Here is a 72089-nt window from a genome sequence, read left to right on the forward strand (position 1 = left end):
GGGGGAATGTAGCTGTCAATCAGTAGGGTAAGGGGAACGTAGGGGAGGTAGAGAAGGAGGGTGGTCCTATCCAATGCACTTGGTACCTGTGAGGATAAGGATGAAGGCTGCAGGGTGGATGGCCAGAACCCTAACCATGGCACCGTGGAGATGGAAGCAGTCAAAGGAAGGGGTGGTCGGCTAGCAGAATAGAAAGGTTGTAATCATATGGCATTTGATAATTAGGAGGATAGATAGCTTTCTCTCCAGTCACGACCGAGAGTATAAGACGATGTGTTTCCTTCTTGGTACAAGGGTAAAGGGTACCTCGGAGCAACTGGTGAGGAACTTGGAAAGGGAGAGTACAGATCCAGTTGTCATGGTCCAACGACATAGAGCAGAAAAGGGAAAAGGTCCTGCTAAGGAAGTAGCAGAAGTTAGGAACTACATTTACAAACGGGACCTCGTGGGTGATAATCGCAGGATTCATACCCAAACCACGTGCTAATTGGCATAGGGATGGACAGATTAGGAAGGGGAATGCGTGGCTGAAAGAGCGGTGTAGGAAGTTGGGCTCCATTTCATGGGACACTGGCCCCAGTACTCGGGCAGGAAGGAGTTATATAGCTGGGATGGGCTCCACCTGAACTGGGATGGGACCAAGGCCTTAGTGGCAAGGATAAATAGGGCTATGGATAAGACTTAACCTAGTAAATGGAAGGAGAGATCTGGTAGAAATAACAGCAGCTTGAAGATAAAAGAAATAGGAGATGAGAGTAAAGGTCGTACCAAGGTAAGAAATAAGGGCAAGATAAATGGTCAGGGAACAGATACATCAGTAGAAAATGACTATTAAAAATGAAGTGAGTGGAACGATTAAAAACAACTAATTAAATTGCCTGTACAGCAATGTGTACAATATCCGAAACAAAATGGGATAACTGGAGGAAATAATTCATGGTGAGGAGCCATATGTAGTAGGGATAAGTGAAACATGGCTACATAAAGAACAGGACTGGCAGTTAAATATTTCAGGTTATAACGTATTTAAAAAGGATAGGGATGGAAGGAGGGGCTGGGGTCGCTGTACTAATTAAAGATAACATAATGGCAGTAGAAAACAAGGGACATAACTAACGTTAAGATAGTGACCGAATCCATACGGATTGAGATAAAGAAGAAAAGGGATCAATCATGCTAATAGGGGCATTCTGCAGGCAAACTAATATTGGAAGTGAAATGGAGGACAAAATATGTCAGAAAATCTATGAAATGAGTAAAAGATATAGAATAATAATCATGGGCATTTTCAACGACCCCCAAATAAACTGACAAGAAGAGGTAGGGAAAGGGGAAAAGGAAATGGATTTTGTTATTGTGTACAGGATTCCTTTCTTACTCAGTAGGTAAGAAGCCCAACCAGAGGGGAATCAATGCTGGATCTAGTAATGGGAAATCAACCAAAGCAGATAAGAAAAGTAAGCAAAGGGGAACATCTAAGCAATAGGGATGACAAACAAAAAGATATGATCACAATGGGAAATGTTTAAAAACGTGATCAATAGAGTTCAGGAGATATATATTCCATTAAAAATAAGAAGAAACTAGCCAATAATGAAACACCATGTATGAATAATAATATAAGGGCACAATTGACACTCAAGAAAAACGCATACACTAAGTTCATAAACAATAAAGGAGAGGATGACAAAGTGGAATAAGAGGTCAGAAAAGAAGTTAAAAATAATTGGGAATGCAAAGAGAAACGTCGAAATTAAATTATCAAGGACTATAAAAAGAAATAGTAAAGCATTCTACAGACACATAAATGACAAACGGAAAAGCAGGATTAGGATAGGGCCACTAAGGGATAAGCAAGATAAACTCACAAGTAATGACAGCGAAATGTAAGAAATATTGAACAATTACTTTGCCTCAGTGTTTACCATGGAGACAATAGAAGAGATCAAAAAAGGTATCAATACGATTAAGATACAAAGGGAGGAGATTAATGATAAACTAATCAAACTTAGAGAGGATAAAACCCCTGATCTGAATGGATTGCATCTACACATATTAAAAGATGCAAGAGAATAGATAGCAGAGGTGTTATTATATATATAAAAAATAATTAGAGATGGTAATAGTGCCAGAAGACTGGCGAACAGCTAAAGTTATTCCTGTATTTGAAAAGGATGATAGAACAAATCTAGGGAACTATGGACCAGTTAGCTGAACGTCTGTGGTAGGAATGATAATGGCATTTTACACAAAGATGCAATAGAAAAACATCTAGAAACAGAAAATACAATGAAGAAGAGTCAGCACGGATTCTGAAACAAACGGTCATGCTGGACCAACCTCATTGAGTTCTTTGAAGAAGTAACAGAAACGGTAGTTAAGGTTAATGTAGTAGATGTCATATATTTGGATTTTCAAAAGGCCTTCAATAAGGTATCACATAGTAGACTCGTGATTAAGGTCAATGTATATGGAGTTAGAGCACAAGTAGCAGTAATGGATAGCAAGCTGGCTACAAAATAGATGACACCTCTCTGTCTGAACACGGTGATTGCCTTGGCAACGGGCAGTTGCAGGGGCAGTCTGTAAACACCATGTATTGTTCAATATGTATAAATGCGTAGGCTTCAAGGAGCTCTTGAAACATTTGCCTGAGGAAGGAGAAAATCTCCGAAAGCTTGTGAATTTAAAATAAAATTGCTGGACTATAACTTGGTGTTGTAAAATTGTTTACAATTTACAAAATAGAAAACGGAGGATTAAAAGTATTTGCTCAGACTGGCGGAAGATGGGAAGTGGTGTTCCACAGGGATTGGTTGGGACCACTGTTGTTCACCATTTTCATATGATTTGGACTCAGGAACCATAAGTACAATTTCAATATTTGCAGAAGAGTTAACATATAGTTAACATGAAGGAAGACTCCGACAAAATACAAGAAGACGTTAATAAACTTGCATAATGGACGTGTAGATGTCAAATGAATTCCAATATAGATAATTGGTAGGAGGAATATGGAGGCCACATACCGCTTGGAAAGTAAAAGTTTAAATGGGGTAGAGAAGCAACGGGTTCTATGGGTACAGATTCACAAATCATTAAAAGTAGCAACGCAGGTTAACAAGGCTGTAAAATGCAAACAAAGCACAGGGATTCGTTTTTAGAGGAATAGAATTGAACAGCAAAGAAGTTATGATGAACTTATATAGAGCTTTGGTTAGATCATACCTAGAATATTGTACACTATTCTGGTTTCCATATACAAAAAGGATATAGTGGCATTGGCGAAGATGAAAAAAAGATTTACAAGGATGATAACGGAACTGAGAACTTAGAACTATAACAGATGTTGGTTAGAATGTGGAACTTGCTACTACATGGAGTAGCTGAGGCGAATCGCATAGATGCATTTAAGTGACGCTGGATAAGTAGATGACGGATAAAGGAATAGAAGGATATGCTAAGTTTAGATGAAGTAGAGTGGGAGGAGGCTCGTGTGGGGCATAAACATTGGCATAGGCCAGTTGGGCCGAATGGCTTGTTTCTGTGCTGTAAATTCTATGTAAAAATACTTCCATCGATCTTACATCAACAGTCAGTAATGGTAATGTCACTATCACAGGAATCAGTCCCGAAATAATATCACTCTGCCTACAAGGCTTCCTGGCATAAGATCTGAATCTTCACATCTTACATCAATCCATATTCTTATCTGATTTCCAGATTTTCATTGTTTACCTGATATAGATTTCGGGATCCTATTATTTTCTATATCTTTTAAGCCCTTTTTGAACCTGAGTAAGTGAAAATCCTCCATACATGCTACATGTGATTGCCTTCGTGATCAGTTGCTACTTATAGTCTTTGCTTCGTGAAAGGATCGAAAATAACTAAGAGATATGTATTGCCTTTGGAGTCTGAGGCAGCTCACCTGTGTGGTCAATTTGAAATCGTTCCCAAAGTCCCTTAGGGGCTTGACTGCGAAGTAAGACACTCTTCTTGGGAGGGAGGGATATTATGTGCACAGGGGAGACAATTATCAAGCTGGTTCTTGATATCGTATTTTCAATGTGACCAGCTAGCCACAGTTTGAAGCGCTCAAGGGTGGATTGTAAACTTAAATGACCACCTGAAGGAATATCATGTACTGTCCGAATGTGGCGCAGGACTGTATAAGCTACAAAAATCAGAGGGCCATCAGGATCAGGGTGAGCAAAATTAATGTCATTGTCCTGATTAAGGGAGGATAGAACTGTTCGTACAATGATGGTCTGATCCTCCTGTAACTGTTCTTTCCACTCGAACAGATGAGAGTCAGCGGATTGAAGTGATGGAACATCAAAAGTGTCAGACTGACTTCTTGTTGTGACAACAGCTACTGGAGCCGCTGCTTGGGGATTCCCGTGGGTCCCTGAAATAGCTGCACGTTTAAGGGCTTCATCAGCCCGATGGTTCAGAATTTTTTGTTGTCCATTAATTTACACGTCCTTTCACTTTAAGAATATGGAGAGTAACAGTCTTTGTTTTCCTATAAATGCACAGAAAGCCTGAAAATGTTGCATTTTAGTGGGAACCAGCTGCACTGGCCCAGTCGTTTGCCTGCCGAAAGGGCAGATACTCAGTCAGCGCAAGACAGAAGAAATTAAGAACCAGAACAAATCATTGCAGGACTACGTTCAATCTCCAAAGATTTTGGGGTGACAATCTTCAAATGAAATTAATGTCACATACCCTAGCAACCATATTCATACTCCATGATACTCAAAATAACAGCTGCAGGTATTTATCCAATTCCCTCTTGAAAGTTACTATTGAATCTGCTTCCACCACCCTTTCAGGCAGTGCATTCCAGATCATAACAACTCGCTGCCTAAAAAAATGTTTCGTCTTGTCGCCTCTGGCTCTTTTGCCGATCACCTGAAATCTGTGTCCTTTGGTCACTGACACTTCTGCCACTGGAAACAGTTTCTCCTTATTTACACTGCCGAAGCCGTTCATGATTTTCAAAAACTCTATCAAATCCCCCCTTAACCTTCTCTGTTCTAATGAGAACAACCCCAGATTCTCCAGTCTCTCCACATAACTGAAGTCCCTCATCCCTGGCACCATTCTTGTCAACCCGCTTCAAGGCCTTGACATCCGTCCAAAAACGTGGTGCCTTGAATTTAACACAATACCCCAGCTGAGGCCTAACCAGTATTTTATAAAAGTTTAGCATAACTTCCTTGCTTTTGTACTCTATGTCTCTATTAATAAAGCCCAAAATTCCACATGCTTCTTTAACAGCTTTCTCAACTTGTCCTGCCACCTTCAAAGATTTATGTATGTGCATCTCTGTTACTGCACCCCCTATAAAATTGTGCCATTTAGTTTATATTACCTCTCTGCAATCTTCCAAACAAAATTCATCACTTCACACTTTTCTGCGTGAAATTGCATCTGCCATCTGTCTGCCCATTTCACCAGTGTGTCTATGCCCTCCTGAAGTCTGTTGCTATCCGACACATTATTTACTACATTTCCGATTTTATGTCATCTGCAAACTTTGAAATTATATCCCGTATATACAAGTCCAGGTTATTAATATATATCAAAAAGAGCAGTGGTCCTAAAACTGACCCCTGGGGAACACCACTGTATATTTCTCTCCGAAAAACAATTATTCACCACTACTATCCCTGTCTGCTTTCTGTCCCCTAGCCACTGTCCCTTTAATGGGCTTCGATTTTGCTAATAAGTCTATTATGTGTACTTTATGAAATGCCTTTTGAAAATCCATATACAAAACATCAATTGCACCGACCTCATGAACCCTCTCTGTTATTTCATCAAAGAACTCAATCAAGTTAGTCAAACATGATTTCCCTTTAACAAATCTGTGCTGACTTTCATTTATTAACCCATACTTTTCCAAGTGTCAATTTATTTTGTCCCGGAATGTTGTTTCTAACTGACTGGCCTGTAATTGCCGGGTTTATCCCTCTCCCCTTTTCTGAACAGGGGTGTAACATTTGCAATCCTCCAGTCCTCCAGCATCATCCCAATATCTAAGGAGGATTGGAAGATTGTGGCCAGAGCCTCTGTAATTTCCACCCTTATTTCCCTCAGTAACCTAGGATGTGTCTCATCCAGACCGGGTGACCTTTCTACTTTGAGTACAGCCAATATTTTAACCTTTTAAGTACCTCCTCTTTATCTATTTTTATCCTATCCAATACCGCTACTACCTCCTCCTTTACTGCTACAATGGCAGCATCCTCTTCTCTAGTGAAGACGGATGCGAAGTATTCATTTAGAGCCTCAGCCATGCTTTCTGCCCCGACCAGAAGATCTTTTTTTTATCCCTAATCGGTCCCACGGTTCCGTTAACTACCCTTTTATTATTTGTATGTATATAAAAGACTTTTGAGTTCCCTTTTATGTAAGCCGTGAATCTATTCTCATACTCACTCTTTTCCCCTCTTATTCCATTTTTTAGATCACACTTTAGAAAGAATGTGAAGGCCTTAGAGAGGGTGCAGTGCAGATTTAGTAGAATGATTCCAGAGATGAGGGACTTTAGTTACGTGGATAGACTGGAGAAGCTGGGGTTGTTTTCCTTAGAGCAGAGAAGGTTGAGAAGATTTGATAGAAGTGTTCAAAATCATGAAACTGATCATCAAGATGCTGAAGCACAGAGCGAACGGAGTGGATTGCAAAATTTGGTGCGATGGTGAATTAGTTGTAGAGAGGCAGTGAACAGAGAGGAAGAACTCTGAGACACCAGGAATAAACGGGTAGGCTAATCAAGGTAAGTAAACATTAAGTAAATTAATAATAAGAGTATCTAAAGGGTGCCGAGAAAAAAAAGGTTTTTAAATATAATGAACGGGCAGCTGCGACCCATTGCCTGAAATTCCCGTCCATGTGGGAACTTCAGGACGCTTCATGTATCCCGGAGGGCCACATTTGCAGGAAATGCCTCCAGTTGCTCGAGCTCACTCTGAGGGATTCTGAGCTTGAGGGGCAGCTGGGGACACTGGACAGCATAAGGGAGGTTGAAGGTTTCCTGGATCGTACTTTCCAGGAGGTGGTCACCCCGCAGCCAGAGAGTTCAGGATAGCAAGTGGGTGGCCATCCGAAAGAGTAGGAAGAGGCATCTTCTGAGCGTGTGTTACTCTCAAACCAGTATTCAGCATTGAATACCAGTGAGGGTGACGACACCATGAAAGAGCGCAGTCCTGAGCAAGGCACCATGGGGCAAAGGACTGCACAGTGGGGCAAAGTGAAATGTAGAATGGCAGTACTCATAAGTGATTCGATATTCAGGGGGACAGGCAGGCGTTTCTGTGACTGTCGACGTGTGTCCCGCATGGTGTGTAGCCACCCTGGTACCAGGGTAAAGGACATCACGGAGAAGGTGCAGAACATTCTGCAGGGGAAGAGGAACAGTCAGAAGTCGTGGTCCATGTTGGTACCATAGGAAAGGAAAGGGATATGGTCCTGCGGCTAGAGTTTCTGGAGGTAAAGGAGCAAATTAAAAAGCAGGACCTCAAAGGTAGTAATCTCTGGATTACTCCCAGTGCTACGCGCTAGTGAGTACAGAAATAGGAAGATAAGGCAGATTAATGCGTGGCTGGCGGCATGGTGGAGGAGGGAGAGCTTCAGATTCTTGGGGCATTGGGACCAGTTCTGGGGCAGGAGGGATCTGTTCCAGACGTACAGGTAGCATCTCAACAGAACTGGGACTAATGTACTCGCAGGGAGGTTAACTACTGCTGTTGGGGGAGGGCGGAGGGGGAGGGTTAAAACAAATTTATCTGGGGGATGGGCTCCAGGATGTACCATTAGAAAGGAGTAACAAGGTGCACAAAGGATTGGGAGAGACAGATAGCACTAGAGTGAGTAATAATACAGTATTAGATGGGATCAGACTAGGAGAGAATACGAGAAGATCAAAATTAGGTTTAGAGTGCAAGTGTGTAAACGTACGTAGTAAATAACATTGGTGAGCTGGAGGCACGCATAGCCACATGAGAATATGATGTAGAGGCGATAACGGAGACCTGGCTCAAAAAAGGGTAGGATTGGGTTCTAAATATTCCTGGATACAAGGTGTTCAGGAAAGATAGGGAAGGAAGAAAAGGATGGGTGTGGCAATATTGATTAATGAGAATATTGCAGTGCAGGAGAGAGAGGATGTCCTTGAGGGATCAAGGACAGAATTTTTTTTTTTTTTATTCGTTCACGGGATGTGGGCGTCGCTGGCGAGGCCAGCATTTATTGCCCATCCCTAATTGCCCTCGAGAAGGTGGTGGTGAGCCGCCTTCTTGAACCGCTGCAGTCCGTGTGGTGACGGTTCTCCCACAGTGCTGTTAGGAAGGGAGTTCCAGGATTTTGACCCAGCGACGATGAAGGAACGGCGATATATTTCCAAGTCGGGATGGTGTGTGACTTGGAGGGGAACGTGCAGGTGGTGTTGTTCCCATGTGCCTGCTGCTCTTGTCCTTCTAGGTGGTAGAGGTCGCGGGTTTGGGAGGTGCTGTCGAAGAAGCCTTGGCGAGTTGCTGCAGTGCATCCTGTGGATGGTACACACTGCAGCCACAGTGCGCCGGTGGTGAAGGGAGTGAATGTTTAGGGTGATGGATGGGGTGCCAATCAAGCGGGCTGCTTTATCTTGGATGGTGTCGAGCTTCTTGAGTGTTGTTGGAGCTGCACTCATCCAGGCAAGTGGAGAGTATTCCATCACACTCCTGACTTGTGCCTTGTAGATGGTGGAAAGGCTTTGGGGAGTCAGGAGGTGAGTCACTCGCCGCAGAACACCCAGCCTCTGACCTGCTCTCGTAGCCACAGTATTTATATGGCTGGTCCAGTTCAGTTTCTGGTCAATGGTGACCCCCAGGATGTTGATGGTGGGGGATTCGGCGATGGTAATGCCGTTGAATGTCAAGGGGAGATGGTTAGACTTTCTCTTGTTGGAGATGGTCATTGCCTGGCACTTATCTGGCGCGAATGTTACTTGCCACTTATCAGCCCAAGCCTGGATGTTGTCCAGGTCTTGCTGCATGCGGGCTCGGACTGCTTCATTATCTGAGGGGTTGCGAATGGAACTGAACACTGTGCAGTCATCAGCGAACATCCCCATTTCTGACCTTATGATGGAGGGAAGGTCATTGATGAAGCAGCTGAAGATGGTTGGGCCTAGGACACTGAATGTGTTCAGTTAGAGTTAAGAAACAACGGAGGAGCCATTAAACTACTGGGTTTATTCTATAGTCCATCAACTAGTGGAAAGTATATAGAGGTGCAAATTAGAAGGGAAATTACAGAAAGGTGCAAGAGCTATAGAGTAGCGATAATGGGGAACTTCAACTTCAATATAAATTGGGATAGTAATAGTGTCAAGGGCAAAGAGGGGGAGGAATTTCTGAAGTGTGTTCAGCAGAACTTTCCTGATCAGTATTTTTCCAGCTCAACGAGGGAGGAGGCATTGCTGGATCTGGTTCTGGGGTATGACATGTGTCAAGTGGAGCAAGTGTCAGTGGGGGAACATTTAGGGAACAGTGATCATAGTATCATAAGGTTTAGATTAGTTATGGAAAAGGACAAGGAGCAATCTAGAGTAAAAATACTTAATTGGAGAAGGGCCAATTTCAGTAGGATGAGAACAGATCTGGCCCGGGTAAATTGGAATCAATGATTGGCAGGCAAAACTGTAATTGAACAATGGGCGGCCATTAAAGAGGAGATGGTTCGGGTACAGACTAGGTACATTCCCACGAGGAGGAGCGGAAGGGCTCTTTGGATGACATAAGAGATAAAGAGTAAGAAGAAGGATGACAGATGTTAGATTAATAATAGACGTGAGAACCAAGCTGAACATAAAAAGTAAAGAGGAGAATTGAAAAACGAAATAAGAGGGGCAAAGAGAGACCATGAGAATAGACTGGCGGCTAACATAAAAGGGAATCCAAAAATCTTCCATAGGCATATAAGTAGTGAACGGGTAGGAAGAGGAGGGGTGAGGTCGGTTGGGGACCAAAAAGGAGATCTACACATGGAGGCAGAGGGCGTGGCTGAGGTACTAAATGAATACTTTGCATCGTCTTTACCAAGGAAGAATATGCTGCCATAGTCACAGTAAAAGGGGAGGTAGTTGAGAAACTGGATGGCGTGAAATTTGATAAAGAGGACGTACTAGAAAGGCTGGCTGTACTTGAAGTAGATAAGTCACTCGTTCTGGATGGGAATCATTCCCAGTTCACCGAGGGAAGTAAGGGTGAAATTGCGGAGGTGCTGGCCATATCCTCCAATCCTCCTTAGATACGGGGGTGGTGCCAGAGAACTGGAGAATTACGAATGTTACACCATAGTTGAAAAAAGGGTCGGTGGTGAGGAAGCTTTTAGAAACAATAATCCGGGACAAAGTTAATAGTCATTTGGACAAATGTGGATTAATAAAGGAAAGCCAGCACGGATTTGTTAAAGGCTAATCGTGTTTAACTAACTTGATTGAGTTTTTTGATGAGGTAACAGAGAGGGTTGATGAGGGCAATGCGGTTGATGTTGTGTATATGGACTTTCAAAAGGTGTTTGATGAAGTGCTGCATAATAGGCTTGTCATCAAAATTGAAGCTCATGGAATAAAAGTGGCAGTGGCAGCAGGGCGAGAAAATTGGCTAAGAGAGAAAACAGAGAGTAGTGGTGAAAGGTTCTTTTTTGAAATGGAAGAACTTATACAGTGGTGTTCTCCAGGTGTCGGTAATGGACTGTTGCTTTTTTTGGTATATGTTAATGACGTGGATTGGGTGTACATGGCTCAATTTCAAAATTTGCAGATGACACAAAACTTGGATGTGTAGTAAAAAGCGAGGAGGATAGTAATAGACTTCGAGAGGACGTAGACTGGCTGGTGGAATGGGCGGACACATGGCAGATTAAATTTAATGCAGAGAAGTGCGAAGTGATATATTTCAGCAGAAAGAACGAGGAGAGTCATTATCAACTAAATGGTACAATTCTAAAGGGGGTGCAGGAACAGAGAAACCTTGCCTTTTTTTTGCACAATTCTTTGCAGTTGGCAGGACAGGTTGAGAAAGCACTTTAAAAAGCATACGGGATCGTGGGCTTTATAAATAGTTGCATAGATTACAAATGCAAGGAAGTTATGTTGAAACTTTATAAAACACTGGTTTGGCCACAACTGGAGTATTGTGTCCAATTCTGGGCACCGCACTTTAGGGAGGATGTGAAGGCCTTAGAGAGGGTGCCGAAAAGATTTACTAGAATGATTCCGGGATGATGCACTTCAGTTACATGGATAGACTGGAGAAGTTGGGGTTGCTCTCCTTAGAGCAGAGAAGGTTGAGAGGAGATTTGATAGAAGCGTTCAAAATCATGACGGGTTCAGATAAAGTAAATAAAGAGAGACTGTTCCCATTGGTGGAAGGATCGAGAACCAGAAGACACAGATTTAATGTGATTAGCACAAGAACCAAAAGCAACATGAAGAACAACTTTTTTACTCAATGAGTAGTTATGATCTGGAATGCATTGCCTGAAATGGTGATCGATGCAGATTTTTTTTTTATTCGTTCATGGGATGTGGGCGTCGCTGGCAAGGCTGGCATTTATTGCCCATCCCTAATTGCCCTTGAGAAGGTGGTGGTGAGCCGTCTTCTTAAACCGCTGCAGTCCGTGTGGAGAAGGTTCTCCCACAGTGCTGTTAGGAAGGGAGTTCCAGGATTTTGACCCAGCGACGATGAAGGAACCTTCAAGTCGGGATGGTGTGTGACTTGGAGGGGAACGTGCAGGCGGTGTTGTTCCCATGTACCTGCTGCTCTTGTCCTTCTAGGTGGTAGAGGTCGTGGGTTTGGGAGGTGCTGTCGAAGAAGCCTTGGCGAGTTGCTGTAGTGCATCCTGTGGACGGTACACACTGCAACCACTGTGCGCTGGTGATGAAGGGAGTGAATGTTTAGGGTGGTGGATGGGGAGCCAATCAAGCGGGCTGCTTTGTCCTGGATGGTGTCGAGCTTCTTGAGTGTTGTTGGAGCTGCACTCATCCAGGCAAGTGGAGAGTATTCCATCACACTCCTGACTTGTGCCTTGTAGATGGTGGAAAGGCTTTGGGGAGTGAGGATGTGAGTCACTCACCGCAGAATACCCAGCCTCTGACCTGCTCTTGTAGCCACAGTATTTATGTGGCTGGTCCAGTTAAGTTGATGGTGGGGTATTCGGCGATGGTAATGCCGTTGAATGTCAAGGGGAGGTGGTTAGATTCTCTCTTGTTGGAGATGGTCATTACCTGACACTTGTCTGGCGCGGATGTAACTTGCCACTTATCAGCCCAAGCCTGGATGTTGTCTAGGTCTTGTTGCATGCGGGCTCGGACTGCTTCATTATCTGAGGGGTTGCGAATGGAACTGAACACTGTGCAATCATCCCATTTCTGACCTTATGATGGAGGGAAGGTCATTGATGAAGCAGCTGAAGATGGTTGTGTCTAGGACACTGCCTTGAGGAACTCCTGTAGCAATGTCCTGGGGCTGAGATGATTGGCCTCCAACAACCACTACCATCTTCCTTTGTGCTCGGTATGACTGCAGCCACTGGAGAGTTTTCCCCCTGATTCCCATTGATTTCAGTTTTACTTGGGCTCCTTAGTGCCACACTCAGTCAAATGCTGCCTTGATGTCAAAGGCAGTCACTCTCACCTCACCTCTGGAATTCAACTCTTTTGTCCATGTTTGGACCAAGGCTGTAATGAGGTCTGGAGCCGAGTGGCCGACATGGGCTTGATGAGCTGAATGGCCTCCTTCCTGCTGTAACTATTCTATGATTCTATGATTCTATCTCCTCTGCTCAGGCTATATTCAGCCTGGTTCTCTACTGTATTATATATCTTACATTCATCATAAGCCTCCTTTTTCTGTTTCATTTTAATATGTATATCTTTAGTCATCCAGGGAGTTCTAGCTTTGGATGCCCTTCCTTTCCCCTTCGTAGGGATGTGTCTACTCTGTACCTGAACCATCTCTTCCTTGAAGACACGCACACACACGTTTTAAGAGACAGTGCATGAAAAGAAAATAAATTCTGTAACTCGTAATAGTGGAAAAGGAACAGCATCTTCCCCCTGCTCCTTTATTCCATCATAGACTAATTTATCCTTTTGCCCTTCGGCCAATTTTCAGTTTCAGATGTCTTCTACTTAACCCAATTTTATACTTTAAAATCTCATGGACGAAACAACCTTTCTCAAAATTATATTGGCTCTTCAGGAGCCTCTTCACATCCTGGACTGTAAGGTCATTGGGGGCATTAACCAGATTCTTTAACCACTCGACTACTTCGTTAACTCATTTCCCTCACGAAAAACGTCCTAAATCTTTTAAAAAGCACGGCACCTCCTGAGGGCCCAGCGTTCGCATTTGAACCATAGGGCGCTAAATGGGCCGTGTAGCGACCATTGTTTCGGCGCGACACGACCTCTCCGACATCCAAGATGGATGTGCACACATGTTTCCTGCGTAACATGCACCAGACGCCATCTTGGTATAGGAGTTTGCGCAGGTGCAAATAAGAAACGCTGGAATCTTAAAGTAGGGAGATTTAAAGTGATCGACACCACTTTGGGATTTAACGCTCAACTCAATGCACAGTCTTAAACCCGACAATCTGAACGTGTCTTAGAGTGTCTGGAGGACCCCCCACCAGCGCTATTTAAAGGGACCATGCAGGATTTACAGGTTAGTTGCTGGATTATTGCCTCTGGCTGACAAGACATTTGTAACTATTTTTGGAGGTTTCCTAGACTTCAATACTAGGACTTGGGGACATAGCCTAATATTTAGAGCCAGGACTTGCAGGCGTGAAGTTAGGAAATGCTTCTACACGCGTTTGGAGCGTTCTTCTACAGACGGCAGTTGATGCTAGCTCACTTGTGAATGTTAAATGTGAGATTGATAGATTTCTGTGAACCCAGGGTATTAAGGGATATGGGGCTGAGGCAGGTATCTAGAGTTAGGTCACAGGTCCACCATGAACTCACTGAATGGTGGAACGGGCTCGAGGGGCTGCCACTGCCACTTGCTGCCTCTTGGTATGCGCCACCTTCTCCTGCAAGAAAGCGGGTGTGTGCCTGGGTGATGTGCCTGTCATGGTTGAATAGCTGCCAGTGTGTGTGGCCTGTGAGTTGTGGGTGGGCGACTTGAAACAGTGGTAATGTGTAAGGGTGGGTGGAAGTATCTGATTGGCAGAGTTGAATACCGATGGATAGAGTTTATCGCTATGTGGGGGATGGGGGTGTAGTGCATGCTGCAGTTGGTAGGAAACGCCAGTTGACCTCACTTACCTTGCCCACTCATGTCAAAGCATTGAACTTCTTCCTGCACTGCATCCATGTCCATGATTCTGTGCACCTGGCATTGACTTCGTCCCCTGCTGCTTCCCACTGTCTTCTGTCCCCTCCCCCCCCCCCCACTGCAGATAAAGGATGTCCCTCCTTCTGTCCGCCTCTTGCACCTAAGGTCTCTAGTGCATCAACAGAGAACCATGGTGCATGCACTCTCACAGGCCTGGTACCAACTCAGATTGGCAGATTGATGAGGTCTGATGTGCAGATTGGAGGATGTGGGATTCAGTAATGCGCAACCTTTATTCAATGTTTTAATATAACTCATCAGTGTGTAGACATAGGGATGGGATCTGCATCTGTGTTTTACATATGTGATGTCTGATCTCTGTTCAGACTCCATGCAGACAGTAGACTGTTACTTTCAGCAAATAACAGGTGCAAGCTACCTTTAAGAGATTTCGAAGAAACATCCTCCCTTTTAGAGATGGCGCTCCCTCTGGTGGTGGAAAGTGCGAATTGCATTCAGTCCACGTGCAAGGCCTGGAAAGGAACGCCGATTGCAGGTAAGTACTCCCTTGGGACCAAACTTGCTTCTCGCCTGCCCAGGGTCCATCGGGCGCGGGGTGTTGCGCTAACATCGCCTAGAACGGACCCTTAACCAATCACTCCCCCGTAGTTCTTACTGTGGGAAGCGCAGACTGCGGACCCTGCGCTCCCCCACCGGGATTGTATTGTCTCTGAGTAGCAGTTTAGGTGACTATGTGTGGGGGGGCGGGGGCGTTCTCCAGGCACTTTAAGACACGTTCAGATAGTCGGGGTTAAGACTTGGCGTTGAGTTGAGCGTTAAATCCCAAAATGGTGTCTATCACTTTAAATCAGCGTTGCACACTGATTGAAGCCATTTTCTCCCGACTTTACACGATTCCAGCGTTTCTTATCTGTGCCTGCACAAACCCCTATACCAAGATGGCGTCTGGCGCACGTCACGCAGAAAACATGCGTGGGCATCCAAGACGTCATCTTGGATGTTGGAGACGCCCTGTAGCGCTGAAACAATGGGTGCTACACGGCCCAATTTAGTGCCCTACGGGTTCTACTGGCGCACAAGGAGGTGCCGAAGGATAGGTTATGGCTGGAAATGGAGCTGCGGGAAGTTGCATGGTGGAGGGTGACGGTGCAGCGCGTGGAATCATAGAATCATAGAAAGTCACAGCACAGAAGGAGGCCATTCGGCCCATTGTGTCCATGCCGGCCGAAAAAGAGCGATCCAGTTTAATCTGACTTTCCAGCACTTGGTCGGTAGCCCCATAGGTTACCACACTTCAAGTGCACATCCAAGTACTTTTTAAATGAGTTGCGGGTTTCTGGCTCTACCACCCTTTCAGGCAGTGAGTTTCAGACCCCCACCACCCTCTGGGTGAAAAAAAAATCTCCTCAGCTCCCGTCTAATCCTTCTACCAATTATTTTAAATCTATGCCCCTGATCACTGAACCGTCTGCTAAAGGAAATAGGTCATCCCTATCCACTCTATGTAGTCCCGTCATAATTTTATATACCTCAATTAAATCTCCCCTCAGCCTCCTTTGTTCCAAAGAAAAGAAACCCAGCTTATTCAATCTTTTCTCATAGCTGAAATCCTCCAGCTCTGGCAATATCCTCCTAAGTCTCCTCTGTACCCCCTCTAGTGCAATCACATTTTTCCTGTAATGTAGTGACCAGAACTGTACACAGTACTCAAGCTGTGGCCTAACCATTTTTTAATAAAGTTCTAACATAACCTCCCTGCTCTTATGCCTCAGCTAATAAAGGAAAGCATCCCTTATGCCTTTTTAACCACCTTATCCACATGTCCTGCTATCTTCAGGAATCAGTGGACATGCACTCCAAGGTCCCTTTGTTCCTCTACACCTGTCAGTATCCTCCCATATATTGTGTATTCTCTTGCCTTGTTTGCCCTCCCCAAATGCATTACCTCACACTTCTCCAGATTGAACTCTATTTGCAAATTTTCTGCCCACCTGACCGGTCCATAGATAGTGGAATTGGAAAGGGGGAATAGATTTGGGCCTGGGGTTGGAGCAGCAGCAGATATCAGTGGATAAACTAGAGGTGGGGGAACGGAGGATGGGAGGGGCTCATTCTTTAATGTTGCAACTGCAGCGGGATTGCATAATGGTTCCATTTCCTGTAGACTTTGGATTGTATGTTTAAAGCTAGACTTTATCTCATCACACTGTAACTATGCATCATCATAATTCATCTGCAATTCCGCTGCAGCGCATTTTAACCTGAGGTTACAATCAGTAATTGTATGTTTAAATGAGTTGAGGGTTTCTGTCTCTACCACCCCTTCAGGCAGTGCGTTCCAGACCCCCACCACCCTCTGGGTGAAAAACAATCTCCTCAGCACCCGTCTAATCCTTCTACTAATTACTTTAAATCTATGCCCCCCCCCCCCCCCCCCACCGATCACTGACCCCTCTGCTAAGGGAAATAGGTCCTCCCTATCCACTCTATCTAGTCCCGACAATACAATCCCAATTATTCTAACTTGAAATTCGTGTGCATCAGTACTCTCTCTCTCTCTCTTCTATCTCAGCTTTTAAATCTTTCTCTGCCCTCTCTTTCTCATCTGCATTTCCTTCACTTGTTGCTTTTTATTCAATTCCTTCAATATTTTACACTCCTTCCTGAGATACTTATTAGATTGGGATAGAATTATTGCTGCGAAAAACATTCCTTGTAATACCATAACCTTGGTTCTGTACTTCTTCGGGTTTTGCAGAAAATCCTTTTTAAGGATCTGGGCTAATTCACTCAAAGGATTGGTCTTTCCCAGAAGATCACTAACTCTAAAAGATGCTCCACTATTTCACACCAAGTACATATCTATATATTCACCCAGATCCTCCATATTTCCTCAATCTGCTATGTAATGAGTCCATCTAATTTAACGATGGCCAGTCCCCAAATCAAACACTCAAATGCTCAATGATTTCCTTCCTCTGCCACTGGTCCCCAATTAATGTTGGGTTTATATAGGTTATTATATACCTATAGGTAATATATACCTATTGCCCTTATGTGGATGTATTGTAGGATAGCGTCATACATCCTTTACTTCTAATGCAAGTTCGATGAGTAGGAAACACTGTAAAAGTCTGAAGGTGGTACTTTTTAATAAATCAAGTCAATTAGATAATGAAACATAACCCCTTACATGCAGTGTATATGAGATATAGGTACCAATAATACTTACACACCCAAGAGATATAGATAGGGATAAACTGTCCACTGTTAGGAAGATTTGTAACCAGAAGGCACTAAGATAATTGGCAAAAAAAGCCAGAGAGCTAATGAGGAGACATTTATTTTATTCAATGAGTTGTTACGATCTGCAATCCATTGCCTGAAAGGATGACGGAGGCAAATTCAATAGTAACTTTCAAGGAAATTGGATATACACTTTAAAAATGAAAAGTTGGAAAGACTTTGGGGAAAGAGGATGCAAGTGGGACTAATGCATAGGCATTTCAGAGGAGGGACGATGGGCCGAATGTGCAGGACCAACTTATCTTAGTACAGCCTTCCTATTCGGCCTTGCAAGGCTCCACCAAGTGTACTCCCATAGCATCTTTCAATGCTATCCATCTAGGAAAAGGCTTCTCACGCCTTATTATACCTACATAATTCTAGCCGTGTCAAGCTGCCCTTGTTTTCATAGAGATACTGGACCACACCCCCTCCTCAACATTCGCCCTCTTGCTAAAATGTTTTGGGCACTATATAACTCAACATACTTAAATATGCTTGTTTCAAACCATTTACTTACAACACTCCGCTGTCCAGGCCGCACTGTCCACACACACTGTGAACACACCACTGCCCGCACATATACTGTCCACACCCCTTGTACACACCCCTCTTTTCATAGCCACTGTCCACATCTCACTGAGGTGAATGCTCTGGACCCATAGCAATAAAAATGGATACTAAATGGGGGTGCGGTAGGGGAAGACGTCAGGGTGTATCTGCAAGGATGATCTCGGATGGGCCAATGACATTCCTAATCAACAAATATATTACCACCTTATGTATTGTCATTACAATACAGTCAACCGCGATGCATGGGAGCCCAAAATACATAGGTTTAGTGTTGTCCAAAAAAATTGGTTGACTAGATAGAAGTGTGGCTACTACAACAACGTTTAAACCACATCTACAAATTTTATTAGCAACCACCTTAAGTATACCCACTCAATACAAGTAAATGCACTTCACATGTGAATATTTAGTTAAAAAAATATATATCACCATTCAGTGAACAATGAAGTAAAGCACTCACAATGATCAAATAACATTCTGTTTTTCCTCTAATCATTTTACCAAAAAATGCACAAAAAGCATTAAGTACACATGGACACGCCTGCGAATTGGAGTATTGAAATCACATGCCCAACGATGATGTAAATTACTCATTTTTATTTAATAATCAGAAATGCAATTGGCGACATCTGGATTTCCCACTCGCCAGAGGTGGCTGGTGAGTAATGTATTCCACAACACCGGATTAGTTGTCTGATGTCTTCGTTCTCCAGTTAGTTGAAGTTCTTAACTTCCGGATAACATTCTGGTCTTGCTGACGTGTGTTTGCACTCTGCTTCTACTCCCACTATAACGTCATGTTGTATAGCTTTTGTACAGTGAATATATCGTTAAACTAATACAAACAGCATCTAAACTAAAGTATACCCACTCAATACAAATATTCCAACTTAAATATCTTAAATTGCCAAAACGAATATCTTAGAGAGGCGAAACAATCCATCTCTCCTCACCGAGGTGATGGTTTTAAATAAAACAGCACATACAGATTCGGAAATTTTAACGATCCGCTAATTTAATCTCTGCAATGGACCTCATGCCTATATTTAATAGAAGCAAGTTATATGTAACTGTTAATAAAAATGTCTTAAAGAACGAAGAATCCCGACATTCTTTGATCGTGAGACGATGCTTTTGTTTGCTTTATACTATTGTACTCATTATGTCAAGTGCATTTCAAATGTGAACTTGCTTTACGCCTATAAAGGATTTAAATATAAACCAGCAGGTATGCTCCAGCTTATTCGAGAGTTTATAGAACAAGAGTTGGCGATATCCGAGAGGCAATCTCCTTCATTGGTTACTGAACCTGTCAATAGGATCCGGGTGAAGAAATATGATAGATTGTTAAACATTGCATTAATCGGAACTGTTTGATCTTCAGCTGCTCCTGCCTTGTAAGGAATGGGGACGCTTCAAAGTAATTGACCAAATCATGACACAGTGAGTATTAATAACAAGGGACTGACTCAATTAATAGCTCAGTTTACCAGTGCATCATCGAGTGTAATCATACGCCAGGTAGAGCAGGAAGGTGATAGACTCTATCACTTGGCTGTGCAGAATGAGCAGAGCTCAGGACTGGCGGCGGTACGAGTAATCCAATGGTATTCACTGCAGGATTCAGCTCGACTCAGACGTTCCCTGCCGCGTTATTATTTTATTTGTTTTCGCGATGTGCACGATACTGGCAAGGTCCAAGCTAATGGCAGTAAGTTGCATGAAATGCTGTTGCTGATGGCTAGAGGGCATTGAAAATCAAACGCGTAGTGTGAGGCTGGAGTCACTTGCAGCAATATTGGACATTTGGCCGCAATCATCAGCTTTCCTGGTCATTTTACAAGTGACAGCCCACGAATTACCAGATTTATGGGACTTTGTTCCATTAATGCCATGCTGTAATTGGAACTGAAGGCCCGTGTGTGGTTAATCTACTACCATGACCACCTTACTGGCGCATCGTGATAAGGTTCGCCAACGCGATCCCTTTATCGTCACACAGGGTAAATAGGAACTTCGCCGAGATATCAGAAAGCAATCGGCGCCCGGAAGTCACATCATATGGTAGAAACGGACAAATATAAGAAGTGGGGCTTACATTTAAAAAATGAATGTTGAATATTATTTCTGACTCTTAATAAGACAGTGATAGACACGTTCATTCAATCCCAGTGTCAGGTTCAGGGACCAGCAGATTTCAGTCCTTAGGTTAGGAGCCCATCCCCAGGACTTGTACCAATTTTGGTCATTTTGTACACAGTAATATCTTTGCCCTCGAACCTATCAACAACCTGGCAGTTAAAATACTGTGGTAGATGCACCTCGTTGAAAGAGGGGGATCCGTTCCTCTTCCGTATTTCGGAGGAGAGGTAAATTGTCGCCCCTCGGTCGGCGAGATGACGCAGCGTTTCTATTAGCGCGGGGTAGGTAACTGAGCTATAGACAATATCAGAACCCAGGATGAAGAAATAGTCGGTCGGAAAGTCAGTGTGGTTTTCACCCCAGGTCAGGGCACTGACTTTTAAACGGTGTCTGCGGGCAGTGGGGATGTTGATGGAGACATTGTTTTCTATTTGCTCCAAGATGTTCGGTTTATCTGTCATGGTAACATCTCCACCTGACGAGAAAAAAAAAATCCGTGTCTAATGTGGTTTGCCCTTGACAACTGATCCTATTTTGTGATCACAGAGGCAAAAAGGTAACGGCTGCAACGAACAGTCAGCAAGTATTGCCCCACACAGTGCTGGGCAGTAGTGCGCCATGTTGTGTTGCTCATTCTTATCAATCATACAGCAGCAAATGGATCGGGAAGGAATCTGTCTCTTGGCTCATGCCTTTGGGACCCGGACATTCCCGTCAAAGCTTAATGCAGCATTTAGTCTATATGTTTCAGGGAGGTTAGACGAATGTGGAAATATTGTCATATCACTGATCAAAGATTCATATAAACATAAGGTCTAACAATCTTACAGTAGTTCATTACAGTAGTGAATTTGACAATTCCCATCCTCGTGTTCTAATCCCTCCGTGGCCTCGCCTCTCTCTATCTTTGTAACCTTCTCCAGCCCTACAACCCTTCAACAACCATGTTTCCTTCAAATCTGGTCTGTTGTGCACCCCTCACTCCCTTTACCAGAGCATAGGCGACCGTGCCTTCAGCCTTCCAGACCCTAAGCAATGGATAGCCCTCCCGAAACCTCTCTGCCCTTCTCTACTCCGTTAAGACCGTTGTTTAAACCTACCAAGCTTTTAGTCACCCACCTTAATATCTCCTTCGTTAGATCGGTGTCAATTTTTATCTGATTACGCTCCTGTGAAGCCCCTTGGGACGTTTTACCAGTGAAAGGCGCTATATCAATGCAAGTTGTTGTGGTTTACATTCTGGTGCCCAATTATCAGAAGCTGAGCGTTGGATTCACTGAATCTAAGACGCAAAAACCTTGTACTTCCCTGAAGTCTTCATCATATTTTCCACCATTATGGTTGTCTGTCACCAGGTGCCACTAACATGCTCAGTATTTCTGGAGCTTCAATTACCAGCCAGTGACAGGGAATTAATATAAAGTTCACCTTTATTTATTGGCAGGCTCGGGGCTTGGCTCTTTTGTTTGATGTCTAATCGGATCGTGACCTGCCTGTTGCCTGGATTTAGCGTGAATTCGAATACTACAATTTCTAATCTAATTTTGAATCTACCTGCAAGGGCAACAGGGTTGGCAATCCAATTCATTGCCAAACAGCGTCTGTTCCGTGCAAAATGTACGCACAGCAAGGTCCCACGAACAACAATTGGATGGTTAAATGAACAGGTAAACTGTTTTTGGGGTGTTGATTGAGGGATAAATGATTTTTTTAATTCGTTCATGGGATGTGGGCGTCGCTGGCGAGGCCAGCATTTATTGCCCATCCCTAATTGCCCTTGAGAAGGTGGTGGTGAGCCGCCTTCTTGAACCGTTGCAGTCCATGTGGTGAAGGTTCTCCCACAGTTCTGTTAGGTAGGGAGTTCCAGGATTTTGACCCAGCGACAATGAAGGAATGGCGATATATTTCCAAGTCAGGATGGTATGTGACTTGGAGGGGAACATGCAGGTGGAGGTGTTCCAATGTGCCTGCTGCCCTTGTCCTTCTAGGTGGTAGAGGTCGTGGGTTTGGAAGGTGCTGTCGAAGAAGCCTTGGCGAGTTGCTGCAGTGCATCCTGTGGATGGTACACACTGCAGCCACGGTGCGCCGGTGGTGAAGGGAGTGAATGTTTAGGATGGTGGATGGGGTGCCAATCAAGCGGGCTGCTTTGTCCTGGATGGTGTCGAGCTTCTTGAGTGTTGTTGGAGCTGCACTCATCCAGGCAAGTGGACAGTATTCCATCACACTCCTGACTTGTTCCTTGTAGATGGTGGAAAGGCTTTGGGGAGTCAGGATGTGAGTCACTCGCTGCAGAATACCCAGCCTCTGACTGCTCTTGTAGCCACAGTATTTATGTGGCTGGTCCAGTTGAGTTTCTGGTCAATGGTGTCCTCAGGATGTTGATGGTGATGGAGTCAGTGATGGTAATGACATTGAATGCCAAGTGGGGGGCGGGGTGGTAGACGCTCTCTTGTTGGAGATGGTCATTGTCTGGCACTTGCCTGGCACAAAGTTACTTCCCCCTTATCAGCCCAAGCCTGGATGTTGTCCAGGTCTTGCTGCATGCGGGCACGGACTGCTTCTTTAACTGAGGCGTTGTGAATGGAACTGAACACTGTGCAATCATTAGCGAACATCCCCATTTGTCCATAGCCTTTGCTGTATCCGCTTCTTGATGTCGCATGGAGTGAATTGATTTGGCTGAAGACTGACTTCTGTGATGGTGGTGATATTGGGAGGAGGTCGAGATAGTTCATCCACTCGGCCACAACACCAGGAGAACTTCCCTCCTATGTTTGGAATAGTCCTTTGGGATATTTTCCGTCCACCTGATTGGACGTACGAACTTTTACATGGGAGCGGCATCTCCTTTGAAAATTTCTCAGACTTCATTTACATTTTCTTTGAAGATGATTTGACAACTTAAAGTTTGCAGCAAGGAGACTGAATTTCTCCCAATTTCTGTTTCTCAACAGCGAGGGAGCTTAGTCAACGTCATCTGTCACTCTCGGACTGGAAACACTCCTTTTCCCGATATGGACAAACCTTATCATTATTGATTATATTCCTTCCTGATATCAACAAAGTGATGCGGTTCAGTTCACTTCCCTCGCTTTAACTCACCGAGTAAGGCTGCTAAAATCCCCACGACCCCAGTGCCCGATCCCAGCTCAATCACTTTCTTCCCAGTAAAACTGATGTTCTCCTTCTCGAAGTACCGGCACAGAGCAGTCGCCTGAAAAGATGGAACACATGTCCGTTAGGATTAAGTTATTCAGAAAGTGATGCAAAGCATTTGGACCCTGACGACCGCTGTTAAAGGGTGGGATCTGGGCACAAACAATTCCATACAGAGATAAAGGAAAGCTCCTGGGAACTGCTGTCAGTTGCACACTCTCACCCACCTCCCAATGGGTTAAGATCAGCACTGGCGGGTCTTTTCACAGGCGGCGTGTTCTTGCTCTCTCCTGCTGATGCAACGGGTCCCAGATGTAATAAGGGAAAGTAACTTGAAAAATAAGTGATCTAACCTTCTGCACCACCGCCTCGCCCCGCCCGCAATAACTCGCAGTCCCACCAAGTCAATCATTCAACTATCCGGAGCGCAGTTGAAGCTGCACCAATGACTCAATGTGAAGATGCAGCACTCGTTGTGATATCGAGTCTCAAAGAACTGGAAGGCCGCAGGTTCCACTCCCGCTCTGTACAGCTTTAACTACTCTCGTGAATACTGTCCAATGGTCTTGGCCTAAAGTACGCCTGTTTGTGGGGATGGGGCCGGCCTCAGCAAATCTGCTCATGGCCTCTGTGGACGTTCAGTGTCAGGCCTCGCGCGCGTAGAATGGACATTTAGGGCGAGGAAGCAGAGGGTGATTGTGGAACAGCGCAGGTCAGGAACTCCCGGAGGAGAGGGGGAAACTGGAGGGTGGAAATATAAAACACCCCACCGTCACCAGGTTATTTAATGAGCTTCACTGAGCCTCTAACCCTTATTAAAACCAAGGCTTGAGACCAGGTGCGGGTGAAAAGTTTCAAATATTTGTGAGAAATGCACATTCCAGTCGCCACACATCGGACTCTGCACAAGATGAGCCAGATCAGTGATCGATTTTAAAAGTGCATTTTTTCTGAGAAAAGGAGGTCGAGTGCAAAGCCACTGCATCTGAGAACATAGAAAGAGGTTACATTTATTCTGATAAATACACCAGATGCGACAGGCCGGCTTTTCCTCTATCCGACTAATGCAGTGAACTTACAGCCTCCCAGACATTAGCAGAAACGCCCAGGTTGGCGCCCATAGTTCGTGCGATCTTTAAACGGTGTCCGCAGAACTCGAAGTTGCTGTGTATGATGTAGCAGGTCGGAGAGTAATCCTTCACCTTTGGTGCCTCGTCGCAGGAATTTCCCTCATGGATCCTCTGTGACCTACAATGGGATTCGCTCGAGACACCGGATTGAAGCAAGAACTTGCATTTATGTAGCGCCTATCGCCTCCTCGGGACGTCCCAAAGCTCCTCACAGCCAATCCTGCGGAGTTACTGTTGTTATGCAATCAAGCATAGCAGCCAATTTTACGCACCGGCCAGGTGCCACTAACAGTCATGAGGTAAATGATCAGATATTTAACATTGGACAGAACACTGGGAGGATTGGGCGGCTCCTTTACAAATAATGCCACTGGAACCTTTACACCTGAAAAGAGGTCTCCTCGGTTTAATGTCCCAGGACCAACAAAGACAACACCATCAACAACAGAGCACTCCCTCTGGACTACAATGGAGTGTGGATCTAGAATATGTGCTCAGGTTCTGGCTGAACTTAAGGCCACGACCATCAGGTCAGAAGCCAGAATGGTACCACTGAGTCAAGGTTTCAGATTTCGTTGTTAGAAACTATACTTCATTATGCCTCCAGTTACACAATTCAATGTCTGTTTTAAGACTACTCTAAGCTTTGCTAAAGGTTTCCTTAAAATACTAAGTATCTCAATTGATATCTGATCAGAAATCTCGTTCAGTTTAGAATCGTGGCATGATATTTGGACTGGAATGGTACATACGAATATAACAACAATGGATGGGACACAGCAAGACCATTGCCGTCCATTTGACCCTCCCTGTGCATATCCCACCATACCCCTCATACCGCACTATCAACATTTTGTCCAGAGACTTATCCACCTTTCTCTTGAATTTCTGATAATGTCTCCCTTGGAAAATTATTCAATTCATTCACCACCGAATGCCTAAAGTAATGAAATATAAGCTATCTTTTCATACTCCTTCTTCCAAGTTTCTATCACTGCTCTCTTGTGGAATCTGTGACTATAGGAAACATACTGGCGTTCGGTTTGATAGCTAGAATCCTGAATACTCCAATAGGATTCCCCCCTGAGCCTTCCCTTCGATGTACCGCAATGTTAACTGTATGTTGGTGGAAATGTCCACAAGTGCGAATCCTTAGCCCGTTCACTGTGGTTTGGGGCCCATCAAAACCATAAAATTCACACCCACTGCTCCTGGCAGACAATGTTCACGATTATTTTCTGAATAATGAGGAGGTGGCAGTGGATTTCAATTTCGGCCTTTTGCCACATTTACACCCGCTGCCTTATCCCATTCTGGACGATGGAAAATGTACCGCCGAAAAATTCAATTGGAAAGAAAACAGAAGGATTTTGAAAACAAGGGCGAACTGTGAGAGAATAATTGAGCCAACAATGAAAGATAACTCTCGATTTAAAGCCTAAATAATCCCAAACTGGCATGAATGTGAACTTCATCACCGCACTGTTGATGTCTGTTCGCTGCAACTGAAGTAAGGAATATGTTAAGGCCGGGGCTAGCGAGAGAGCTGTTTTCTACAAACTCTGACCATCAACCCTTCGATGCAGGAACCGTTACTCAAAAAGGGATGTGGAGGAACACCTCATGCTTCCTTTATATCAGGAAGGTGAGAGAGGAACATCCCCCCCAACCTTGTTCGCCAATGAAAAATGTGGGCCAATTACTGCAACCACAACAATTTGCCATTTATTCAGCATCCCGGCCGTGAGCAAAGCAAAGAGTTTTACCCGAGGTCCGACCCTTCTTATCAAGAAAATACGCATTAGTGGTAAGGATAACAAAAGGAATGAACTCAAGGCTATCCTTGTTGCGGGTGGGTTTCTGTCCCAGAAGAGCTAGAGAGGAGGAAGAGGAGGAAATGGATGCTCGTGAGTGCCCAGGGCATAGATGCTACGCCAGGAACATAAGAAACTGCTTCATCGTACATTCAGGCAGAAAGACAGTTATCTTCACTTGCCAAGGGAAAAGTGCATTTGCAGCCGCAGGTTTAACAGAACAAGCAGCCACCGTGATCCCACAACACGAAAGTCAGCATGGGTGTAACTCAGGCAGCAAAGCTAAGCACAGCACTTAATTTCAACGTGACTGGTATAATTGTGGCACAAACGAAACTCCCCTGCAACAGTCACAATGCCATACAATGCTGTTTAGAGAAGCACAACTTCAGCCTTGCCCCAAGCAAACAGCAGTGGAGAAAAGCACAATTTGTCCTCTAGTAATTGTCTTTCCGGAGATGCAGCGCATTACACACTGCATCCGTGTTGCCATTCGTGCTCCCACCGTCAAACCAATGCCATACGTGGACAGAGAAGATTTCCTTAGCCGAATATACAATACTGCGGGCAGGAAAAATTGACTTTGGGAAAGGGGATGGTGCATTATGCCTACATACTTTTACGATCAAGCGTGCCTGAGCTACCGTCTGCAGGTTGTAGATTGAATGGTCAAATAATTTCGCTAACCTGTTGAAAACCTATTGTTGACAACTGGGGATAATCCTGTTGCATACAACCCATATAATCAGGAGATGGCAGCAGAAGAACATTGATCGAGTAGATTTTTGGGGATCTTGAAACAACAGCTCAGATGGCCTGACCGCTCTGGAAGTGAGCTTAAGTATGACACAGAAAACGTGTCGTATAATTTATGCTACATAACCTCACAAGTCAAAGAGGCCTGGGGATAAGCACCAGCATCGGCAAGTAGACAGTAAATAAGATGGAAGAATACAGAGGAAGACTGGAGTAGGGGAGGGGAGAGAAAGGGGGACCAGTTGGAAGCTATTTTTGCTTTCATAATGCTCCAAAACATTGCATACATAAATCACAGGACATCGAATACATTGAAACATTATACATAGCAGAACAAAGGTCTTAATTAAAGTTAATGTTGCGATACATTTCTTCCTGTGAGAACAAAACAAAATAAAAACTGTGTCCTAAATTTGATTACGTTATTTCCCCACCTCTTTGCCCGTGCACTGTGCTAACGTCTCCTCACTTTAATACTCCATTGATGAAGCATGAATCTATCCATTACTCACGGGCCTCTTTACTGGGTGAAGGACTGGTAACAGGGTTCTGACAAAGTGCAGGCCCCACACCTCCATTGATGATAACACCCCAGGTTCCAGTAATAGTGTTGGGGACACTCCTGTCTGCAGTCATTGTGGGTTTGATGATTCTAATCCCTATTTCTGTCATTTGGCTATGATGTGGAACAGGCTTAGGCCTGTGGCTGACTTGAAAGCAGGTTTTCCTGCTAAGCACCGGTCATCTCTGTTGGCCATCGCTATCCACTGTTCAGAGCAGACAGTGAACCGTGAGCTCCAGTCAGTACAGAGGTCTGCAGATGTCTGCCCGAAATCTGCTGATAAGCGAGGTGAAGGCTTGAAGCAGATATTGCAAACAACTATTGTACCGGCGGTCACAGCTGTCGTCACAGCGGTATCCAGCGGCTTAAACGGAAGTCACTGCACAAGTAACCATTCCTCCCGGTCCTCCCTCAAGCTCATGGTGCCAATAGCATGTGACGCAGAAGGCTGGCAGAACTGCCACTGAGACTGTCAAGGACTGAATTGAGTACCAGTCACCATGAGTTGCATTGGTACCTGGTTCAAAGCAGCTGCACTGAAGTTTGCAACTCCTTGTAGGGACAATAGAACTACTCGCTTTTTAAATTGGCACACTCGTTACTCCCATTATTGATGCTATTGCTCACTTGGGTTTGGTAACTGACACACCTGTGAGTCTTACATTACCTCGGAACCTGTGTCAGATTCAGGCGGAGTGCACCATTCCGGAGTGTAAGAAATAAATATTCGTTGCAAATGATTAAACGCCCCAGACCCCCTACTAGTGGTTAAGTATCAAGGCGTTCTGAGAGCAGACGCCTCCTACCCAACATTTTTAATTTCAGATTGGAAGTTACGGAATCTGGCTAATTATGATTCAAATTTCACAAATTGTCAATAACGAACGAAGTTGGGCCAAATTATCTGAGGGAGCCACGACCGTATCTCAACTCAACCATTCCCGTTTATTAGGGTACAGAAAACTTATCAATTGGCGAAATATGGACGAGGACAGACAACACTGGTGGCATAATTGACTTGAAATTGAAGACTGTGTTTAATGCAAATATGTTTGAATTAACAGGGAAAGCTGATAACGAAATGTTATATTTCACGAATATCAGAGAATGCAAAGAAATTTTATTTGACTTGAGTCACGTTTCAGAATTTCTGACGATGGTGCCATGGTGGGATCTCGATCGCATTCGTGTTAAAACTGATACTGTGGAGTTAAGTGTAGCTTTCAAATAGATTAAATTCACAGCATAAAGCAGCTAAGAAATCGAGACTTTGACACGGTTGACCACACCATCCTCCTCCAACGCTCTTTCTCCACCATCCAGCAGGGTGGGACAGCCCTCACCTGTTCCATTCCTATCTATTCAGTCATAGCCAGAGAAACACCTACAATGGCTTCTCTTCCCATCCCCGAACCGTTACCTCTGGAGTTCCACCAAGGATCTATCCTTGGCCTCCTCCTATTTCTGATCTACATGTTTCCCCTCTGCGACATCATCCAAAAACACAATGTCAGGTTCCACATATACACTGACGACACCCAGCTCTACCTCACCACCACCTCTCTAGATCCCTCCACTGCCTTTGAATTGTCATGCAGCTTATCTGACATCAGTACTGGATGAGCAGAAATTTCCTCCAATTAAATATTGGGAAGACCGAAGCCATTGTCTTCAGTTCCCTAGCCACCAACTCCATCGAATTTTGCAGATGATACAAAACTTGCCAACGTAACAAATAGTGAGGAGGATAGCAGCGACTTCAGGAGGACATAGACAGACTGGTGAAATGGGCAGACCATGACAGATGCAATTTAAAGTGTATAAGTGTGAAGTGATGTACTTTGGAAGGAACAACATGGAGAGGCAGTATATTGTAAATGGTACTATTTTGAGGGAGATGCAAGAACAGAGGGGCCTGGGGGTGCATATTCACAAATCTTTGAAAGGCAAGTTGATAAGGCAGTTTAAAAAGCGTATGCGATACCTGGCTTTGTAAATAGGGGCATTTAATACAAAACAAGGAAGCCTCTCCATGTTGCTCCTCCCAAAGTGCATCATGTTGCTCCTCCCAAAATGCATCACTTCACACTTATACACATTAAATTGCATCTGTCATTTGTCTGCCCATTTCACCAGTCTATCTATGACATCCTGAAGTCTGCTGCTATCCTCCTCATTATTTATTATGTTGGGGGTAATATATTAGTATGGATAGAGGATTGGTTAACGGACAGAAACAGAGAGCAGGGATAAACGGGTCATTTTAAGTTCGGCCGGCTTTAATTAGTGGGGTGCCGCAAGGATCAGTGCTGGAGCATCAGCTATTTACAATCTATATTAATGACTTAGATGCAGGGCCTGAGTGTAATGCATCCAAGTTTGCTGACAATACAAAGATAGGTGGGAAAGTAAGCTTTGAGGAGGACAAAAAGAGTCTGCAAAGGGATATAGACAGGTTAAGTGAGTGGGCAAGAAGGTGGCAGATGGAGGAAATGTGGGGAAATGTGAGGTTATTCACTTTGGTAGGAAGAATAGAAAAGCAGAATATTTTTAAATGGTGAGAAACTATTAAATGTTGGCACTCAGAGAGATCTGGGTGTCCTCGTACACGAAACACAGAAAGTTAGCAGGCAGGTACAACAAGCAATTAGGAAGGCAAATTGCATGTTGGCCTTTATTGCAAGGGGGGTGGAGTACAAAAGTAAGGAAGTCTTGCTACAATTGTACAGGGCTTTGGTGAGACCATACCCGGAGTACTGTGTACAGTTTTGGTCTCTTTATCTAAGGAAGGTTATACTTGCCTTGGAGGTGAAGCAACAAAGGTTCACTAGATTGATTTCTGGGATGAGAGGGTTGTCCTATGAGGATGGATTAAGTGGAATGGGCCGATACTCTCTGGAGTTTAGAAGAATGAGAGGTGATCTCATTGAAACATATAATATTCTGAGGGGGCTTGACAGGGTCGATGTGGCATTGTTTCTCTTGACTGGAGAGTCTGGAACTAGGGGGCATAGTCTCAGGATCAGGGGTCAGCCATTTAAGACTGAGATGAGGAGGAATTTCTTCACTCAGAGAGTTGTGAATCTTTGGAATTCTCTACTCAGAGGACTGTGGATGTTGAGTTATTTAATATGTTCAACAGTGAGATAGATAGATTTTTGCACTCAAGGGGAATCAAGGGATATGGCGATCGGGCGGGAAAGTGGAGTTGAGGTCAAAGGTCAACCATGATCTTATTGAATGGCGGAGCGGGCTTGAGGGGCCGTGCGGCCTCCTCCTGCTCCTATTTCTTACATTCTTATATTCTTATGTTAAACCTTTACAAATCACTGGTTAGGCCATCGCTGGAGAATTGTGTTCAATTCTGCACACCACACTTTAGGAAGGATGTCAAGGCCTTATAGAGGGTACAGAGGAGATTTACTAGAATGAAACCAGGGATGAGGGACTTCAGTTATGTGAAGAGATTGGAGAAGTTGAGATTGTTCTCCTTAGAGCAGAGAAGGTTAAGGGGAAACCTGATAGAGGTATTCAAAATAAAAAGGGGTTTCAATAGAGCATATAGGGATAAACTATTTCCTCTGGCAAGTGCTGTCGGTAACCAGAAGTCATAGATTTAAAATAATTGGCAAAATAACTAGAAAGGAAATTAGGAGAATTTTTTTTCACAGAGGATTGTTAAGATCTGGAACGCACTACCTGAAAGGGTGGTGGAAGCAGATTCCATAGGAACTTTCAAAAGGGAATTGGACATGTAGTTGAAGAGGACTAATTCGCAGGGTTATGGGAAAAAAGCTGGGCTGTGGGACTAAATTGGACAGCTCTTTCAAAGAGCCGCAATAGGCACAATGGGCCAAATGGCCTCATTCTGTGGTGTAAGATTCTACAATTCTATGATTTTATATCCCTCTCCCTGGCCACTGTCTGAAGCTGAACCAGACTGTTTGCAACCTTGGTGTCCTATTGACCCTGAAGTGAGCTTCCAAGCCCATATACACTCCAACACCAAAACCGTCTACTTCCACCTTCTTAACTTCGCCCATTTCCACCTGTGCCTCAGCTCATCTGCTGCTGAAACCCTCATTCATGCCTTTGTTACTTCTAGACTTGGTTATTCCAATGCTCACCTGGCCGGCCTCCCATCTTCCATGCTCCATAAACTTGAGCTCATCCAAAGCTCTGCTGGCATATCCTAACTCACACCAAGTTCCATTCATCCATCTCCCCTGTGCCCACTGAACTACATTGGTTCTTGGACGCCTCGATTTTAAAATTCTCATTTTTTTCAAATCCCTCCAATGGCGTCGCCCCTTCCTATCTTTGTAACCTCCTCTAGCCCTACAACCCTCTCAGATCTCTGCACTCCTCCAATTCTGGCCTTTTGCGCATTCCTGATTTTAATCGCTCCACCATTGATGGCTGTGCCTTCAGCTGTCCAGGCCCTAAGATCTGCAATTCCTTCCCTAAACCTCTCTGCCTCTCAACCTCTCTCTCCTCCTTTCAGAGACTCCTTAAAACCTAATTCTTTGACCAAGCTTTTGACCTGTCCTAATATCTCCTTATGTGGCTCGGTGTCAAATTGTGTCTGATAACGCTCCTGCGAAGTACCTTGGGACGTTTTACTATGTTAAAGGCGCTATATAAATGCAAGTTCTTGTAGATTCAGATGGAGAGTCTGAACTGGAGTCCATTTCAATATGAGAATTAGTTTAGAGATTCCAGCGAACGGTCCCACCTATTGAGGTGAGGATTTTGCCCTTCATGTCAGCCCATCATAAAGTGTGCGCTGGGGCTGTGTTCTTGACAGAGGGGTATCGTTGGTCTGGTTGGCAGGCCTACTGTTTGATTCTTGAATGAAGTTAGAAGCCCTTCCTTTCCAATTCCGGTTAATAGGCAGAGATTTTTGGAGGCACATGATCCGTGAGTCAGTAAGCCGTGTGCAAAGGAAGCCTGGCCTAGTGAGGCAATACTTGGCCAATCTCAAGCGGTCAAAGGCAGAAGGCTAAACAGGAAAAGCTAAGGATACCCTCTCATAGGGAAAGTGTGGCATTTTCTAAAATTATTTTTCTTGTACTTGAGGAGGATCCTGTAGTTAAGTGGATGAGGTGACTGTGTACGTTAACTTGATGTCTGTAAAGTAAAGCAGCTTAACGATTTGTATTTTGCATCATTTCACCAAAGTGTTTCTCAGTCCACCGACTGAGATATTGAAGAAGCAATATGGGCACGTGTGAAAGACATGATATTCAGTTCAGATTGGAAGGTGGTCCTACACTTTTGGTTTACGCTACTGAATAATCAGATATCATGCAGTATCACACTCCTGAACATAAGACACTCAGCCCACTTTCGAGAATGACCAGCATTGCTGTACCCAAAACTTGCAACAATTGCTGGTCGTGATTGGATGCTGATTTACACTGATTATCAAGAAGATTCAAAACTTTTAAAATTTAAAAGTGAATGAAAGAGAATCAATGAGATATAAAAATGTCAAATCTAAATAAGTTGAACTTGAATTGGAAAGGTTAGTCGCCAAAGACAAAGTGAGGAAGAAAGAGTTTCAGCTGAAAGAGCATGAGATTCAATTAGAGCTTGAGTGATGTATGCAAAAAGAACAAAACAAATGGGAATCAAAGGGGGAATGGTGCAAATTGGAAGCTAACAAGAATAAAGGGTGGTAGAATGAGTCTGGCAAGAAGGAAAGGCTGTACCAGCATGAGGCCAACGACAAGGAGAGACTGCACTAGTGTGAGGCAGCAGACAAGGAGAAATAACATTGCAGTGCACTTGAACGGGCATAGAAATGATTACCGCCAGAGTCTGTTAAATGAGATCACGGAACACAGAGCCCAACATTTAATTCAATCAAATCTGATATCCAATTGGAAGGAGCAAGATGATATTGATAGCTTTATGTGGGCGCTTGAATTGTTAACCAGACACCACAACTGGGAATAAATGAATGGTCGAAAGCCTCGCAGCATCATTAGGTGGAAAGACGCTCAGTGTTTTCTCATGTAAATCCTCCCGGACATATCGAATTTGATATTGTAAAGCGTTCTGTTCTTGGCGCTTAGGACTTAACATCTGAAGCGTACGGGCTGAAATTTCAGAAATTATACAAGAATCCATGCAGATTATAAAGAAACTAGCACCACAATCAAGGATATATGACAAATATGATTGGATAATTAAGGCATGATCTTTGCCAGTCAATAATCAGGGACATATTTCTGGAAATAATTCCTGATGATTTGAGAATTTAGTTCATCATCACGAGCCTCTGCAGTATGAGACACCAATAATGCAGTGTGTATCAATGGGAATGAACTTTGCTTTAAAACACAATATTTAAACGTAACTCATTTTCTAAACCTTTTCTTGGAAAATTCTTCAAAAATCCTGAAGTGTGACTCCCTACCATGCCACCTGTGCAAGTGCGTCCATAGCATCCAGGCAACGTGAAGACCACGAATACAGAGACCACCATTGCAGGCACACCGACAATGAGGCCTCAGCATTTAGATATATCACGTCGTCGCAATCTCAAGCCATTAAACAGCACACCTGGTAGTCACCAAGAGGACCTATCACTTATATTGTAAGGGAATCACTTAGGATGGAACATGAGGAAGACGCTGTAATAAATCGGCATGCGGTATAAAAGGGCTGTGCAATTGAGCATCACAACACAAATCATAAAAAGTACTGCATTTTACACAAGTAAGCAGGAGGTGTATCTTTGCAATGTAGAAGTATTGTTTTGCACGTTGCCAGATCTCACTACAATATACCAAATGAGGCATCGTGGCCAGATACAGTGCTACCTTGCTCTTTACAAGCATAAAACATAACTGAGCAAGCCAAAGTGCAGCCTCACATTTGATCAAAATGGCCATATATCTGCTATGGTTTCTTGATACTCAGTGATGTAATACTACACAGGGCTTATCAGTAAAGGAGCAATCCCCGATGCAGGCTTGGCGAATATGTCTGCCCTCCTTCACACCACCATCTCCAGGTCTGCTCCATGATGTCACGATTCTCAGTCCGGAACCAGAGTTCCTCGGTGAAGACACGCACAGGATAACACAGCACACCCCATTTCCGCCAGGATCATTTGTTCCACTTTGGTACCTCCGCTGAAAAGAAGGCAATATTGTTTTATGCAAAATGAAGGCACCGGGTGAGAGCTACCAGGCAATCGGGTATTGGCTGGTTCTGCTCTCAAATCATCCTTATGATCAAGGAATAGAAATCGTCTTCGTTGGTTTAACCCCCAGATTAGGGACGTTTCCAATGACGACTTGTGTCAATCAAAAACCCTCCGCACTCTCGAAGAATCAGACGCGTCATTAAAGGCATTTCCCTCTTTCACAGCTGCTCAAGAGTCAAAGGGAAGTTAATAGACGGGTTTGTGTGACGGAATTGGGAGTAAGTAACATTGTTGATGCAGCCGTGGGCAGCAAACGGACTAATGTCAGGCATATCACCTGGGGACGAACTGGATGCTGCCCGCCTCAGAAAGAGTAAGGGTAGTGCTGACCTTTCCTTCGCTGACAGCCCACTGTGGATAGTGGGGAGTGGACAGTGCATTGTGGTTAGTGGGGAGTGGACAGTGCACTGTGGTTAGTGGGGAGTGGACAGTGCACTGTGGTTAGTGCGGAGTGGACAGTGCATTGTGGATAGTGGGGAGTGGACAGTGCACTGTGGTTAGTGGGGAGTGGACAGTGCACTGTGGTTAGTGGGGAGTGGACAGTGCACTGTGGTTAGTGGGGAGTGGACAGTGCACTGTGGTTAATGGGGAGTGGACAGTGCATTGTGGTTAGTGGGGAGTGGACACTGCACTGTGGTTAGTGGGGAGTGGACAGTGGAGTGAGGATAATGAGGTTTGAGCAGTGTCATGTGGACAGTTGGTTGTGTACAGTGTGGTGTGGACATTGGGATGTTGATAGTGGGGTGTGAACAGTGCGGTGTTTTACATCAAGTTACACCGAAACTACATCACAGAAAGCGTCCATTCGGCCCAACTGGTCTATGCCGGCGTTTATGCCCCACACGAGCCTCCTCCCTCCCTATTTCATCTAACCCTATCATTATTCCCTTCTATCCCTTTCTCCCTCATGTGCTCATGTAGCTTCCTCTTAAATGGACAGTTGGGTGTGGGCAGTGGGGTATAAGCAGTACTGTGTGGACAGTGGGGAGTGGGGAGTGGGGTGTGTAGAATGGGGTGTGTACAGTAAGGTGTGTCCACTGGGTGTGGACAGTGGAGGGTAGACAGTGAGGTTTGGACAGTGGGGGTGGACAAAGAGGTGTGGACATTGCAGTGAGGGCTGTGCGGTGTGCAGAGTCGTATGTGGAATGTAAGGTGTGGTCAGTGGGGTGTGCACAGTGCAGTGTGGATAGTGTGGCGTGGACAGTGGACTGTGGACAGTGGGCTGTGGACACTGGGGTATGGACAGTGGGGCGTGGACAGTGAGTGTGGACTGGGTGTTGTGGATGTGGGACCGGACAGTGGGTGTGGGCAGTGGGTGTGGGCAGTGGGTGTGGACAGTGGGGTGTGGACAGTGGGTTGTGGACGTGGGGTGCGGACAGTGGGTCTGGGCAGAGGGTGTGGACAGTGGGGTAAGGACATTGGGGTGTGGACAATGGGGTGTGGACAGTGGGTGTGGGCAGTGGGGTGTAGACGTGGGGTGTGGACCGTGGGTGTGGGCAGTGGGGTGTGGACAATGGGTGTGGGCAGTGAGTTGTGGACGTGGGGTGTGGACGGTGGGTGTGGGCAGTGAGTGTGGACAGTGGGGTGTGGACAATGGGGGTGGACAGTGGGTTGTGGACGTGGGGTTTGGACAGTGTGTGTGTAGAGTGGGGTGTGGACAGTCGGTGTGGACAGTGGGTTGTGGACGTGGGGTGTGGACAGTGGATGTGGACAGTGGGGAGTGGACGTGGGGTATGGACAGTGGGTGTGGACAGTGGGTTGTGGACGTGGGGTATGGACAGTGGGTGTGGACAGTGGGTTGTGGACGTGGGGTGTGGACAGTGGGTGTGGACAGTGGGTTGTGGACGTGGGGTGTGGACAGTGGGTGTGGACAGTGGGTTGTGGACGTGGGGTGTGGACAGTGGGTGTGGACAGTGGGGAGTGGACAGTGGGTGTGGACAGTAGGTGTGGGCAGTGGGGTGTGGACAGTGAGGTGTGGACAGTGAGTGTGGACAGTGGGTTGTGGACGTGGGGTGTGTACAGTGGGTGTGGGTAGTGGGGTATGGACAGTGCAGTGGGGCAGTGGGGCGTGAGCAGGTTCATGTGGACAGTGGGGTGTGGACATTGGGAAGTTGATAGTGGAGTGTGGACAGTGTGGTGTGTTCCATGGAGTTACATCGTAACTAAAACATAGGAAGAGACCATTTGGCCCAACTGGGCTATAATGGTTTTTATGCGCCACACAAGCCTGCCCCCCCGCCCCCCCCACTATTTCATCTCACCCGATCAGTAAACCCTTCTATTCCTGTCTCCCTCATGTACTCATCTAGCTTCCACTTAAGTGGACAGTTAGGTGTAAGCAATATGGTGTGGATGGTGGGGTGGGGACAGTGGGGTATGGAAAGTGGGGTATGGACAGTGGGGTATGGAGAGTGGGGTATGCACAGTGGAGTATGGACAGTGGATTATGGGCAGTGGGATATGGAGGGTGGGGTATGAACAGTGGGGTATGGCCAGTGGGGTGTGGACAGTAGATGTTGGGCATTGGGTTGTGAACAGTGGGGTGTGGACAGTGCTTTGGGACAGTGGGGTATGGTCAGTGGGGTGTGAGCAGTGTGGCGAGGACAGTGGTTTGTGGACAGTGGGATGTTGACGTGCAGTGTGAGCAGTGGGGTGTGGACAGTGGGGTGTGGACAGTGGGTGGGGACAGTGGGCTGTGGGCAGTGGGGAGTTGACAGTGGGGTGTGGACAGTGAAGTGTGGACAATGTTTTGTGGACAGTGGGGTGCGGACAGTGGGGTGTGGACAGTGGGGTGTGGACAGTGGGGTGTGGATAGCATGGTGTTGGCAGTGGGGTGTGGACAGTGGGTTGTGGACACTGGGGTATGGGCAGTGGGGTGTGGACAGTGGGATGTGAGCAATAGGGTGTGAACAGCGGGTTGTATGCAGTTGGGTGTGGATGGTGGGATGTGGACAGTGCTGTGCGGACAATGGGGTGTGAGTAACAGGGCGTGGACCATGTGAAGTGGTCACTGTGGTGCAAAACTTGAGCTGTGGACATTGTGGTGTGGAGAGTGGGGCTGGACAGTGGGGTGTGAGCAGGGTGGTGTGGACAGTGGGTTGTTGATAGTGGTGTGTGGAGAGTGGTGTGTAGACAGTGGGGTGGTCAGTGGGGGATGGACAGTGGGTTGTGAGCAGTGTAATATGCACAGTGTGGTGTGGTCAGTGGGATGTTGAAAATGGGGTGCGAACAGTGCGAAGTGGAGATTGTAGTATGGGCAGTGGGGTGTGGATAGTGTGGTATGGAGATTGTAGTGTGGGCAGTGGGGTGTGGACAGTGCAGTGTGGACATTGTAGTGTGGGCAGTGGGGTGTGGACATTGATGTCTGGAAAGTTGGGTGTGGGCAGTGGGGTGTGGATAGTGGAGTGTACACCTTGGCTGTTGACAGTGGGGTTGTAGACAGTGGGGTTGTGGACAGTGGGGTGTGAAAATTGGGAAGTGGACAGTGGGGTGTGGACAATGGGATGTGGATGGTGGGGTGTGAGCAATTTGGTGTGGGCAGTATGGTGTGGGCAGTGGGGTATGGACAGAGTGTGGTGTGAGCAATAGGGTGTGAACAGTAAGGTGTAGACAGTGCGGTGTGTACAGTGGCGTCAGGGCAGTTGGGTGTGGACAGTGGTGTTTGGCAGTGTGGAGTGGACAGTGGTGTGTTGACTGTGCAGTGTGGACAGTGGGATGTGGGCATTGAGTGTGGGCAATGGGTGCGGACAGTGGGGAGTGTGGAGTATGGCCTCTGGTGTATCGCTGCAGCCTGGTTAGCCGCAGTCTTCTCAAAACACCTCTCCCTTAATGTATTCAGTTGACAATGATGCTGATGGTACACTGACGAGATGAGTAATTCCCGATGCCGATCTTTCACCTCCGGTGGAGCACGATTTTATTTATGCTAAATCTGTTGTTGCTCCTGCTCGTCCACCCTCCATGACCAGTCGGCTAGAAAAAATCAAAAGAGAAGGTAAAATGTTCGGGGATTGAAATCAGTCCGGGAACATTAAAGAGAGAGAAAACTCGGTGAGGTGGACAGAAATGAATGACTAAAAGAGAGGGCAAGAAACCAGAAAGGAAGACACCTTATAATTAATAAAAGCATTGGCAGAACAAGGTAAGACCGTCTACCTTGTCAACTTAGTTCATAATATGATAGTATCATAGTTGGTCCAGCACAGGAGGCCATTCGGTCCATCATGTCTGTGCCGGCTCTTTGAAAGAGCTATTCAAATAGTCCCATTACCCTGTTATTTCCCCATAGCCCTGCAAATCTTCCCTTTCAAGTATTTAACCAATTCCCTTTTGAAAGTTACTATTGAATCTGCTTCCACCACCCTTTTAGGCAGTGCATTCCAGATCATTACAACTTGCTGCATAAAAAGATGATTCCTCTGGCATTTTTGCCGATCACCTGAAATCTGTGCCGTCTGATTACCAATCCACCTGCAAATTGAAACAGTTTCTCCTTATTTACTCTACAAAACCGTTCATGATTTTGAACACCTCTATCAAACCTCCCTTTAAACTTCTCTGTTCTAAGGAGAAAAATCCCGGCTTCTCCAGTCTCTCCACATAACTGAAATCCCTCATCACTGGTACCGTTCTTGTAAATCTCTTCTGCACCCTCTCTAAGGCCTTGCCATCTTTCCTCAAGTGTAGTGTCCAGAATTGAACACAATACTCCAGCTGAGACATAACCAGTGTTTTATAAAGGTTTAGCATAACTTCCTTGCTTTTGAACTCTATGCCTCTATTAATAATGCTCAGGTTCCCATATGGTTTTTTAACAGCCTCCTCAACTTGTCCTGCCACCTTCAAAGATTTGTCTATGTGTGCCCCCAGTTCTCTCTGTTCCTGCACTCCCTATAAAATTGTATCGTTTAGTTTATATTGCTTCTCTTCATTCTTCCCACCAAAAGGTATTACTTCACACTTCTCTGCGTTAAATTTCATCTGCCATGTGTCTGCCCATTTCACCAGTCTGTCTATATCCTCCTGATGTCTGTCACTATCCTACTCATTGTTTACTACATTTCCGAGTTTTGTATCATTTTTAAACTTTGAAGTTATACCCTCTATACCCAAGTCCAGGTCGTTAATATATATCAAAAAGAACTGTGGTCCTAATACTCCTAATTCGCCTGGGGAACACCACTGTATACTTCTGAAAAACAACCGTTCACCACTACTCTCTGCTTACTGTCTCTTAGCCAATATTCTATCCACGCTGCCATTGTCCCTTTACTGCCGTGGCCTTTAATTTTACTAACAAGTCTATTATGTGTACTTTATCAAGTGTATTTTGAAAGTCCATATACACAACATTAACCACACTACCCTCATCAACCCTCTCCGTTACTTCATCAAAGAACTCAATCAAGTTAGTCAAACATGATTTTCCTTTAACAAATCCGTGCTGACTTTCATTTATTAGCCTATACTTATCCAAGTGCCAATTAATTTTTCCCAAATTACTGTATCTAAAAGTATCTCCACCACCGATGTTCAGCTGACTGGCCTGCAATTACCGGGTTTGTCTCTCTCCCCTTTTTTGTACAGAGGTCTAAAATTTGAAACCCTCCAGTCCTCTGACACCATCCCCATATCTAAGAATGATTGGAAGATGACGGCCAGAGCCGCCACAATTTCCACCCTTACTTCCCTCAGTAACCTCGAATGCATCCCATCTGGACCGGGTGACTTTTCTACTTTGAGTACTGCCAACCTTTTATGAACCTCCTCTTTATCTATTTTTATTATATCCAACATCGCTACTACCTCCTCCTTTACTGTTACAATGGCAGCATCCTCTTCTCCAGTGAAGACAGATGCGAAGTATTCAGTAAGTACCTCAGCCATGCACTCTGCCTCCATAAGAAGATCTCCTTTTTGTCCCTAATCGGTCCCACCTTTCCTTTGACTACCCTTTTACTATTTATATGTTTATAAAATACTTTTGGGTTCCTTTTTATGTTCGCTTCTAATCTGTTCTCATACTTTCTCCTTGCCCCTCTTGATAGATCTCCTCTGTACTTTCTGTATTCAGCCTGGTTCTCTACTGTATTATGAAGCTTACATTCGTCATAAGCCTCCTTTTTCTGTTTCATTTTAATCGCTAGTCATTCAGGGAGCTCTGGTTTTGGAAGCCCTTCCTCCCCTACCACCACCCGCTCCCCCCCACCCCCGACTCCTGCCGCCCCAGGAGTGTGTCTACTCTGTACCTGAGCCAACTCCTCCTTGAAAGCATCCCATTTGACCAGTTATTGTTTTGTCTACTATTTTTTTGATTCCAATCCACCTGGGCAAGATCCCTTTTTAACTTACTGCGATTAGCCCTCATTCAGTTAAGGCAGTTCTACCATCAATTTCTGCTGTGAGAGATTCTCCCTCAGTCCTGTGATTGGAATGTCCATTGTTTGCAATGATCATGATCCCAGCTCAGCTCCTGTTACACACACATTCCACAGCTCGTCTGGGATCAGCAATTCTTTGATGGTGCAACTTCATAGCTAGAGGCCCGAATAGAAGCAGCTTGCGTTAACTAATGGGTAACTAATTAACATTAACTAATCTTCAACAACTATTTACTTTTATATATTGTCTTTGACGTTAGAAAACTTTCGCAAAGTGCTTCACAGGAGCGTAATTAGGCATACATTGACATTCAGCTAAAGAAGTAAATATTAGGAAGGGTGACTAAAAGCTTGGTCAAAGAAGTAGGTTTTAAGGAAGGTCTTAAGGAAGGAGAGAGAGGTGAAGAGTCGAGAGGTTTAGGGAGGGAATTCAGGAGATTAGGGCCTAGACGGATGAAGGCACGGCCGCCAATAGTGGGGTGAAGGGGATGGGGGATGAGCAAGCGGCCCAGTGGAAGAGTTCTCGGAAGTTTGTAGGACAGGAGTCGGTTACAAAGATAGGGAGGGGCTAGACCATGGAGGCATTTGAACAGGAGGATCAGAACTTTAATGTGGAGACATTTGTGGACCAGGAGCCAATGGACCAGTGAGCACAAGTAATGGGTGAGCAGGACTTGGTGAGTTAGGGTATGGGCCGCAGAGTTTTGGATAAGCTCAAGTTTATAGTGGAAGATGGAAGGCCAGCCAGGAGATCATTGGAATAATCGGGTCTGGAGATAACAAGCATGGGTGAGGGTTTGAGCATCAGATGGGCTGAGGCACGTGCAGAAATGGGCGATGTTAAGGAGGTTATTCTGACACATGTTAATTTTATTTATTTTTTAAAAATATTTTGGACATTATAAATTTCAAATATTGAGATAAAAATGACACATGAAGAAATATCCGAAAGCATTTTGAGTGGGAACACAGTGCCCAGATTCCACAATCAGACTGTTGGGTTTACAGTGGTAAAATCTATAATAAACATGGCCATTGATATTTATAATGGAAAAAAAATACATGTCACTGGGAAGTTAAGTTCCAAGAACTGACAACTTGATTCTCGGCAATGAACTAATAACGGTCCCCTTGGGATCTATAATGATCACCATGCTAAAACGGCATCTGGATCCAGCAGGTTGTATTGAGAGCACATCTGCGTGGAGTTGCAAAACAGGTGGAGTGTGCTGCAGGGATTGAAAGCCTTAATGAACCAGTTCAATGGGAAGACTGGGCACAATATCGCATTGCGTACCTAAAGGTTTAGCAGCAGACATAGAGGTTATTCATGCTCAACTTCTAAAAGTTGCTCTAGGAATCTTGCTGGTATTAGGGAGTGTTAAGGTAATTGTGGCATGTATATCAGGTGCACCGGAGATCTGTGAAGTATCCAGAAATCAAGAGGCCAATTTCCACGTTCGTGAATATGCAGGAGACGTTGTGGATTAAATCGGATTTGCAGAAAATGATAACGCTCAGTGGAAGCATTTTTTCACTGCCTTTATAGATTTTTATAAAGATTTTGAGTTAGTGCCGCATGTCTCCACCATTACGAAGCTGGAACTTTGGAAGAACATGGCCAAATGTTTGATTTTAACTGTGATTTATACTCGAACTCCAAGATCCCTATAACAGTAGATAGTAGACTTACTGAACTTACCTTCCTCAAAAGGTTACCTTTTGTCATCCATCCGATTTGGTATCTTAGTGACATGTTGGACCGCATCATAAGGGATGAACTTGGATTTTAACTGACGTCACTGTGATTTTGGCAGACTCCACTTACCTTGAATAATGGCTCACTAATGGCGCATGTGCAGGATGCCCCTAAATATATTATTACTTTGAAGACTTGAGGACGAGATCTCAAAGGTATTGATTGGAAAATACAGGGAGCATCTGTTCTGATTGCGGATTTGTGTCAGTACCTTAACGTTCTGGTGTGTTCCAATATCACTCTGGATACAATACTCCAGGACCACTGCACGTCGAGAACCGGGTTCATTCCGCTTTAATTCTATTCCACCTTTTGCATCGAATGTAAATTGGAAAAAGAAAATCATTATCATTTATTTTTGTGTTGGATCAGCATTGAGGGCGAATTTCTGCGGATGAGCAGGTGATCCCTGCGGAAAATCCTGTCGATATTCCCAAAGCCCCGAGCATGAGCACTCTCTCTGGATCAGACTCTTCTGTGGCACAGTTTACTACCGATAACTTTATTCCTATTGTTACAGATGACTAAAGTTAAGGTGTCATATCAGAACATTTCGGAATAAGGTTCACAGGCATCACAGCCACTGTTAATGACTGTGATGTGCAGTTACAGCGAACAAAATGATCACAGGTATCTTATGCTGTGGGAGGTTGAGTTGGTAAATCCCAAGTGAACATTTCACCGACCAAGGACAAAGCTGGACACAAGCACCGTGAAACATTAGAATCTGGAACAATAAGTGCTGGAAGCACAGGACATCTACCGAAGATAACAATACTTAGTGACCTCAGTGTACAAAATTGCTCAATGCCTCTGCGTCACTCACAAAATGACGACCGTAGAAACAATGAGACTGACCTTTCGGTCAGATTTATTCCAGATAAATCGAGTCATTTGTTAAAAAAACTGATAACATTAAATAGCTCAAGTAGGATTTAGGATTAGCGTGGGCCCCCGGTGAAAAGGAGTAAGGTGTTTCATCACTCTCTGGATCAGTCACCGAGTTCAGGGCATTATTCTTTGATGCATTACTTGATGGCATCGTATTTGTAGTCCCGACCCCCTGCTCACCGGTACAAACAAGAGTCAAAAGCGACAACCCCCAATACAACATTAAGTACATCAAGACATAGTTTCCCAGTCCGTCACTGACCTCATCGCGACTGGAAATCTTCCCCACATGGCCTCCAACCTCATAGTCCCCCAACCCCACAGAACTCGCTTTTATCCTTCCCAAGATCCACAAACACGACTGCCTCGGTAGACACATTGTTTCAGTTTGTTCTTGCCCCACGCAACTTATTTCTTCCTATCTCGACTCTTTTTTATCCCCTTGTTCAGTCTCTTCCGACCGACATCGGTGACTCTTCTGACGCCCTCCGCCATTTTAACAGTTTCCAGTTCCCCGGCCCTAACCGTCTCTTTTTCCCCATGGACGTCCTTGAACGGAGGCCCAACCAGTCCCCGTCTACCACCACCCTCCTCCGCCTGGCTGAACTTGTTCTTACGTTGAACAAATTCTTTGACTCCACTCACTTCCTCCAAGTAAAAGGTGTCACTATGGGAACCCGTATGAGTCCCAGCTATGCCTGCCTTTTTGTACAATACGTAGAACATTCTTTGTTCCAGTCCTACTCAGGTCCCCTCCCTCGCCTCTTTTTCCGCTACATTATTGACTGTATCAGTGCCGTTTCCTGCTCTCGCCCTGAACTGGAAAATTTCATCAACTTTGCTTCCAAATTCCACCCTTCCCTCACCTTCACATGATCCATCTCCGACTCTTCCCTTCCCTTCCTCGACTTCTCTATCTCCATTTCTGGGTAATAGGCTGTCAACCAATATCTCCTATAAGCCCTCCGACTCCCACAGCTACCTTGATTACACTTCCTCCCACCTCGCTTCCTGTAAGGACTCTATTCCCTTCTCCTAGTTTCTCCGTCTCTGTCGCATCCGTTCTGATGATGCCACCTTCCGCACCAGTGCTTCTGATATGTCTTCCTTTTTCCTCAACAGAGGATCCCCCCCCCCCACTGTAGTTGACAGGGCCCTTGACTGTGTCCATCCCAATTCCTGCACTTCTGCCCTTGCTCCTTCCCCTCCCTCCCAGAACCATAGGGTCCCCTTGTCCTCGCCTTCCACCCCACCAGCCTCCGCGTTCAATGGATCATCCTCCACCATTTCCACCACGTCCAGCACGATGCCACCACCAAACACATCTTCCTCTCGCCTCCCTTTTCAGCGCTCCCTCCGCAACACCCTGGACCACTCTTCCATCACCCCCAACACCAACTCCCCTTCCCATAGCACCTTCCCGTGAAAACGCAGATGCAACACCTGCCCTTTCACCTCCTCCTTTCCCGCTGTCCAGGGCCCCAAACAATCTTTCCAGGTGAAACAGCGATTTACTTGTACTTTTTCAATTTAGTATCCTGTATTCGCTGCACACAATGCGGTCTCCTCTACACTGGGGAGAATAAACGCCGATTGGGTGGTCTCTTTGCTGAACACCTCTGTTCAGTTCGCAAATATGAACCTGACCTTCCGGTCGCTTGCCGTTTTAATTCTTCATCCCACTCCCACTCTGACCTATCTGTCCTCGGCGTCTTACACTGTTCTGATGAAGCTCAATGGAAGCTCGAGGAACAGCACCTCATCTTACGATGAGGTACTGTACAACCTTCCGGGCTCAACATTGATTTCAATAACTTCAGATCATAACCACTGCTCCCATTTTATCAGACAGCAGGTCGTGGTAACGGTTCTGCTGTTGTCGTTTCCAGCTCCTCCATCTTTTGTTTCCTTGCTTGTCCCATTACCACCCTCCTTGCCTTGCACCATCATCACTTTTTTCATTTAATCACCCCTGCCCTCCACCCTATCATAGGACCTTCCCTTTTGTTCTTTCCTCCTCTCCCCTTTCCCTGGCTCTGTACTTGCTTAAAAACTGTTAAATCTTTAACTTCTTCCAGTCCTGATGAAAGGTCATCTACCTGAAACGTTAACTCTGTTTCTTTCTTCACACGTGCTGCCTAACTTGCTGAGTATTTCCAACATTCTCTGTTTCTATTGCCCCCAGTACATATTTGCTGCTACCAGAGCAAAATGTGTCATTCCGACTGATCAACACTCTGCTTTCAGGGGGAATACCCTCAAAATGGTTGAAAATTCTTTTGTGCCAAATGCACCGTACAGACAATCGCTGGAAGAATTAAAGGAAGAAAGGTGTAACCATACAATTTTTGTTTAAAACACTGAGACTAGGTGTGGTAAAAATGCAAATCAACCAAGTTTTGATGCTGTTTCTCAATAGGCTGTAAATAATATGTGAATCAATAGCCTGTCTCAGCAATACATATGTACCTCACGATCGCTTTTGCCTCAGAATAAAAAGCTGCGGCAGAAATACAAACGGGTAATCGTTTTTTACAAAGAATGATATGTGGACAGTCAAGTCCAACATAGGTTAAAAGGGGAGTCGTGGTTGAAAGAAAATGAGACAAACAGAGTCAGGCCACAGCTGGAGTATTGTGCGCAGTTCTGGTCACCACATTACAGGAAGGACATAATTGCTCTGGAAAGAGTGCCGATAAGATTTACAAGGATGTTGCCAGGGCTTGAAAATTGCAGCTACGAGGAGAGATTGGATAGGCTGGGGATGTTTTCCTTGGAGCAGAAGAGGCTGAGGGGAGACTTGATTGAGGTGTACAAAATTATGAGGGGCCCAGATAGAGTAGACAGGAAGTACCTGTTTCGCCTAGCGGAGAGTTCAATAACTAGAGGACATAGATTTAAGCTGATTGGCGGAAGGATTAGAGGGGACAAGAAGATAAACTTTTTTACCCAGAGAGTGGTGGGTGTATGGAATTCACTGCCCGAATTGTTGGTGGAGGCAGGGACCCTCAAGTCTTTTTAAAAGTACTTGGACCTGCACCTAAAGTTCTGTAAGCTGCAGGGCTACGGACCGGGTGCTGGAAGGTGGGATTAGAATGGGCATCTGGTTGTTCTTCAAGCCGGTACGGACACGATGGGCCGAATGGCCCCCTTCTGTGCTGTATCTTTTCCATGGTTCCATGGTTCTAGGACCAAAAAGCCTTCAAGAAAATCAGAATGCCAGAGAGTAGCTTGGAGTTATTTTGATGAAGTCCGGTAAGGTGACCCACCGATGTGGGGGGAATGGTGGCGCATTCATTAGTTTGTATTATTGCATAAAGACTATTTGAATAAATTAAACTAAGTAATTCATTGTCCGGTGTACTGACTCACTAATAAGTAAAGGAAGTTGAGAATCCGCACCGCTGGTCTTACCAAGTGTTTTCTCGTCCACGTTTGAAGACACTGAAGAAGCAGAGGTGTGAAAGAGACGAATATCCAGTTCAGATCACTTTGGTATTCGATTGTTACGCTCCTAGGTTATACTGTCGTGCAGTTAAATATTGTGCAGTATGGGCTCACCCCTGTACCTAAGATGCTTAGCCTACTTGCAGGAGCCATTAATGTCAATGTACCTCGGAATATCTATGTCAACACCCTAAACTTGGGACACGTGTATATACCACAACGTGAGCTAAACAAACGATAGGTTGGATTTCAAGGATATTCGATGCCCTCAGATACAACTGTGTTAGATTCTGCTGTATGTGGTCTAAGCATCTTCCGTACAGGAGTGAGCTCCTACTGCCCAATATTAAACTGAAAGATAATACAACCCAGGTCTGCAACGGTAGCATCACCTAATAATCTGGACTGGATATTCGTCTCCTTTACATTTGTGCTTCTTCAATACCTTGTAGATGGACCGAGAAATCACTTGGTAAGACGAGTGGTGCAAATTCGCAAGCTGCTTTATTCACAGAGTGGGGAGCACACAGACAGCAATTATGATCAGATTTACCGAGAATAGAGCTAAACAAATGCCAGGGTTGACTTCAAGGCTATTCGAGTACAAGTCAAAGCAATCCATTCTCATCTTGTATCGAACTGAGGTAAGGCCAATTTTAGACGACACAAATACCAGAATGTCATTTCCCATACTATAATATGTAATGAATATTTTAATATATTATATATGGTGTCAAATATGAGGAATACGGAGCCATTCAGCTCAGTGCACTTTCCATTTAACCCCAACTGTACTTCAGTTTCAACTATGAATGAAATCAGCTCGATTATACAAGTGGGCACTGTAATCCTTCCTAACCCGCCCCCTTAAAATGTCATCAATAGGCACTTGATCAATATGTGTATTTAAAAGAAACAAAAATAATCGAAAAGTTACAATTTTTTAATGTTTTTTTGTAAATTATTCATTTATCTAATCAGAGGATTGATGGCAACAGGAGGTTTTTTTTAACACGGGATTCTTCCGGGTGAGAAAGGTCCTGGGGTGACAATTGTAATTAAAATATTTTGTGTTGTTACAGGGCGGTGGGACTCGGATTTAACAGTGAGCCCCAAGTATAGCTCGGGGAAGTTTGAGTCGTTTTCTAAGATCGTGAAAGGAAAGTCAGGGAGCGGATCAACCCTCGTCGGTGGTTCCAGTTTATCACTGGGAGAGGCCTGAACGGACCGGCCACTGGGTCAATAATGGGGCATTAGTTCTAGGGATTTAGTTGAGGAAGATAAATACCCCTCCCCCACCCCACCAAAAAAAATCATATCAAACTGCTCTGTCAACACTTCTATATCACGATTTTTTCTCATTGGCCAACAGTCATCTTGCGATAAAAACCTGGCCGTTTTAAAATCTGGCGAGATTTTGACAGGTTAAAACTTGAGGACAAGTTCACTGTGCGCTGATCCAGTGCACTTCTGGTTAGTGGGTGAGGCACTTGGGCTGAAACAAAAAGTGTTAAAGATCACTGTGCTCACAGTGAGGCATTTTTAAGTGAGTTTTACGACTTCCGTATTGTTGTTTAATTTCGAATATTACCTATTTGCTCTCTTTTCCCTTACGCTGCTGGCTCCCAGGAGTGCTCAATAAGAGCCGTTTACCAAGTCATTACCGTGAGTGCCAGAACCGAGACTCCTGGGAGTCCACAGTCTCCATGAAATAATTATTAGTAGTAGAATTGGTAGTATTACTATATAATTAATAGTTTTATTATTGTGATGGTTAAGAGCACTAAACTTAGTATTAAAATCAATAAGTTTATTTTTGGTATTATTAGGATATATTAATAGTATCAGTATTATAGGAGATATGCTGTAAATTCATAGTTTTATTATTAGCATTATTTGGAGCATTGATTGTATTACTGGTGTTAGAATTAACATTAAAATTAATGTTTTTATTAGTAGTATTATTAGCAGATGTTACTACTATTCGTGGCATTAGAATTGGTATTAAACGTAATTGTTTTATCATTAGCAGTAGTATTATTATTAGAATTAGTACAATGGGCTATTGTAATTAATGGGATAATTATCAGCAAGAATCTCCTTTCTTCGTGTAACGTAATCGTTAAAGATGGGGATCAACATTTTATAATGAACTTTTTTAACAAAGGTCTTAGCTCGTCGGAAATCATCTATTAACGCTGGAGGAGGCTTAACATTTGTGTAAGAAACATATTTCGATATCCCATCTGTTTTACTTTAAGAAAGGAATCATGTTAAATTGGGGTATGCATAACGAAGGGAAGGATAGAATTCACAACTTCTCGTTGAATAGTGGAAAGTAAAAGTGTTAGATTATCGTCAAAGCTTAACTTCCCCAGTGTCATAATGTGGGTTACGACTGAAGGATTAGATTTTTAAATGAAGACACATTACTAGATTATTATTGGAACCCTTACTGTACCCAAGACCAGAGCTCAAATCACCCAGCTGCAATTGATGGATTTCGACTGACTTTGTAAAATAAATTTAGTGTTTGTGTCACTACTAGTCAAGATGTCAGTTTAATCGTCTATTTCTCCAGTTCAATTTATTTCTTTACATTTATTTACTCTTCTATTTATCCATCGAAATAATTAAAAGTTTTGCATTTGGCGTGTGTTTGATTTCGGCAAAAATTGTGCAGGAAAAGGGCAGAATTTCTAGCGTTTGGAAAATGTCTGATATACAGGTGGGGCACAAATCGTGATGAATCGCTGCTTTATAATGAATATAAGATTTGAGCCGATGAAACTTCTATATGTAAAACAAATACGTTTCCGCAATTCATTCTAAGGACATTTGAATTCACTACAAAACAATGAACAACCACGGAAGCAATTAATAAAATCCCTTAAGGAAGCCAAGTTCTATTGAGCAGTTATATTGGTTCCCCAGTTTCTTTACTAAACATAATAAACGCAATCTACAATATATTAAATGTGCTATGTATGGTGGTCCCTCCTCATATGGGGATCACACTTCTGTGACACACCGTCACACCTGAAACATCACATTCATGCCATGTAGAGCTCCATCCGCTCGAAAAGCTGTCGGTCCCAATACTCGCTAATTCATTACGAAGGAAGTTTTATTTGTCCTGACTTTCCCTGGGCTTAGCCACAGGTGAGCTACTAGTAAATTCAAAAATGTTGAGACAGAAAGTCTCAAAATCTATCCATCTTATCTTCCACCTAACCCCGCAGGGTTCTTCTGCTGCAACGCCACTGTGCTGCAAGCTCTGAGCTCACTGGCCGCCTCTGGGGTTTTTTATTTTGCCCTTTGGTGTCTCAGACATGCGAAGTCACAACGTTTCCCATTCTCATGGCAGACTACAAAAGGGCAATGCCACAGGTGACAATGCTTAATTTCAGCATTTATCACACGCAAATCGCAGAAACAACGATTATACACAGACATTTGGTAGTGAAGAGGATGAGAACATACTTAATACAACATACAATCAGTTGACATTTTCTCTTCAACTCGCCTTTATTATTTTAATATATCACGGTCTCTTTGAACTCTTCTATTTAATTTCATCGGTTTACAAATTATACTCTCGCTCACTCACTCATTTTCAGATCAGCTTTCTCTTCTCTTTTTTATCGCTCCTTTACTTTGGGAGTTGAGCGACTTCCCCTTCCGTCCTCTACACGTGCTCCTCGTCAACCTTGGCAACCCAATAAATTTAATTTAGTACCACACAGTTATCTGGGGTGTAAAGATGCCCAATAGATAAAGGTTTGTTTGGGTATGTAATGGTGTCACCGAGTTAAAAAGCGTTGCTCCTTGTTAGGATCAAGGAACAATGTTGGGCTCATGCTGAATTTGGTGGATTATTTTATTTGAAAGTTCTATCCGTGATATGTGTTTTGCTGAAGGTCTCCCTGGGATATTCTGCGATTTAAAACGATTAAATTGTGCACTGTCCTTCTATATCAGAGGTTTTTTTAACCGTCTTTCTTTATCAGAAATCAAAACTTGGAGTGGACACGTCTGGCTGAAACTGATCGAAATCCTCATCCAGGACTGGAGGGAATCTGCTTGGACATCAGAGAGGGTCCGTTCGAAATCAGAGAGGATGAGCAACACCGGTGATCACAGTCCCTCTGTAGACTTTGAAGAGAAACTGTATGAATTTAGTGGACACCCTTTAAAGATCACTACGTTTAAAGGAGCGTATATTGGCGTTTCTGCTTTTGTCTGGGAACCTGTAAGTCTAATAGCCTGTTGCAAATGTATTGTTTGGATTTAAATGTAAATTACCTACCCACTGCAGCGCCTTTGCAATCTACCGCAATGATGCACGGTACGGAGGCGAGCATAACTCCAGGGTCAGCTACCGCTCTGATCCCGAAAAATCCCAGGCAGAATGGTACCAGCCCCTTCGTGGACGGTTCCTCCACTTGAATTAACAGAGTAGATCTCCTGGGTTCCGTATAATAATGTTCGAGTCTGGGATCTTAAACTGTTGTGCGAGAGTCATCGCAACTGAGGAATGCTGCTTGTGATCTGAGAGTGCACATCTTCGACTCCACAGCTCCCTGTTAACATGTATCTTCTTGCAATAATGCTGTGCACTAAGATTTCTGAAGGATTTCCACATCTCTGATCAACACGAAGGAAAAAGAGTTGCAGCCTGCAAGGCTAAAAGTTCGACGCTCCTTACTCGCTCTGTAATAATTATCTGCAAAGTGCAGCAACTGAAACACAAAACAATATCAAAAAAACTTCCATTTCGATAGCGCCTTTATCGATCTCGGGACATTCTGAATTGCTTTAAGACCAATGAAGTACTTGTGAAGCCCAATCAGTGTTGTAAATTAGGGGAACACAGTAGCCAATTTGCTCACTGCAGTGTCCCAAAAACAGCAATGAGATACATGACCAGATATTCTGTTTTAGTGACGTTGGATCAAGGTTAAATGTTGACACGGACAAAATAGCTCTCTGGGATCTTTTACGCCAACCCAGGAAGGCAGACCGGGCAGGCATTTCTTTGATTTTTTTTAGACCCCCACCCTTCCCCTTCACTTGAACCCAATGGTGGGAAAGGTGACCTGCGAGCAGGACTCTGTCAAGACTACTCTGACCTGCCCACACGAAGGTGCCTTTTAACAACGACCCCACCTCGAGGAATCACCCTTTCCTCCCTCTTCCCACATTGTCCGAGTGATTTGTGCACCTTGTAAATTGATTCGCTTTAATAAGAGTGTGTTTTTTTCCAGGGGCTTGTCCTTTGTCGCTACTTTGAGGATGAGAAGATTAACTTTACTGGGAAGAAGGTGCTTGAACTGGGATCTGGTACTGGGATTGTGGGGATTTTAGCGGTGCTGCTGGGTAAGTTAACTCATCCTGCCGTTTTGATTTACGAGATAAAAATAATTTTTTTTATATTGTTGGTATTTATTACAAAGATTTGTATAAGGAGAGGACCGATTATTTTCTTGACAATGATTTGTTTGATTACACCCCAATTATACGTGCACCTTAGAAGTTATATTGTCAGAGGCGTCTTCTCTGTTAAAGAGCCGGCACTCACAGTGCGTATCCTTACAGTTAATATTTACAGTGCATACCCTATAGTTACTATTCGTAGTGGTTACCTATATAAGTACTATTGGTAACGCATATCCCTATAGTTAATGGTCAGAGTGCTTACCCTTCTATTAACTATTGATAGTCCCTACCTCTACAGTTACTATTCATAATGTATAGCCTTATGGTTACTGTTTATAGTATTTAACCTTCACGTTACTATTCATAATCCTCACCTCTATAGTAGAAAACGGGCTTTCGGCTTATGGATAGTACCCCCGCCTCTGAGGCCGAAAGGCAATCCTAATGAGTGGAGACTGGGCCGCTGGCTCCGAATTCTGGGTTAACATTCACCGAGATACTCGCATCCGGTCGGTGTAGGTGACTCCCCCTTCCCATCGTATGGGTTCTGGGAACCATAACGCCCTCCCGCTGTATAGGACTAATCACCCTATCGGTTGGTATAAAGGTGGTTACAGCCATTAAAGGGGCCTTCATGTCGTGGCTGGTCAGATTATTAATCAGCCTGAGAATCCTTCCACTACTTCACACTATTCTCCAAAGGGAGAGTGTGAAGACATGAAAACTACAACCCCTATAGTTACTATTCATAGTACATATTCCTGTGGTTACTATTAGTAGTGCTTATCCCTGTAGTTACTATTCATGCTGCATATCGCTATAGTTACCATCGTTGTGCTTTCCTCTTGTTGCAATTCTTAATGGACATACCTATAGTAAACATTCACAATGCTTACACTTATAGTTACTATTCTTAATGCATACCCTTACAGTTATTATTCATAGAACCCACTCTACAGTTACTATTCACAGTGTTCACCGCTGCAGTTAGTGTCCATAGTATTTGCCACTCTAGTTACTATTTAAAGTGTATATCGCTACAGTTATGATGTTTTCTACAATAGTTAATGTTCACTCTGCTTACCCATTTATTTACTATTCGTAGTGCTTAGCATTCTACATATTATTCATAGCGCTTACCCCTCGAGTTAATACTTATAATCTATAGCTACAATTACAGAGCTTACTCCAATAATTACTATTCATCGGACATATTCCTATATTCCCTATTCGATAGTTAGTATTCATTGTATTTACCCCTATAGTAACGATTTTTAGTTCATTGCGCCATAACTATTAGTCGTGATTACCCCTATAATCACTATTCATCTTCTTCACCTTTCCAGTTGCTGCTCGCAGTGTATACTCCTAAAATGTCTCTTCACGGTACTTACCACTATTGTCACCATTCGCGATGAATCCCCCTGTAATTATTATTCATGATGGTTACCCCTATAATCAGCATTCATAACTTACCTCTATAGTTACTATTTATCGCGCATACTCATATAATAGGATACGACCTATAATTACTATTCATATTGCATAACCCTCTAGTTACTAGTCGTTGCGCATACACCCGTAATCCCTATTCATGGTGCATGCCCCTCTAGTTACTATTTTAGTGCATACCCCTATAATTACTTCTCATGATGATTACCACTATAATTAATATTCTTAGTCTCACCTCTGTAATTGTTACCTGTGGTGTTAACCCCTCTAGTTATAATTGTAATGCATACCTCTAACAATTACTGTTCATAGTGTTTACCTCTATAGTTACCATTCGTAATGTTAACCCCTGTAATTACTATTGGTAGTCTTTCCCCTCTACTTCTCTATTTCTGGTGCATACTCCTATAAATATTCTTCTTAGGCCTTACCCCCATAATTAGTATGCATAACACTTACCCCTATAATTATTATTCATGCTGTTTACCCCTCTAGTTACTATTCGCAGATCAAACTCCAATAATTGCTATTGATGATACCCCTATCAATACTCTTCATGGTGCTTACCCCTGTAGTTACTATTTCCCTCCCACAATCTTTCAATCAGGCAAGTACAGTATGCTTGAAGTGAGTATTTCTAAAACAAACTATTCTTGCCACTGAGTAATTTGTTTAAAATATCCTATCTACAGCTACCCGACGGCTCTGAGAATTCATCCACTGAGTAACTGAGCCAAATGAACAAGGAACATGATCTGTTAGCTGATTTCAGCCGGAGACATAGTCTTACAATTGGTGCTGGTGGGGCGCTATGGCTGACGGTGATCGGGGCGTTATAATTGGCAATGGTACAGCCGTTAGTTACAGTTGGCGGTGATGGGGCCGTTTTAATTGACGGTGTTGGGGCCGTTTTAATTGGCGGTGTTGGTGACGTGGTAATTGGCGACATTGGGGACGGTTTAATTGGCGATATTAGGGCCGTTGTAATTGGCGGTGATGGGGCCGTTGTAATTGGCGGTGTTGGGGACGGTTTAATTGGCGGTGATGGGGCCGTTGTAATTGACGGTGTTGGGGCCGTTGTAATTGACGGTGTTGGGGCCGTTGTAATTGGCGGTGTTGGGGACGGTTTAATTGGCGGTGTTGGGGACGGTTTAATTGGCGGTGTTGGGGCCGTTGTAATTGACGGTGTTGGGGCCGTTGTAATTGGCGATATTAGGGCCGTTGTAATTGGCGGTGTTGGGGCCGTTGTAATTGGCGGTGTTGGGGACGGTTTAATTGGCGGTGTTGGGGACGGTTTAATTGGCGGTGTTGGGGACGGTTTAATTGGCGGTGTTGGGGACGGTTTAATTGGCGGTGTTGGGGACGGTTTAATTGGCGGTGTTGGGGGCGTTGCAATTGCCGCAGCGCTAAAATTGACGGCGATCGGCGTGTTACATTAGACGGTGATGAATCGTTACAATTCGCGTTGCTGTGGTCGTTATAATTGACTTCCGTGCTCTTGGGATACGAGAAGGAAATTCATCTCGAATTCCGGCTTCTGATACTATCCGGTGATCTCTGCTCCTTACGGGAAAAGGCCACCATTACCCACATAAACAATGATCGCTTCGAAAAAGTGTCAGAGCATAATCGGTCCTCCCTGGGCCCATATCCCAAAACGTAGTCAATGTTATCAGGAGAGGCGAGAATGATTAAAAGGAAAACTCTTGTCTTGTGGGACATATGTACAAGTCAGTGGATTTCCACATCCAGCAGCAGCACCACAGGAAATCACAGTGATCAACACAGGGATTGGTCGGGTCCAATAAACCCGGTACTCGTGTTACAGTAACAAGAGAAACGATGCAAAACATTATAGAATGACCCGGGAAGGAATCAATGGAATATTATTTCGGTTTAATTATGAAATCTATGTGAATCCATATTAGACCCAGACGCCAGAGAAAGGATCCAAGCCGGGAATCTGCGAATTGGGTGGAAATGGAAGTTAATGTTAGAATGAAGCTCCACCATGAGATGTCACTAGCACTTTCACTAATTGCTGCATTCTACCCGAACCTACGGGGCATTTCATCAGTGCTAAATATTACTGAGCCAAAACTCCCTGACCGGCTGGTCTCAAATTCTAAAAATTTGATCAGTTGTTTCAATGCTCTTAAGAATTTTCCCCGCAACTTTCGATGCACTTACTACATTTTTCAAATAACTGTTTGCATGAGAAGAAAGATTCGATTAGGGAATGGCCAAGATATTGTTTGTGTTTAAAAGCTAGGGATGTGCATTTTGATTTAACAAATTTGCACCGAACAAGATATCTTTATAAACGCCAGAACTTGTGGAGAGAAGTTAAATACAGCAATACTCAATTTCTGTTATCAAAGGGCAGCTTTAGGGTCAATCGGTTTGAGCCGGCCTGCAATGGCAGACTGGTGGAATTGTAACACTGTGAAATTCCCACAGACCTGAATGTTTCGACTTGAGAAAGTTCACGCTAAATTAATGTGAACGGTTCCTTGCCCAACGCAGTGCCCACTGCATGAAAAGGAAACAGACTGGTGCGATCAGAGAAGGATTGTTGCTCCCGGTCATATTTGGTAATGGAATGTGGTTTTGGAATGATCTGATTTCACCTGATCTTCCTGTGAAACCTACATTGCAGACAACGCATGTAGAACAGGCGCGTGTGGGTGATCTCAACTTACTGAATCCCCTTCAGGACATGTGCTCCGTACTCTGTGGGCCATTCTGCTTCTGTCTGGCTCTTTGGCTCAAGGCCACTCCGAATTGCCCAGAGAGATACCTTCTATTTAGAGAATTCTACTTTTCTTTCTCTTCCCGTGATCAGAATGTATGTTGCAACTCGTGCTGCGGAGAAATCGTAGGGTAAATGTGTTGTTATTTGATTCTTTTTGCCAGGTGGAGATGTCACCATGACGGACAGAGCGTACGTTTTGAAGCAAATAGAACATAACGTGTCTGCTAACATTCCAGTCACCTCCAGACACCGTTCAAAAATCCGAGCCCTTGCTTGGGGTACTGATCAGAATAATTTTCCAACCGACTTTGATATCATCCTCGGGTCGGACATTGTGTACAACCCATCGCAATTTCCGGGTCTTATACAGACACTGCTGCATATCGCCAACGAAAAAACTACCATTTACCTGTCTTCTAATGTGGATGCCAGAGAGGGGTCCGCCAATTTCCACGCTGTACTCCTGCCAAAGAAGTTTAACTGCGAGCTCATTCATGCAAGTGGGAGTAACTGTATTTACAAAGTGACCAAAAAAGCCCCAGGCGACGAGGACTAGTATCTGATGCAGAGACGGAGAGAGTGCGATCAATGTCTCACTTAACACCACTCAATGGATTCACTTTTTCAAAAGTCAGTTTGAATAAACATCTTCCTCATATTAATATATTTAACATATATTCCTTCTCCTAGAGGAGATTAAGAATTAACGATTCATCCAGTGTTTATATAAGTGAAAGCCCATAAAGGGAATGAGTTTGAGGCGTTACTTTTCCTGGCACCGAATAGCTCACATATTCACTCCCGGACAGCTCACATACTCACTCCCGGACAGCTCACATACTCACTCCCGGACAGCTCACATATTCACTCCCGGACAGCTCACATACTCACTCCCGGACAGCTCACATATTCACTCCCGGACAGCTCACATACTCACTCCCGGACAGCTCACATACTCACTCCCGGACAGCTCACATATTCACTCCCGGACAGCTCACATACTCACTCCCGGACAGCTCACATACTCACTCCCGGACAGCTCACATACTCACTCCCGGACAGCTCACATATTCACTCCCGGACAGCTCACATACTCACTCCCGGACAACTCATATACTCACTCCCGGACAACTCATGTACTCACTCCCGGACAGCTCACATACTCACTCCCGGACAGCTCACATACTCACTCCCGGACAGCTCATATACTCACTCCCGGACAGCTCATATATTCACTCCCGGACAGCTCACATACTCACTCCCGGACAGCTCATATACTCACTCCCGGACAGCTCATATATTCACTCCCGGACAGTTCACATACTCACTCCCGGACAGCTCACATACTCACTCCCGGACAGCTCACATACTCACTCCCGGACAGCTCATATACTCACTCCCGGACAGCTCACATACTCACTCCCGGACAGCTCATATACTCACTCCCGGACAGCTCATATATTCACTCCCGGACAGTTCACATACTCACTCTCGGACAGCTCACATACTCATGTAGTTTAAATGTGAGTCACGTTAACAATATAAGATCCCACAGTAGAAATTATTCGGTTCCATATCAATGATGAACGTGCGATCGTATTGGTATGAAATTCAGCCTTTCTATTTTTTTCGTGTTTAACCCTTTACAACAAATGGGCTAAACCCTTGGTTAAAGAGCGCACAAGGGAATTTCATACGAGGCGGCAATTTATTTGTTATCAATATTGTAAAAGGCATGTCAACCTTCTAATATTTATTCACTTCTGGGCAAAGTAAGTTTCAAACTGCTTTAACTGACCGATATAAACCTTATTTCAATTTCGTTCTCACTCTGTGGATGAAACCAGCATCCACCGCCCCTGATTATCGATGCTCCACCCTGCGTCCTGCTCCATCTATCGCTAATCTTACCTTCACTCCTTCCTCTGGCCTTAAATGAAAATGTCACATTTCCTCCATTGCGAAATCTGATTCTGAGATACTCGTTTATACAGACGTTTTTCCAAACCCTCATGTACCATTAACAGTTGTGGTGGTTGTAACTCCATCTCTGTAGGTTGAAATATGGGTCGGTTACTGTTGATTTCCCTGAGTTATAACCCACAAGCTGTAACATGCTGATCTACTCGCTTGGACATGAGGGAATTTGAATGCTCTGAGTGAAGGTATAACTACAAATCCAATCCGGCGCCTGTAATAAAGCTTCTCAGGTTAAACTGCTAACAATGTATTTAACGAACGGAAATCCGCATTTTCTTTCTAATAGTGCTGTTCAGTGAGCACGCGCCTGACGCTTCTTCTTGCTGCTTTAGCGGAACGCTGGCGAACCCCGAGGTAACGGGTTGAACTGTACAAATGCGAAGCTTCTGCTTTTTAAAAAAATAGCAGATTGTAGCCAGTGGTAAACTATTTATGCGGCCCTGCTCCTTTCTATTAATTGGACAAGTATCGCTAGATCCAGTCTATACATTTCCCAACCACTGGAACACTATTGTGACTGCGAGCAGTCAATCACTACTCAAGCGGGCATCACGTGTTAGCAGTGCCAGCTTTTAGACTATAACACAATACAATTCTGTTGTGCCTCCGATTTTGGTAATAAGCTCGGATCCGGTGTATATTCACGCTGTCTATAAATGTTCATTACTTTGTACTGCAAATAATAAAAAAGTGACAACGTTAGAACTTGTTCCAGTACTTGAATAGAACTGGTAGTGCAGAGTAAATAATCACTGTTTTAATTTTGTTTTTCCAAAATCATATGACTTCAAATAGAACCACTGTGTATCAAAGCATGAATAATAATAACAATGAAATATGTTTTATAGCTTACACCCTGATATCTCAAAGTGTGGATCATTTTTTGCACGTCCTTGTTACATAGCCGACTCAGAATCACTTTATCGAAAACTATGAGTTCAAGAATATTCTTGTTTAAGATATAAAATTAAATATCACCATGCATCCAATTTATTGTAAACATCATTGCAGTTTAATACAGGTGTAAGGTATAATGCCGCAAAACACTGTCAGAACTTGCTTACAGGCGGCACTTTCCAGACAGTTGTTCACTGTTGCTGCTGTAGTGCTCGTTATACTGCCAGCAGTAAACTGTCCACTTCAGCAATAGGAACTTTTGCACATCACAACCTATAAACGCACCTGATGTACAAGTATCCAGATCACTAATGTGATAGATAAGGCAGTATCAATGGATGTGATCTAAACTGACTTCCAGAAGGCATTCAATAAGGTTCCACACAAGAGACTATTAGGAAAAATGAAAGCTCATGGAATTGGAGGCAACATTTTGACATGGTAGGGAATTGGTGAGGAGATAGGAAACAGTGGGTAGGGATAATGGTTCTGTACTTCAATTGGCAGGATGTGACTAGTTGTGTCCCCCAGGGATCTGTACAGGGGCCTCAGCTTTTCACTATATTTATCAATAACTTGGATGAAGGAATAGAGAGATGTATATCCAAGTTTGCTGACAACACTAAGTTAGGTGGCACAGTAAATAGTGTAGATGGGAGCAGAAAATTGCACTGATAGATTAAGTGAGTGGGCAAAACTGCGGCAGATGGAGTTCAATGTGGGGAAGTGTGAGGTCATCCTTTGAACGTAGGAAAAGTAGATTAGAGTATTTTCTAAATGGCAAGAAGTTAGGAACTATGGAGGAACAGAAAGCTATAAGGATCCACCTACATAAATCACTAAAAACCAGTGGACAGCTACAAAAAATAATTTAAAAGACTAATGCAATGTTAACTTCATCTCAAGGAGACTGACATACAAAGGATTGAAAGTTATGTTAAAGTTGTATAAACCTCTGGTTAGATACATCTGGAATACTGTGTTCAGTTGTAGGCAACGCACTTCAAGAAGGATATATTGGCCTTGGAGGGGGTGCAGCACAGAATCACCAGAATACCAGGGGCTAAAAGGGTTAATTTGTGAGGCTAGGTTTCATGGATTACTTTTGTATTCCCACAAATATAGAAGATTAAGGGGTGATACAAGTGAGGTGTTTAAGATGATTAAAGGATTTGATAGGGCAGAGGGAAGAAACCATTTCCTCTGGGTGGGGGCGGGGGAGTCCAGAACAAAGGAGAATTACCTTAACATTAGAGCTAGGCCGCTCAGAGATGATGTCAGGAAGCACTTCTTCACACAAAGGGTAGTGGAAATCTGGAACTCTCTCCCCCAAAAAGCTGTTGAGACTGGGGGTCAATTGAAAATTTAAACACTGAGACTGAGTGATTTTTGTTAGGCAAGGGTATCAAGGTTTTGGAACTGGAATTAAGTTATAGATCAGCCATGCTCTAATTGAATGATGGAACAGGCTCGAGGGGCTGAATGGTCTACTCCTGATCCCATGTTCCCATCCTTTCTGATCTCTCAAATACAGCTCCTTCTTTCACGAGAATTAAATACAACATAAGCTGGCCGTGAGGTTTAGTGAGGTGCAGCAGCACCTTTAACAACGGGCTATTACTCTGTAATGAAGTCTCCCGTCGAGTCGACCGTTTCGTGGGTGCGCTGATTGGAGAAGTGCGTTTCTTGAACGGACACATAGACAGGCACATATATTGCACTGGAAACCAGATGGATACGTAAATTGCTTTGCTTGCCAGGCGCTTGGTAGCCAGGTGTCACAACCTTACCGCCTCATATTCATTCAAACCAACCCGGCAGATGTAATGTCACCGTAATCTGCTGGTGGTTATGTCTTCCCATGTTTTGAAGTTAATATTGCAAGATTTTAAGGTGACCTTTAGTGTCTTTATAGTGATTCATCTGCCCACCTCTATTACAATATCCGGACAGTGGTTCGTCATAAAAGACGGCTTTGGGAATTTTATAACCAGGCTTGAAAGCAGCGTGTCTAAAGCAGGACAGCTAGACCATTTTGGATGTGCCTTAATTCCAGTTATATTGCACCCTGTCTAACCACTTGATGCCAGCGATACGTTGAAGGCAGCACGAGTGGAAATGGTCACGGGGCTTGTTGTGAGGGCAGTAGCAGATCCGCGACTCTGATCCAAATAACAGTGATGAGGGCAAGTTTGGTATATAGCGACTTTTGTTGGCAGACCCTGTACCTCGTCTCTTCCAGAGTCTCTGCTTAAGTTTGCCAAGGCGCACCTGGCCCTCCCAATCCAGCGAGTGACACCGTCATCAATTTGACGTTCTATAAGAGAACGCTTCCGAGGTAGCAGAATTTGTCCACGACCATAAGTGGTACATTTTGGTCGTAGTCACAGGAGGTGTGACTGGATGACCAGGTGTGGGCTTGACCATTAAGTTAATTTTTTTAAGTGGATGCAAGGCCAGAACGCTCTGCCCCTTGAGCAAAACTGTCAGATGACAATTGATGTCCTTGGGAGTGTGGGTAAGTAACACGCAGTCATTGGCAAATGAATGGCTATCTGTATTACTTTCATTTTAGCTCTCAGCTAACGAAGGTTAAAGATGTCACCGTAGGTGCAGTATTGAATATTCCTCTGTCTCAGTTTTTGAATGTCTTAAGGAGGATCACGATAAATAGAATGGTGAACAGGATTGGGGCAAGGACACAGCCTTGTTTGATGTCGTTAGTGACTACAAGTGGAGATGAGACATTCCCTTAATCTATAACTCGAGGCATCTTACCAACGTGTCATTGCCAACAATGTTCAAAAATCTACCAGCGCATCCGAACTTTTGAAGAATCGCCCGCAGTGCATCACAATTCATAGACTCGAATGTCTTTGTCAAGTCAACACATAATCTTTTCTACTCTTTAGGGGTATGGTAAAGTCATGATTATGATATGGATTCACAATCCAAAGGTTGTAATTTCAGATCCCAACATGACAAGTTGCAAATTGAATGTGATCATTTGTGGGTAGCTGATAAAATAAACAGAAAAGCTGCCGGATTGTCCTAAAAACCCAACTGATTCACAGATATCCTTCAGTGAAGGGGACCAATCATCCATACCCAAGCTGGTCTACATCTGACTTCAGTCCCACACTACGTGATTGACTCTTAATGCTATCAGGGCAACTAAGGATGAACAATAAATGCAGCCTTGCCAGTGTTGCTCACATCACGATATGAATAACGCACTTCCTGTGGATAAGGTGGGCTGAGAAAATCATGTCCAATGTTCAATGATCAGCCAGAAATCTGCATTGGCTTTCTGGGAGAATTATTTTCACTAGTTGTTCCATTAGCCGGCAGAGGTTGATGCCGTCAAAAATTATCCCGCTACCCATAGAAGAGAACTTCCACAATGATAATTGCATCATGTCCACATTATTATATGGTTTCAACTGGCTGCGAGCACCAAAGGTACTGAATTTCTACAACTCGTATCAGATTTCAAAGGGGCAAACTTCGCTAAAATGACAGTGTCTATGGTATCACAATTGCGTGGGACAGGCTGGATGGACCAGAGGGTCTTTTCCTGTTCGTCATTTTTCGTATGATTACGATATTATTGTGCTCTACTCTTAAGTCTCTGACCCATCAAGACAGCCTGGTTGGGTTTTCTCCACTCTCATCGACATTCCATGCATTTGTCCCAACTCTCTCCCTATCCCATTGTGATTGTTTAAGTTCACCTCCACCTTCCCGTTCCTTCCGCTACAATAGTTCCAGCTCCAGACGTATATTATCAACCCATCTTCTGTGAGAAATGATGAGGAACTTAGTACGATGTCTCTTTAGTTGGCTTCTGTACAAGCTCAAACGCCAGTTATGCAAAGAATCGCCATTATTATTCCAAAGAGGATTTTGGAATGATGTACAAAATGCAGAAAATAGAATCATAGAGTCATCGAAAATTTAAGGCACAGAAGGAGGCCATTCAGCCCATCATTTCTGCGCCAGTCGAAAATGAGCAATCCAGCCTAATCCCACTTTCCAGTACTTGGTCCATAGCCTTGTAGGTCACGGCACTTCAGGTGCACATCCAGGTACTTTTAAAATGAGTTGCGGGTTTCTGCCTCTACCATCCTTTCAGGCAGTGAGTTCCAGACCCTCTGGGTGAAAAAAAAATTCCTCAGCACCACTCTAATCCTTCTACCAATCACTTTAAATTTATGCCCCCTGGTTATTGACCTCTCTGCTAAGGGAAATAGGTCCTTCCTACCCACTCTATCTAGGCCCTTCATAACTTTGTACACCTCAATTAAATCACCCCTCAACCTCCTCTGTTCCAGAGAGACCAACCCCAGCCTATCCAATCTTTCCTTATAATTAAAATTCTCCAGTCCTGGCAACATCCTCGTAAATCTCCTCTGTACCCTCTCTGGTGCAATTGCACCCTTCCTGTAATGTGTTGACCAGAACTGTACACAGTATTCAAGCTGTGAGCTAACCAGTGTTATATACATTTCCAGCATAACCTCCCTGCTCTTATATTCTATGCCTCGGCAAATAAAGGAAAGTATTCCATATGCCTTCTTAACCAACTTATCTACCTGCCCTGCTACCTTCAGGGATCTGTGGACATGCACTCCAAGGTCCAAAGTCCCTCACTTCCTCTACACCTTTCAGTATCCTCCCATTTATTGAGTACTCTCTTGCCTTGTTTGCCCTCCCCAAATGCATTACCTCACACTACTTTGGATTGATTTGCCACTTTTCTGCCCACCTGACCAGTCTGTTGATATCTTCCTGCAGTCTACAGCTTTCCTCCTCACTATCAACCACACGGCCAATTTTTGTATCATCTGCAAACTTCTTAATCATTTAAGTCCAAATCATTAATATATGTCGCAAAAAGCAAGGAATAAATGACCTGTAATTGCTCGGTCTATCCCTCGCTCACTTTTTAAACAATGATACAATGTTAGCAGTCCTCCAATCCTCCGGCATCATGCCTGTATCCAGTGAGGATTGGAAAATGACGGTCAGAGCCTCCGTTATTTCCTCTCTTGCTTTTTTTAACAGCCTGGGATACATTTCACCTGGCCCTGGTGTTCTATCTATTTTCAAAGATGCTAATCCCCTTAATACTTCCTCTCTCACTAAGTTTATCCCATCCAATATTTCACACTCCTCCCCCTTAACTACAATGTCTGCATTGTCCCTCTCTTTTGTGAAGACAGACGCAGGTCAAAGGTTTACTCAGAGCGGGCGGGAGAGTCTTGGGCAATTAATTTCAGTGCCATGTTTGGTTGTTAAATTCTGCCCTGTGTGAAGATGGCCAATGTATTCTGGTTGCCATGGAAGATTTTCTGCAGAACCAATTTACTTAAATGTACGAGCAGCAAGGGGCAAATCATTGAACGACAGCAACAAATACTGTTCAAACTGCGACACGGCTATTGAAGGACATGAAAAGGTGCAATACAGGTGTGGAGTGCCACAATCCAATAATATTATGGACTTCCCATGAGATCAGGCCGATGCTGCTGGAGGGTGTAATGACCAGCCATGACTCTGTTCGTGGTTGCTATCATGGTTGACAGGGAACCGAGAGCATGGCAGTAGATGGGTCGAAGCATCGATTCCACGTCCATAAGAGACCTGCAACAAGTTCTCTGGTTTGAAACAAAGGTCTGACATTCACTTTAGCCGTTCTACTAACATGTCAAATAACCTCAAAGATGTCGCCATGGAGAATCCGATAGGGACTTCTGTAATGTGGCAAATAGTGAGGATCAGTACAAATGCATCTCGTTGGGGCTGCTCCCGCTCCGCCGCCATAACTTCAGCAGAAACCCCTTTTAAATGAGTAAATGGGGATTCCACCACATTTATGGTGGCAGAGCAGGAGAACCCCGAGGACATCACCCTCCCCCCCACCCCAAAAGAAGGGGTCGATTTTAATATGCCGAAATTCTCTGCTCCAGTGGTCGATTTTAACTCAAAAGCAAAATACTGCGGATGCTGGAAATCTGAAATAAAAGCAGAAAATGCTGGAGAAGCTCAGCAAGTCAGGCAGCATCTGTGGAGAAAGAAACAGAACTAACGTTTCTTTCAGACGAAAGGTGTTCGACCTGAAACGTTAACTCTGTTTCTTTCTCTGCAGATGCTGTCTGACTTGCTTAGGTCGATTTTAACTTTTGGGCGGCAGACCGTCAGTTCCAGCAGTGAAAACGTCTGTTACATTTTGAGTCCCAGGCCTCATTTAAATGGCAATGGCAGTTGCCTGCCAAAATAGGAGCACTGATGCAGCTCCACAGATTCAGGCCGGTTTAAACATCCAGCAACCTCCATCACCTAGATAGGCAAGGACAGCAGGTGCATGGGAACACCATCACCTCCAAGTCAGACACCATCCAGAGTTGGACATATATCGCCGTTCCATCATTGTTGCTGGGTCAAAATCCTGGAACTCCCTATTTAACAGCGCTGTGGGAGTACATTCACCACACGGACTGCAGCAGTTTAAGAAGAAGGCTCACCACCACTTTCTAATGCTGGTCATGCCAGCAATGCCTAAATCCCATGGTGAATACAAAAATATATCAGGCTCAGAGGCTGCCAGGCCAGCAGCAAGGAAAGTGGGTGAAGAGGGAGCCAGGAACAGCCGCGGTAATTTAATAAAAAATAATTTAAACGTTACCTTTTTGTGTTCTCTTAGCCTGTGTTGCCAGTAAAACTGGTCGGACAGTCCAAAGCCACACTCCAACAACAAGTTCTGTGTTAGAATATACGTTGTAGGAAACAATTTGCATATTAAAAGGGTCTTACCTGCTGAAAGAGGCAGGAGCTTGGACATCCCAGCCACAGGCCGCTGGAACAGTGACAGGGGACAGAGCTCATTTTAATGCAGTTACCATCCCATTAATACTGATTTCGGTAAATTAGAATCCAGCCCTGGGAGTGAACTCTTGAACTGATGAGAACTAATTTACTGCACAGAGCCTTCGATGCAAGTGGATTGCCCTGGTGCTCCAGTATGTGCAATATTCTGTTTTAGCCATTTTACATCTTATATTCAATCTGTCTGCCCATACACATTGGCAGTACATTATACCAATATAGTGACTGGTTGCAATGATATCATTTCTGAAATACTGACTGCAATCTCATGTCACCACTCCACATCGAAAGAGGAGGCCAGCATCTCACAAGTCACAGAAGAACACCAGTCATCAGTGCAACTCTCAGCAATACTCTCTCAAACACCCAGTAACAGCACAGATACTCCCATGGATACAGATGTGGTTGAGTCACACTGCACTAGGGAAGAAGTGGCGTGGGTGCTGGGAAGTGAAGAGTAACCCAATGTGTTATTGGAAAGAGTGAGCCAGTCATAGCCAATTCTTGGTTGCAAGGAGATGCAGGTCCCAGTGGATCCGATGTGAAATGAAGACTAAATGCAATACCTTGTGAAGGACAACCATCATCAACAGGATGTGTGAATCATTCACAGGGATTAGCTGATCAGTTGGAGTCTTATATTTGTTTTATCCTGTCTAGGGATGTGAGCATCCCTGGCAAGGCCGGTATTTATTGCCCAAACCTAGTTGCCCTGAGAAGGTAGTGGTTGGTGGGCCTTCTTCTTGAACAGCTACAGTGGTAAAAGTTCTCCCAAAGTGCTGTTAGGAAGGGAGTTCCAGGAATTTGACCCAGCAACAATGAATGTTGACATATGTCTAAGCCAGGATGGATGTGACTTGGAGGCGAGCTTGGAAGTGAAGCTGTTCCCATGTACCTGCTGGCTTTGTCCTTCTTGGTTGTGAAGGTCACGGGTGTGAGAAGTGCTGCTGAACAAGCCATGGCGAGTTTGTGCAGAGTGCCATAAACTGCACACACATAGTCATCAGGGCACCCTCCGACCAGCCAATGCCTTTGTTAACTGCAATGTTCAATGTTCAATGTTCAGCTCATGTGCAACCACAAGAAGAGGTTCATGCAGGTATGTGTCCAATACCCATGCTGCCATGATGCCTTCATAATAAACACAGTCTAATATCCGTATCATGTTTCACCCTGGGACCAGTGGTAAAGGATGGCTGTATGGGGACCATATTGATAGCAAAGCTGATTACATCTCTTCGGAACCCCAACACTCCACAGCAGGACAGGTATAACAGCAGCCACATCACCATAAGGTGCATCATAGAGCAAGCTATTGGGATGCTGAAGTTGAAGTTCAGGTGCCTTGACAGGTCTGGAGGCGTCCAGCAATGCATGCCAGGACGAATTTCCAGAAAAATAGTGGCATGCTGCGTCCTGCATAACATCGCTCAACAAAGAGCACTGGAGGTGCAGGAGGAAGGTATGCAGGACTCATCATCTGATGAGGAAGAGGATGGTGAAGAAGAAAATAAGGACATGTCACACGGCATACGGATCATCTTGAGACCCGAGATGCAAGGGATGCTCTCATATCTCTGTAATTCACGCAGATATCTGTCACCTCTACCAATCTTACATGATCAGATCTCCTTGCACTAATAGTCCTGCAACATTCAATCCATTGCTTTGCTGTCCTCCAAGTTGTCACCTTGAAAACATTGCTCCGACTTCCACATCTATGGCATCAAAACCAGACACAGAAATTGCTTTGAAAATATAGGGCTCACGAGAATAACAGAATTAAAAAATGGTTTTAATGTGTTCCATAATTCGAATAATTACAAGTCAATTAGTGAAACACACAAGTGATCTGTTTAGCTGTGCGCTTCCTACTTCTACCACGTCTACGAGCTACTACCCCAGTGGCTTGAGCAGAGTTGGTGGCAGGCTGCTGTGTACATTCCTCAGACTCCTGAGATGCTCACGGCCAACGACCTCTGGGTGCTGATGCCCGTGAGGGCCCTGCTGCTGGCTGCTCCTCCTGCACTACTGCCGGGGCAGTCTGGGCCAGCTGGAATTGAGGCACCATGTCGTGTACTGGTTGAATGGGTGACAATGGACGAGACTTTCTGACGACCTGAGAGAGGTCTGCAAGTACCGCACCCATTCCGCCAATCTCCCTCCCTTGGGCCGGCGACACATGAGTCCTGCTTGTCTGCGGGAGAACAGAATGGAGATGAATTATGTCTTGGAAATCCCGATCTACTCTGTCCACTAACTTGCCTAAGATGGAACAGGCGAATATTTTTAATCATTTAGACAACAAAGAAGTTCCGACTGGCAGACTGTCAGTCGGTAAGTAAGCTCTTCACTTCGGCAGTGACGTTTGTTATTTGTTTTTCAAATCTCCAAGTATGAACTGCAGACTTTACATAGGACAGGATTGATATTTCTGTGACCCACCAGTTTCCCCTCATTTGAAGCTGCCGAGTCTTTCTTGGGTTCAGCTGCAGACATGTCAGAGCCTCCAGTACTTCAGTCCAGCAGCCATTCTTCATCTGTGGGCCAAGGCAGTGAGCCGACTGTGTGGGGAGGGTATTGTTGCCAAGCACGATCCTCTCCTCTCACCAGATGTCCACATAGACACAGGACTCATTGCACAGCAATCATGGGCAGGATTCCTGCGCATTTATCCCCCATTCACTCACATCATTTGTTGCGTCCCTACAGTCACCCCAGCAGAGATCAGCTAACTCGGTACAGACCCATGGCTGAACTTGGGAGTTGGGTCTGTATGGCTCATTACCACCCACCCCACACAGTGCAGCTCCCCACTAACCCTATTGGGACAGAACAAATTGGGTCAACCTGGAGCTGCAGGACGCCCTTAGCCTGGCTGCTACATGCAGACACTGAGTCCTGTATATTGCCTGATATGATATTGAATCTATCTAAGTTTATATAGCTAAGTGAGGTGGTGTATTTTGGTCGGAAGAATAAGCAGGTCACATACTGCTTGGATAATAAGAGTCTAAATGGGATAGAGGAGCAGAGGGATCTCGGGGTACAGATACACAAATCACTAAAAGTAGTAATGCAGATTAATAAAGCCATAAAAGCCATATCCAGAGGGATAGAATTGAAAAGCAGAGAAGTTATGTTAAACTTGTATAGAACCTTTGGTAGACCACTGTGAACACTCTTCATATTGTAGAAAGGATATAGAGGCATTGGAGGAGGTGAAAAAAGATTCACAAGGATGATACCAGAACAGAGAGGATATACTTATCAGAAAAGGCTGAAAAGACTGGGGCTCTTTTCTACAGGGGTGACCTGATAGAGGTCTTTGAGATAATGAAAGTGTTTGATAGGGTAGACGTGGAGGAAATGTTTCCACTTGTGGGGGAGTCCAGAATATAAAATAATCACTAATAAATACAATATGGGATTGAGGAGAAACGTCTTTGCCCGAAGAGTGGTAAGAATGTGAAACACACTACCACGAAGAGTAGTTGAGGCAAATAACACAGATGCATTTAAAGGGAAACGAGATAAGCACATGACGGAGATAGGAATAGAAGGATATGGCAAAGTGATGGAAGATGTCGTCCACAGTGCTATCAAGGAGCACTTACTCACCAATAATCTGCCCACCGATGCTCAGTTTGGGTTCCACCGGGACCACTCGGCTCCAGACTTCATTACAGCCTTGGTGCAAACATGGACAAAAGAACTGAATTCCAGAAGTGAGGTAAGAGTGACTGCACTTGATATCAAGGCAGTATTTGACCGAGTGTGGCACCAGGGAGCCCTGGTAAAATTGAAGTCAATGGGAATCAGGGGGAAACTCTCCAGTGGCTGGAGTCATACCCAGCATAATGGAAGATGGTAGTGGTTGTTGGAGGCCAATCATCTCTGCCCCAGGACATTGCTGCAGGAGTTCCTCAGGGCAGTGTCCTAGGCCCAACCATCTTCAGCTGCTCCTCCAATGACCTTCCCTTCATCATAAGGTCAGAAATGGGGATGTTCGCTAACGATTGCACAGTGTTCAGTTCCATTTGCAACCCCTCAGTCAATGAAGCAGTCCGAGCCCGCATGCAGCAAGACCTGAACAACATCCAGGCTTGGGCTGATAAGTGGCGAGTAACATTCGGGCCACACAAGTGCCAGGCAATGACCATCTCCAACAAGAGAGAATCTAACCACCTCCCCTTGACATTCAACGGCATTACCATCGCCGAATCCCCCACCATCAACATCCTGGGGGTCACCATTGACCAGACACTTAACTGGACCAGCTACATAAATACTGTGGCTACAAGAACAGGTCAGAGGATGGGTATTCTGCAGCGAGTGACTCACCTCCTGACTCCCCAAAGCCTTTCCACCATCTACAAGACACAACTCAGGAGTGTGATGGAATACTCTCCACTTGCTTGGATGAGTGCAGCTCCAACAACACTCAAGAAGCTCGACACCATCCAAGATAAAGCAGCCCGCATGATTGGCACCCCCTCCACCATCCTAAACATTCACTCCCTTCACCACTGGCGCACTGTGGCTTCAGTGTGTACCATCCACAGGATGCACTGCAGCAACTTGCCAAGGCTTCTTCGACTGCACCTCCCAAACCCGCGACCTCTACCACCTCGAAGGACAAGAGCAGCAGGCGCATGGGAACAACACCACCTGCACCTTCCCCCGCCAAGTCACACACCATCCCGACTTGGAAATATATCGCCATTCCTTCATTGTCACTGGGTCAAAATCCTGGAACCCCCTACCTAACAGCACTGTGGGAGAACCTTCACCACACGGACTTGCAGCGGTTCTCAAGGGCAATTAGGGATGGGCAATAAATGCTGGCCTTGCCAGCGACGCCAACATCCCATGAACGAATAAAAAAATGAAGAGGGGTGGGAAGAGGCTCGTGTGGAGCATAAGCGCTGGCATAGACCAGCTGGGCAGAATGGCGTGTTTCTGTGCTGTAGACTCGATGTAACTTGTAGAAGTTGGAGCCCAGAGACAGCATTGCATCCTTATCAGCCTTTTGGAAGGCTTCAGCAGGTGGTAGCAATGACTGCTCTTGTGTGCACCCAGCTGCATTGTTCATGGTGGTGGCTGCACGCTCCAGAGTGGATTGCAGAGTTGAGAAACCCTGCGGGAGCACCCTACTTATGGTGGCAGTGGACTCCTCCATCCTCCCTGCCGTTGTGGAC

The 72089-nt window shown here is 44.5% G+C and overlaps 2 protein-coding genes across 2 annotated transcripts; one reads left to right on the top strand and one right to left on the bottom strand.

Annotated features, from left to right (window-relative positions):
• Positions 1–20425: 20425 nt before the first annotated feature.
• Positions 20426–27855, bottom strand: LOC137326631 (EEF1A lysine methyltransferase 3-like). The gene is made up of 4 exons (XM_067991920.1): positions 27728–27855; positions 24599–24767; positions 23466–23577; positions 20426–20838 (listed from the first exon to the last, which is right to left on the bottom strand). Exons 1-4 carry the CDS (start codon positions 27853–27855, stop codon positions 20426–20428), a joined length of 822 nt encoding a protein of 273 aa, XP_067848021.1.
• Positions 27856–51597: 23742 nt separating this feature from the next.
• On the top strand, positions 51598–57679 carry LOC137326639 (EEF1A lysine methyltransferase 3-like). Its single transcript, XM_067991930.1, has 3 exons — positions 51598–51729; positions 52745–52856; positions 57285–57679. Exons 1-3 carry the CDS (start codon positions 51598–51600, stop codon positions 57677–57679), a joined length of 639 nt encoding a protein of 212 aa, XP_067848031.1.
• Positions 57680–72089: the final 14410 nt, after the last annotated feature.

Source organism: Heptranchias perlo, chromosome 10 (assembly GCF_035084215.1).
Source record: "Heptranchias perlo isolate sHepPer1 chromosome 10, sHepPer1.hap1, whole genome shotgun sequence".
NCBI lineage: Eukaryota > Metazoa > Chordata > Chondrichthyes > Hexanchiformes > Hexanchidae > Heptranchias > Heptranchias perlo.

Excerpts from the sequence above, each read along its gene's own strand:
- LOC137326631 (XM_067991920.1), bottom strand. The coding sequence starts at position 27,855 with ATGACTGCAGACAGGAGTGTCCCCAACACTATTACTGGAACCTGGGGT. Across the intron at positions 24,768-27,727 it reads CCCAGTAAAGAGGCCCGTGA|GTCACAGAGGATCCATGAGG; the intron begins GTAATGGATAGA and ends ATCCCATTGTAG. Across the intron at positions 23,578-24,598 it reads CTGCTAATGTCTGGGAGGCT|GCGACTGCTCTGTGCCGGTA; the intron begins GTAAGTTCACTG and ends CCATCTTTTCAG.
- LOC137326639 (XM_067991930.1), top strand. The coding sequence starts at position 51,598 with ATGAGCAACACCGGTGATCACAGTCCCTCTGTAGACTTTGAAGAGAAA. Across the intron at positions 51,730-52,744 it reads CTGCTTTTGTCTGGGAACCT|GGGCTTGTCCTTTGTCGCTA; the intron begins GTAAGTCTAATA and ends GTTTTTTTCCAG. Across the intron at positions 52,857-57,284 it reads GATTTTAGCGGTGCTGCTGG|GTGGAGATGTCACCATGACG; the intron begins GTAAGTTAACTC and ends TCTTTTTGCCAG.